We start from the raw sequence: 72,089 nt of genomic DNA on the forward strand, positions 1-72,089 counted from the left end.
GAACTAACTCGGATGTAAAATCACCAAACTCTTTAGTAAAGTCTGTATGGCGCCCTGGTGGCCTGTATACAGTAGCCAGTACAAACATAACAGGGGATTTATCATTAACATTTGTGTTTCTGGTAGGGCTGTCAAACGATTAATTTTTTTAATCGCAATTAATCGCTGAAGCTTCTTAGTTAACTGCGATTAATCGCGGTTTGAATTGCACGTGTAAAATTCTGTTATTTTGCATATCAAGGCAGTTCTAAGCCCATAATGTAGAATGTCTTACCAGCGTTTTCATTGGGAATCAAAAGAACACAAAATTTCCTTTTTGAACTTTTTTTATAAAAAAAAAAAAGTGCAATGTAGACCAACTTCCAAATATTAGGAGGAATAAAGTAACGCAGTGCTTACTTTGAGAGATTACATTTATCAGGCCACTCTCTTAAGCTACTTCAAAAATAAACAATAACATTATTAGCAAAACAATTCCTAGCTGGAAATAACAGCAATCAAGTAATATGTAACACTGGTAGGAAATTTCTAACTCGCTTATGACAAACAGAACAGTCTAAAACATTGACGGCCACAGCGGGATATTTGTAACATTTTCTAGTTTTAAATGAAGAATGTCATCCTTGTAATTAACCTGTGCTGAACATGAGTCTTTTCATTTTCTGAGTCGCTTCAAAAGCATTTTACCATGATGGGGGGCGCTAGTGTGCCGTAATGGAGTAGGTCACACTTTTGTGGAGCTCCGTGTATAATCCTCTTGTTTTATTGAATGTATACTGCAGCAATCGTTTTTTATGTCATAGACTATCGTTTAAGTTACATTCTAGTCTAGTGGGCTCATTTTAACGTCGAACATGCAAAGGAGCAAAGCTCAAAGCCAGAAAAATGCATCCTCTGCTGAGGCTAGCAACGAAGCAATACTAGCCGCTATCACGAAGCAAGGAGAAGAGCAGTTAGCTAGTGTTTCCAAGCTAGTTGATGACCTCAAAAAGACTATGGAGGGACGCCTTGATTCAATCGATGCACACCTGGCTACATTACAGAGCAAACATCACGAAGTGGAACGTCGCATAGATGGCATGGATGAGGCTCTAACAGACGCCGACCACCGCATAACGGCTCTAGAGTCCACTTGTAAGGAACTTCAAGCAGCCAACACGCGTCTCAGCGCTAAGCTCAACGACCTAGAAGGACGCTCACGCAGGCTCAACATTAGGATCGTTGGTATCAAGGAGGGTGAGGAAAACAGCCGCCCAGCTGAGTTTGTGTCCGAGCTGATTTCAAAGATACTTGGCCAAGAAAACTTCAGCAAACCGGTCAAAATAGATAGAGCTCATCGCAGCCTTAAGCCAAAGCCAAAAGAAAAAGAGCCACCCAGGGTCATCATCGCAAAACTTCATAACGACAGAGACGTGAGGAATATTTTACGACTAAGCCGACAGCGTGCACCGCTTAGCTACAAGGATGAGAGGGTGTCAATATTTCCCGACTTCACTGCAGAGGTTATAGCACAACGTCAAGCCTTCAACAGTGTTCGGAATAAGCTGGCCGATGCTGGAGCCAAGTGTACCATGCGCTTTCCAGCCAAACTTCAAGTGACCTATAACAAAGCAGTGAACGTCTTTGACTCACCAGCAGCTGCAGAACGGTTTGCCAACTCTATCACAAATGACAAAGAGTCAGACTAGTTGTTTGTGTATTTTGCAATAGCCATAGCCCTATTGCATAGATGGCTGAAATTTATCTTATGGTAGTCTAATGTGTTTTGATGCGCCGGCTGTGTTTATCACTGAAGTTATGCGTTCTGCATATTGTCATTTGCACTCTTTCCAATTGCAGTAGAAATTATTTGGTCTGTCCAATTTATTTTTTTCATTTTTTTTTTATTTATTTTTTTTTTTTTTATTTATTTATTATTATTTTTTTAAATGTTTTTTTTTTTTTTTTTTTTTTTTTTTTTTACTTTATTTTAATTTTCTTTCTTTTCTCTATGCTGCAGTATAAGATGTACGTTACAATAGAGGAGATCGCGGAGCTGTCGACTTTAGTCTAACTGCTTAGTTGGCTCTGTTATACCCGGCAGTCTCCAATCGGGATTTGGGATGTGCCGCTTAGTTCTTTGTTGCGGCTCTGGGGTTGTTCTGGGGTGTGTTTATGTGTTCTTTGTTAATCTGCCAGATCTATATTTTTCTTGTGCCAGTTCAAATTGTCTGTTATACTTTTATTTTAATGCAGGATAATCAGTCAAGTAGGTCGGGAGGAAGTCCTATTACTTTTACATCCTGGAACTGTAGAGGTCTTGGCAAAGCCATTAAGCGGGGTAAAGTATTTTCACATTTGAAGTCCTTGTCATCAGATATTACTTTCTTACAAGAAACCCATATTGGCCCAACTGATCAGAGGAGATTGAGAGCTGTTTGGTTGTCACAAGTTTACCAATCTACTTTTTCTTCTAAAGCGAGAGGGGTAGCAATTCTTATTCGTAAAACTATTCCATTTATATTTAAGTCCATGATAACTGACCCAGGTGGAAGATACCTTCTCGTCTCTGGAACAGTGAATTCTGTACCATTGGTCCTTTTGAATATTTATGCTCCCAATTTTGACAGCCCTGAATTTTTTTGCAAAATTTTTAATCTTGCTGCGGAACATAACACTCACAATATAATTATTGGAGGAGATTTCAATTGCTATTTAGACCCTCAGGCAGACCGTTCTTCCGCTAAAGCAGCCCCACAATTGAAGTCTGTACCTGTACTTAATAATCTGATTAAATCGCTAGATACAGTTGATATATGGAGACATCTGCACCCCATAAACCGAGAATACTCTTTTTTTTCATCTGTGCATGGTAGCTTCACCAGAATCGATTATTTTTTAGTTGATGCTAGACTAATATCAAGAGTCATCAGCTCCACATACCATAACATCTTAGTCTCAGACCATGCGCCTCTGACCATGAGGATTGATTTCAATCTCCATACACGTCAGTATAACTGGAAGTTTAACCCCATACTGTATTCAGACAACTGCTTTCAAGAATACATCTCTACTAGGATGTCAGACTTTATGCTGGATAATGACAATGGTGCTGTTTCAGACTCAACCCTCTGGGAGTCCTTTAAAGCTGTTATGAGAGGTCACATAATCTCCTATCAGTCAGCAAGTAAAAAAGCTAGGCAGAAGCGTCTCTCTGAAATTGAAACTGAACTTACTGCACTGGAGGATTCTTACCGAGGGTCTAAATCTGAGGATATCCTTAAAAACATTTTGAAGATAAAATATGAGTATAACCATATTCTTGGCGAACAGGTCAGGCACTATATTTGTAAATTAAAACAAAAGCACTTTGAGCTGGGTGAGAAGGCAGACAGGCTACTTGCTAGGCAGTTAAAAGGCGTGCAAGCTGATAGGGCGATTCATAAAGTCTCATCTCCAACCGGGCAGCTATTAACTGACCCTAAACAAATTAATGACAGGTTTTTTGACTTTTATAGCCAGTTATACTCATCAAAGTCTAAGTCCACCGATGCTGAGATTTCAGATTTTCTTAACGCACTGGACATCCCTGTTCTAGATGAGGTGATAAGGCAGGATCTGGACACTGATATCACATTGGATGAAATCAAAACAGCTATCTGTTCCTTTCCTAATGGCAAAGCCTGTGGTCCTGATGGATTTGGTATAGAATTTTACAAGGCACATATAGACATCATCGCCCCACTCCTTCTTCGTATGGTAAAGTGTTCTCTGAAGGATGAGATTTTTCCCAGCTCGCTTTATGAAGCGCATGTTTGTCTTCTCCTGAAAAAAGACAGGGTTGACACTGATGTCACATCTTACCGTCCTCTAAGTTTGCTGAACAGTGACCAGAAAATTATTGCAAAAGTTCTTACAAATCGATTAAGTAAATATATCAGTGCCTTAATTCACCCGGATCAATCAGGTTTCATTCCAGGCAGATTTTCTTTCTCTAACACTCGCCGCCTGTTAAATGCTATGTATTCTGATAGGTTACCATACGCTGCTGTCATATCGTTAGATGCCCAGCAGGCCTTTGACCAAGTCGAATGGAGATACATGTTTGCCACCCTTGAAAAATTTGGCTTCGGTGGCACATTTATGAAGTTGTTAAGAATGCTATATGCACGTCCAAAATCCTCTATTTTGACTAATTATGATAGGTCCCCTTCATTCTTGCTGGGTCGTGGCACTAGGCAGGGCTGCTGCCTTTCTCCTATGCTCTTCGCTTTGGCCCTTGAGCCCTTGGCAATAGCCATTAGAGCCAGCCCTCAAATCAGTGGAATAAATTGTGGCTCATCTGAGTGTACCATAGGCTTATATGCTGATGATGTAGTCCTGACCCTGTCAGATGTTAGGTCATCCATGTCCCCCTTACTTGATCTGATAAAATCCTTTGGTCAATTCTCTGGATTTACTATTAACTGGAACAAAAGTCTGTTCATGCCCCTATCTGATGGCCTGGATTCTAAATATCTTGAGGATCTGCCATTCAAAGTCTCCAACGATCAGTTCAGATATTTAGGTATCAATATCACCAAAAATCCCAAACTTCTCTTTAAATGTAATTATCTCGATCTGATGGACAAGCTTAAAGTCATGGTAGATAAATGGAAACTTCTCCCCCTCTCCTTAATAGGGCGTATCAATATTATCAAGATGACTGTACTTCCCAAATTTATTTATCTTTTTCAAAATGTGCCTATTTTTCTTACAGCTGCTTTCTTTAAATCTTTAGACTCTATCATTTTGCCCTTTGTATGGGCCAACAAGCCCCCCCGCATCTCTAAAGCGCACCTACAGAAACCTACTACTGAAGGTGGTTTGGGCCTGCCTGTTATGCGTCATTATTACTGGGCATGTAACGCCAGAGCATGGGTATTCTGGTATCATGCCCTATGCACTAATGATGAGAGTAACCTCTGCCCCAAATGGCCTTTGATTGAGTCCCACAAGTTGAAAACATTTTCTGGAGCTTCCCTCGGTGCCTTTTTATTTTCAAATCCTGATTCATCTATCAAACAGCTTAAAGGTGACTTTATTTTATCAAACTCTTTGAAGATTCTTAGACAAATTAAGGGTGTGCTGAATCTCCCTGAGCTTTCATTTTTTGCTCCCATATGTCATAACCCTTCCTTTAAGCCAGGTCTAATGGACTCAGTGTTTGCACACTGGACAGAGAAGGGCCTTGTAACTGTCAGTGATCTTTATATTGACAAGTGTTTAGCATCTTTCGCTCAACTTAAGGAGAAATACTTGCTACCATCTAGCCATTTTTTCCGTTATCTCCAAATTAGAAGCTTTGTAAAGGAATCAGTACCCACACAACACGAGTTTTATCGACTTCTTACGCGTGAACCCACATCCAAAGGTTTGATTTCACAGTTTGTTGCCCTTTTTCCATTGGCTACCTCCTCTCTTCACATTAAAGAAGCATGGGTTAAGGACACAGGAGAAGAGATTGATGATGGGCTCTGGTCAATAGCATTAGAGAGAATCAAAGCATGTTCTATCAATGCACGACTTCAGCTTATTCAGTTTAAAGTTATCCATCGTCTGCATTTTTCAAAAACCAAACTGAATAGGATTTTCCCTTCTGTCTCTGCCGCTTGTGATAAATGTAAGGCCAGTGATGGGACCTTGGGTCATCTTTTTTGGGCATGTCCCAAGCTCACAGCCTTTTGGGGTGAAATCTTTAACTTGTACAGTGTCATATATAAAACTCCATTGAAACCTGATGGCCTCTTTGCAATATTGGGTTGTACCCCATACTCACTAACTCTTTCTATAGACCTACAGCAGGCCCCCATGTTTGGTATGGTCATAGCAAAGAGGATTATTTTAAGGGAATGGAAATCTGTGTCCCCTCCCTGCTTTAAGATGTGGTTGAATGATATGGTATCCTGTTTATACTTGGAGGAGCTGCGTTACACTTTGTCAAACACCCAGCGCAGGTTTTGCAAGATCTGGGGGCCTTTCACTGACTATATTAAGAGACAGGATGAATCTCAGGTGGAAGTTTGATATTATTATGTATTATTTTCCTATTTTCATTATGTGAATTGTTTTCATTTCAAGCCATCAATCAAGTGCTGGGACTCTGCCCTTAACTTTGGGCTTCCTTGACCTCACTTCTTCCCAAAACCATGGAACCCTTACTCATCAGAACCTGTGGACATTTTTTTCAGTTCTTGGACTGGATTATAGATACATGCTGGTATCTTTTATAAGAACTGGCAGTTATTGTTATTGTTTTTGTTTTGTTTTGTATTGTTGTGTCCTGCCTTGTTGGCTTGTGTCTGTCTGTGACTGTTATGCAGAAAACCTTTGAAAATAAAATTATAAAAAAAAAAAACCTGTGCTGAACATGGATGAAAAAAAAGTCCAAATGACAGTAAGATTAAATGAAAAATAGTGCATGATTGGACATGGGATTCAGAACTATCTGAGTTCTAAGTTGTCTCTCCTATTTCTTTTCTTTAACCCAATTGCTAACACACACCAGTCTGGTGACATTAGCAGTGGACAGTGCTGCTCTCTTTTTTTGCAAAATGTGACCAGAGAGTGAGAACAGTCTTTCACACGGTACCGTTGTTGCAGGTGTAGCCAGATATTTTTGTGCTAGAGGTGCCAAGGTTGGGTAGGCCCTTGCGTGTCCAGACCACCATTCCAATGGACAGTCATCAATGGAGATGCTGGGCTCACCTCTGTACCGATCCACAGACGTGTCAGATGCTGGGTCTTCTTCATCATCTGAATCTGATGCAGCAGCTAACAGAAAGTGCATCTTCTTTTTAGGTGGACCTTGCTCAGGTTCTCTACGAGGCTCAGGTTGCTGGGCACTCTCCTCTTTAATCAACTTCCAGACTTCCTCCCTTTCAGATCTGGGAAGGCATTTCAGATCCTTAAATCTGGGGTCAAGCGCTGTTGCCACTTTCAACCACTGGAGATTGGTGCTTTGTTTTCGCTTTGATAGGTCAGATGTGAAGGCTGCTTTAAACCGGAGCACATAACCTGGATCATCGTCAGAACCAGTCATCAACCGGAACAAATGACACAGTGCAGGCAGGACCGCGGAGCAGGATATGTACTGTTCTCCTCCCAAAAGCTCAGTCACATATCTGCCAAGAAACATAAAGCTCAATCAATTACCAGTTATAAAAAAAAAAAAAAAAAAAAAAAGGATGAAGTTAAGCTCCAGTGAAATAAAATTCTAAAAACTCAATTTTTAGAGCATGTGTGTAGGCCTTCCTCCTCTTCATCTTACAGTGCTTTTCATATACATATAACCAATGTTTAAAGCTACAAAAGCAGCAGCATCTAATTTTAACAATAACTAAATGATTAAAGAGAGACTAATAAATCAGTCACATTTTAATTTTCAACAAAACAAATTCAAAATATTTACCTGCATGGTTCAAGGAGTGTTTCAAGCTTTTCGATCTTCTCCAGTTCTGCATTAGTCAGCATGGCTGGTGTGCCTCTTTGTTGATGGAGTTCAAGTGTAGCCTTGACAGCGTCCTTGTTTCTCAGAAGCCGGGTGATCATGCTGAGAGTGGAGTTCCACCTTGTGGAAACATCTTGGACGAGGGGCTCCTGTGGCTGTCCCAACTCCTCTTGTTGTGCTCGCAATTCAGCTGCATTTGCTGGACTATGCTTAAAATGTCCAACCAATTTGCGGCATTTTGCCAAGACATTCTCAAGACCACTGTCACGGAGTGACATTGTGATCGATCTTTGTAAACTGTGCGCAACGCACGGCATGTGCTCATATGGCAGGAGTCTTGCTGCTGCTGTCATATTACGGGCACTGTCGGTGCCAATTGTTGTCACCTTCCCCGCAATTTCCCACTGCTCTGCAACTTCAGAAAATTGTTCAGCACATTTTTCTGCAAAGTGCCGTTCTTCTGAGTGTTTAACCGCTAAAGCAAACGAATGCAACTTCCAGTCAGCGTCTATGTGGTGTGCAGTAACTCCAAGATAATTCTGGTTGCTTACTGACGTCCAATGATCCCCGGTTAATGCCACAGCATTTGCATTTCGCAGGAGATTGATTTTAGATTGTTTCTCAGCTTCATAAAGCTCCTCTATGCGAGCAACAATTGTTCCCCGCGATGGTAACGTGTAAGCCGGTTCAGAACTTGCCAACCTGATTACATCCCTGAGACCCGAATCTTCAACAATGTTGACTGGTCTGCAATCAGTTGCCACCCATCTGGCGATTGCTGTGGTTAACTTATTTTCATCCAAGGGTCTGCTGCGACGCCCGCACTCAGGAATAGTTCTTTGGCGGGGCTGCGGCTTGCTTGGCAGGGAGGCGTCAGGTGAAACACCGGGGTGTTTCGCCTGGAGGTGGTAACTTAGACTTGACGTGCTCCGATGGTAGCTGAACTCCTTGAAACAAATGCTGCATTGTACCTTAGTGTTGTCAACGGAACCGTCTGATTTTTTTTTAAAGTTAAACAGGTTGTTTAATAATCCGGTCGTACTTTTTCTATCCATCACCTTTTACCGCTTCACAAACCAAAGGGGCTGACTACGGGCTGGTCAAAGGGACAAAACGGCTTACCTGAAATGCGATAAAAAAAAAAAACGCGTTATGGATTGTTTTTAACTAATCGCGATTAATGCATTAACGCTGACAGCCCTAGTTTCTGGATAATGTTAAATCAAGCACCATTACTTCAAACGAGTTATACTTAAAGCTTGCCCTCTGAGAAATCCTGAAAACGTTGTTATAAATTGAAGCAACACCCCCACCTTTGCCTTTTAGACGCTGCTCATGTTTATAACTGTCACGATCATTAGATGGAGTGCCCATGAACTTCAGTAGAGGGCACTCCAATCAGGACCATTCCACATCAACCACCAGATGTCACTTGGACTCTAGCACCTCTCATCTGTTGCACCACACCCGAACTACATTCCACATGAGTCACTGCATCACAATCACCCTGCCACACCTGCACATCATTCATCAGCCAATTTCCTTGCCACACCTGCACCTCATTTTCACACACATAAAAGCAGCACACTCACTCCCACTCTCTGCAAAGTCTTGTTTAGCCAGTCTGACATTTCCGAGCATTTTCCTTGTGTTTTCCTTCTGTACCTGACCTTTGGATTGTTTATACCGACTCTGATTGTCTGCTGCTTGCCCCCGACATCTGCCTGCTTCTTTTATCGATTCTGGTTATCCCTACATACCTGACGCCGTTACTGATCATTGCCTGTCTGACCATTCTCATCATTAAAGTTCTGCACATGGATCCGAACGTCTCTGTCTCATCATTACAGAAGACTTCGCCAAACCAGGATCCAACAGCTTTATTGAACCCCAGATCAGGTATGAAGCCAGCTAAAAGTTCATTCAACCCTGTAGGTGTGCTTTGCTCCATTTTTCAAGATGGCCGACCAATTGAGCTCTTTGTGGAGGAATTCATCCAGTATAGTCACCTTTTGCCTGGGGATGAGGATCTGGTAAAGGACTGTTTCTGGAGTGGTCTTGACGCTAAGATAAGCTTAAGTTTACCAGAAGAAGACCCAAGCTGGACCCTGGGACAGTTTATTGACTTTGTATTGCAGTTTTGTGGCTCTCCCTTTACACTTGAGGAGGTCACTTCTCCAAGGTATCCAGCTCCTATCCGTTCGGTGGTCCCTGTACCTGAGCTTCTGCATAAGATGGCCGCCAGCCCAGCGCCGCTGCACAAGATGGCCACCAGCCCAGCGCCGCTGCACAAGATGGCCGCCAGCCCAGCGCCCCTGCTCAAGATGGCCGCCAGCTCAGCGCCGCTGCACAAGATGGCCACCAGCTCAGCACCGCTGTGCAAGATGGCAGCCATGGTCGACTTTCCAGAGTCATGTCAGGTCCCCGTCGACTTTCCAGAGTCAAGTCAGGTCCCCGTCGACTTTCCAGAGTCAAGTCAGGTCCCCATCGACTTTCCAGAGTCAGGTCAAGTCACCACTAACACACAAGAGTCAAGTAAAACCACAGTTAAACATCATGAGTCTAGTCAGCTCACCATTGATCAGGTCCCTGATGATTTCCCAGAGTCGAGTCACGTTCCAGTTGATTCCCCAGAATCAAGTCAGATTCCGGTTAACCTTCCAGAGTCGAGTCAGGTGCCCATTGACTTTCCAGAGTTGAGTCAGGTTCTGGTTGACCCTACAGAGTCGAGTCAGGTGCTCGTGGACCCTCCAAAGTTGAGTCAGGTGCTCATGGACCCTCCAGAGTCAGGGTTAGTCACCGTTGACCCTCCAGAGTCAGAGCTAGTTCCTGTGGACCTTCCAGATTCAAATCAGGTGACCGTTGAATTTTCAGAGTTGAGTCAGGTTCCGGTGGAACCTCCAGAGTCAAGTCAGGTGCTCGTGGACCTTCCAGGGTCAGGGTTAGTCGCCGTCGACCTTCCAGAGTCAGGCTTAGTCACCTTTGACCCTCCAGAGTCAGGGCTAGTTCCTGTGGACCTTCCAGAGTTGAGGCTAGTCACCATTGACCTTTCAGAGTCAAGAATAGTCACTGGTGATCTTCAAGGACAGAGTCAAGTCACTGGTGATCTTCAAGGACAGAGTCAAGCCACTGGTGATCTTCAAGGACAGAGTCAAGTCACTGGTGATCTTCAAGGACAGCGTCAAGTCACTGGTGATCTGCAAGGACAGCGTCAAGTCACTGGTGATCTTCAAGGACAGAGTCAAGTCACTGGTGATCTTCAAGGACAGAGTCAAGTCACTGGTGATCTTCAAGGACAGAGTCAAGTCACTGGTGATCTTCAAGGACAGCATCAAGTCACTGGTGATCTTCAAGGACAGCGTCAAGTCACTGGTGATCTTCAAGGACAGCGTCAAGTCACTGGTGATCTTCAAGGACAGCGTCAAGTCACTGGTGATCTTCAAGGACAGCGTCAAGTCACTGGTGATCTTCAAGGACAGAGTCAAGTCACTGGTGATCTTCAAGGACAGCGTCAAGTCACTGGTGATCTTCAAGGACAGCGTCAAGTCACTGGTGATCTTCAAGGACAGCGTCAAGTCACTGGTGATCTTCAAGGACAGCGTCAAGTCACTGGTGATCTTCAAGGACAGAGTCAAGTCACTGGTGATCTTCAAGGACAGAGTCAAGTCACTGGTGATCTTCAAGGACAGAGTCAAGTCACCGGTGATCTTCAAGGACAGAGTCAAGTCACCGGTGATCTTCAAGGACAGAGTCAAGTCACCGGTGATCTTCAAGGACAGAGTCAAGTCACCGGTGATCTTCAAGGACAGCGTCAAGTCCCGGTGATCTTCAAGGACAGCGTCAAGTCACCGGTGATCTTCAAGGACAGCGTCAAGTCACCGGTGATCTTCAAGGACAGCGTCAAGTCACCGGTGATCTTCAAGGACAGCGTCAAGTCACCGGTGATCTTCAAGGACAGCGTCAAGTCACCGGTGATCTTCAAGGACAGCGTCAAGTCACCGGTGATCTTCAAGGACAGAGTCAAGTCACCGGTGATCTTCAAGGACAGAGTCAAGTCACAGTCGTTCTTCAGAAAACAAGTCAAGTCACAGTCGATCCTCAAAGAGCACAGTCAAGTCCCCAATGATCTTCATGAGCCAAGTCAAGTCACAGTTGATCTTCATGAGCCAAGTCAAGTCACAGTTGATCTTCATGAACCAAGTCAAGTCACAGTTGATCTTCATAGTCAAGTCACAGTTGATCTTCATGAACTAAGTCAAGTCACAGTTGATCTTCATGAACTAAGTCAAGTCACAGTTGATCTTCATGAGCCAAGTCAAGTCACAGTTGATCTTCATGAGCCAAGTCAAGTCACAGTTAATCTTCATGAGCCAAGTCAAGTCACAGCTGATCTTCATAGTCAAGTCACAGTTGATCTTCATGATCCAAGTCAAGTCACAGTTAATCTTCATGAGCCAAGTCAAGTCACAGCTGATCTTCATAGTCAAGTCACAGTTGATCTTCATGAGCAAAGTCAAGTCACCATTAACCTCCTTGAGCCAAGTCAAGTCACAGTTGATCCTCAGAAACCAAGGCAAGTCACCAATGATCTTCATGAGCAAGGTCAAGTCACCATTAACCTCCGTGAACTAAGTAAAGTCACAGTCAATCTTCAGGAACCCAGTCAATTCCCAGTCGATCTTCATGAATCCAGTCAAATCACCACTGATCTACCAGAGCCTCGTCACATCTCAGCCGCACTTCCAGAGCTCTCGTCCTATTCTGTCACGGCCATGGAGGCCGTCTATGAGCTCTCATTCGTTCCGGTCATGGCTACGGAGGTCCTCCATGAACTCACCGCCTGCCCTGTCATGGCCATGGAGGCCAGCTACCATCTCAACACGGCCACAGAGGCCGCTATTAACCTGTTTATGTTGCCTGTTTCAGTCCCACCTGACCAGACTTGCTCTCCTGTGCCATCAACTCCACTGTGGTGGTCCTCTGCTCCGTCCTGGTGGGCTTCTGTCCCCTCTTCCCAGCTGTGGTGGTCGTCTGCTCCACCCTGGAGGGCTTTTGTCTCCTCTTCTCAGCTGTGTTGGTCGTCTACCCCACCCTGGTGGGCTCCAACGCCTCCTGCTCTGCCTTGGTGGACCCCGTTCCCGAGTTAGGCCCACGGCGGGTTCCTGTTATCGAGTTAGGCCAATGGCGGGTTCCTGTTCCCGAGTTAAGCCCATGGCGGGTCCATGTTTCCCCTGTCAGGCCCAGGAAGGGCCCTTGTTTCCCATGTCAGGTCCAGGAGAGGCTCCTGATCTCCATGTTAGGCCCAGTTCTGCCTGTTCTGCCCCGGTCCTCGACCACTGCACTTCCTCATGGACCTGGCCCTCCATCCCTCCCCCTGTTCTGCCTCTGCTCCAGATTGTTTTGAGCGTCTGGAAGCCGCTCTTTTGGGGTGGGGGCTATGTCACAATCATTAGATGGAGTGCCCATGAACTTCAGTAGAGGGCACTCCAATCAGGACCATTCCACATCAACCACCAGATGTCACTTGGACTCTAGCACCTCTCATCTGTTGCACCACACCTGAACTACATTCCCCATGAGTCACTGCATCACAATCACCCTGCCACACCTGCACATCATTCATCAGCCAATTTCCTTGCCACACCTGCACCTCATTTACACAGACATAAAAGCAGCACACTCACTCCCACTCTCTGCGAAGTCTTGTTTAGCCAGCCAGTCTTGTTTCCGAGCGTTTTCCTTGTGTTTTCCTTCTGTACCTGACCTTTGGATTGTTTATACCGACTCTGATTCTCTGCTGCTTGCCCCCGACATCTGCCTGTTTCTGTTATCGATTCTGGTTATCCCTACATACCTGATGCCGTTACTGATCATTGCCGGTCTGACCATTCTCATCATTAAAGTTCTGCACATGGATCCGAACGTCTCTGTCTCATCATTACAATAACAGTGATCTTGGGGGGTGGACTCATTTAAAATAATGTAATCATCAGGTTTTAGCCAGGTTTCTGTCAAACAGAGTACATCTATATTATGATCAGTGATCATATTATTTACAAAAAGTGTTTTCGTAGAAAGGGATCTGATATTCAATAAGCCAAGCTTTATCATTTGTTTATCCATATTGCTTCTGTTTTTTATTTGTTGAACCTCAATCAAATTGTTAATCTTAACTTGGTTTGGCCTTTTTTCGTATTTTCTAGTTCGGGGAACAGACACAGTCTCTATAGTGTGATATCTAGGTGAAAAAGTCTCTATGTGCTGAGAATTAACTGACCTCTGTGATGGGAGGCAGCTAGCAGACGGTTGGTTTAGCCAGTCTGTCTGCTTCCTGACCTGGGCCCCAGTTAGTCAGGTATAAACACTAAGACTATTTGCCATATTTCTAGAGAGAAGAGTGGCGCCACCCCAGGAGGGATGAAGACCATCTCTTTTAAACAGGTCAGGTCTGCCCCAAAAGCTCGTCCAATTGTCTATGAAACCTATGTTATTCTGTGGGCACCACTTAGACATCCAGCCATTGAGTGATGACAATAAAAGAAAAGAAAAGAAACTAAAGTAAAAGAACAGAAGTAAAGTTTGACGAGACTAGGTGGTGTTTCTTCTCATCGTGGCTAAGTAGCAGCAGGCGTGCAGGCCGAAGCACGCTGGAACCGCGCTCAAAGAACGATTACAGTGATGATTAAACGCATGACTAAAAGCAAAAGCTAGGAAGCTAAAACCAAACTAAAATCAAAATTTGATGGTGTCCTGAGTATTTAAACTGATGTTGTCTTGACCAATTATATATTGTTTTGGCTCTGGGTATCATAAATCATATGTTATCTTATCAAGCACGTGGTCCGAATTTTCCCGCTCTTGCATGGTCTAATTTTGGACATGATTCCTATAACAACAATATGATACATTTGACAAATAACTGATGGTTAGAAACATTTCAAGCAAGCAGATTGAAGCACAAACATGCTAAACAGGAATATGAATCCTTAAGCTATCCTATAGTTATTAAAAGACATACACAATAAGTGATTATAAACATGATAGCCAAATGTGTGGGCTACATATAAATGAATATGGAGTTAAGCGATGGACTGATATTCATTTATAAGTCATTTTGAGTTAATTTTGGTCCATCTATACATAGAAAAGACAGTTTCTGTGCCATTCTCTGACAAAAGATGTTCTGAAGGGACCAGAGGTTAAGAGGTCCCCTTAGGAATTTCAGTCTGGTTCTGCTAGGTGGGGGGAATTCAATCCAAGGATCTTGTTTATTACTCTCATGGGTTTACATGTGCTGGCCGGTGTTGCATCTTGATTACTTGCCCCAAATTTGACAATCTCTTCTCCGAATTGAAATTGTCAATAGTTGTTCTAGTGGTGTTAATGTTGAAAAATGTTAAAGAGTTGGAAAGAGTGAAAGAGTTGGTTGGTTGGTTATCTTGCTTCTGACTCTGGCACTAGGAATGATTTACGACCTCCTGTTGCCTTTCTGAGGAATTCGGCTCGTGTTTCAACCACAGTCCTGATCTACTCTTTAATTTGTCTGGTTCACTACAACAACCATCACCTTCAACTCAACCTTGCCAAGATAGAACTGCTTGTGGTTCCAGCAAACCCATTGTTTCATCACAATTTTACCATAAAGTTGGGCACATCAACTTAACTCCTTCAAAAACAGCCAGAAACCTTGGAGTTATGATTGATGACTTTCTCAGACCACATTGCTAAAACTGTTCAGCCCTGCAAATTTGCTTTATTCAACATCAACAAGATCAGGCCCTTTCTTTCGGAACATGCTGCACAACTCCTTGTTCAAGCTCTTGTTCTGTCCAGATTGGACTATTGCAATGCTCTCTTGGCAGGTCTTCCAGGCAATTCTATAAAACCTTTACAATTAATCCAGAACATGGCAGCAAGATACATTTTTAATGAGCCGAAAAGAATACACGTCACACCTCTGATTATCAATTTGCACTGGCTTCCAATAGCTGCTCGCATAAAATTCAAAGCATTGATGTTTGCCTACAAAACTACCACTGGCTCTGCACCCATTTACCAAAATTTGTTACTTCAGACTTATGTACCCTGTAGAAGCTTGCATTCTGCAAGTGAATGTCGCTTGATTGTGCTATCCCAAAGAAGCACAAAGTCACTTTTACGGACTTTGAAATGAAATGTTCCCTCCTTAGCCATCTTCAAGAATCGGCTTAAAACACATCTCTTCCATCTTTATTTTACCCTCTAACTTTAGCACTCACTATTCTACAATATTCTATTCTATTCTTTAAAAAAAAAATCTAACTACCTTATCTAATCTTTTTGTATTCTATTTTCTTTTCATTTTTTATAAAATTATATATAAAAAAAACTCTTAACACTAGTTTGCTCTATTCATTTTTTATTCTATCTGTTTTCTTTTCATTTATTATGTAACGGATATGCAGTTCATCGATTCATGGGTTCTGAACTAATGAATCACGGTTCGTTGAATCTAAAACAATGCAAACCCAAAGCTTGTAGATTTTGAATTCAGGCATATAAACCCAACTCTCTCTAAACTAAATGCCTGGCCTGGCGCCAGCCTGGCTGGAATTAAATTATTTACGACACTGGACGAGAAATTCAACAGTCACGTGAGCACCCTCAAAGGAGAAACGAAACACATTCCACAACACACACACATATAAGCACACACACAAACAAACTTTTCTTTACGCTCTTTATGTAAGTCCTTAATAATATGTATTTTGAATAGGTTTGTATGTTGCATAAAATGGTTAATCCTGTTATGTGAGGATTATAATTTGCTGACTTGTAAATGGGAAATGTTTTTGGAAAGAATGTTCTCACAAAGAGTCATGATTCTGTAAACCTACCCCCCTGACCAGGTCGTAAAACTTTATGACCTAACTGACAGAACAGCAAAGCCAGATCACTGGTACCTTTTCTCAATGTATTCTAAACTGGTACCCTTTCTCAATGTATTCTAAATGTATTGAGTATTGCTTTTTGGTGCATTAGATGTTTTCCATAATCAAAAATTGGAGTATCTACAATTTTATCGTGTGTGTAATTCTGCATATGAATGTAACATTGTGTTTCTATCAGTTATATATGTCATTTTTGGTGTCTGTGAAATCATCATGTTGTGACCAAACTATCCACCTATAGTAAAGGTGTGTTAAATGTATTAATCTGCAATTACGAACTTGCTAGAATATCACTGCTGAAATCTGATAAGCCATAACTTATTAGAGTGGGTGGTTCCCCAGAGACAGAGGAACATTTTTCCCGCTTCAGATCGCGGACGTTCATTGGTTGTTCATGCAAACAGAGGCGTGAACCAGTCAAGCCATAAGAACTGACCAAGGAAGTTTATCCTTCTTGACCTTCTTCTCTTGTCCCTCTGACTTCTCGGTCCTCTTCTATCTCCGTTGATCTCCGCACAGCGGATGAGAGAACAGCCTGTTCTCATGGCTCTTTCAGGAGCTTTCATCTCCGTTGCTTTCATCTCCATTGTTTTCATTTCTTTTACTTACTAAGTTCCTCTCTACACGAGGAAGACGAATCATTACGTTTGTTGGACCTTTCAAATATCGCACTATTCCGCAGAAGCCCCGGAAGACACGAAAGAACACGCCTAGCTACAAAGGAGCACGCTCACACACACGCTGGTCTGGCGAGTCACAAAGTGACCACATGCAAGTATCATTCTCTATGGAGATTTAAATGCTGCTTAAAGTTTGTCTATTACCTTTTCAAGGTGATTTGATTCGTTGTTGTCTTTCAAGGGTTACTGTCTGTGAGTTTGCATAACTGAGCGTAATTCTGTGATCACGCTTAATTCTCGTACCTCTCTCTCTCATCCTCTCTCACTCATTCTCTCTCTCTGGGAAGTCGTGGCCTAATGGTTAGAGAGTCGGACTCCCAATCGAAAGGTTGTGAGTTCGAGTCCCGGGCCGGCAGGAATTGTGGGTGGGGGGAGTGCATGTACAGTTCTCTCTCCACCCTCAATACCACGACTTAGGTGCCCTTGAGCAAGGCATCGAACCCCCAACTGCTCCCCGGGCGCCGCAGCATAAATGGCTGCCCACTGCTCCGGGTGTGTGCTCACAGTGTGTGTGTGTTCACTGCTCTGTGTGTGTGCATTTCGGATGGGTTAAATGCAGAGCACAAATTCTGAGTATGGGTCACCATACTTGGCTGAATGTCACTTCACTTCACTTCACTCTCTCTCTCTCTCTCCCTCATTTGGATTCCGTTATGTCTTGTACAAAGTTTACTGTCTGTATTGTCGTACGCGTATTTACTATTGTGTGATTTGTAGTTTGATGTATTATTAGTTCAATTATTAAAAACCAATATATATTCATGATTGCCTCTAAGCGCTCACATCACGAGTCAATGAAATGTCTGATCTTTAGATACAAGCTCTTTACTTTTTAGTAACCAAAATTTCATAATGATAGGATAATGTTTTCACGGCCAGAAAATATTTTTCCTTGAATTATAAGAAGTGATAACTTTATTGAAAGTTGATAAGTTAATCTTACGGCCGTTTGCTGGACAAACCACTGTTTGATTTGTGGTAATTTACAGTAAAAGATATCACTATTATTGATATGAAGAATGGAATATTGACATATTAATGAGTAAATTACAGTGCCTTGTAATGAGTTATTGATGTATACAATTGACCTATTTTTCATCTTCAATAATTTTAATTAATTAATTAACTGTCATATGAGATATATATATATATTAATCATATTCCTGATTAATTATTAAAATTCCCTATATATCATTTGAGTTAATTATAATGTACAACCCAGTGCGGCTACATTATATTATATTAAAGCCCTTGCTACATGTGTGCTGTGTTTAAGCTAACTGAGACTTTTTTGAGCTCTTTTGTTGTTTCTGATTGCTTCCATTGTACTCATTTGTAAGTTGCTTTAGATAAAAGCATCTGCTAAATACTAAATAAATAAATATATATATATATATATATATATATATATATATATATATATATATATATATATATATATACAGGAAAATGTATGTGCATTGAGGCTATAGAGCACATTAATTTCTGAAACACCCTCAGTTTTTAATTCTGAGCTGTTTTCATTATTAGTAGCTCATTAGGCAATAGCACAGAATTTTATGTGGCAGTAGACTATATGCTTCAGAAACATAAATCAGCGCATGCCTATCAGTACCATAACATGATTGCTGTACCTGCTGATCACTGCATATTAATTTTGCAGTTGATAGTGTCAACATAGTTACACACAGTCCTCTCGTAATTAAACTACCTTTACTATTATGACATGGCGTGAACGCACTTTAGCATTCAGCTCGTCCAACCCCAATCAAACACACCTGAACAAGCTAATCAAGGTCTTCCAGATTACAGCTACAGGCAGGTGAGTTTGATCAGGGCTGGAGTTGACCTGATCTCCTTGGGTCTTTAAAACCCCATTTGACAGCAGTTTCTATTGCAGTGACACTTATTTTTGTTAGTTTTGTATGCCCTGTTGTCTGCCATTCTTGATGCACCCATTCAGTGCATTTTTCCAGCAGGGAAAATTGTGAGATTGCAGATCAGGAGGATGACTGCTCTAATGTACTGCTCGTTGATTGCCGTTTTATTGTGTCTTTCTGGATACTTAAACACAACAGATGCTACTCAAGGACAAACTGCAGATGAGACAGCCTGATCTCACAATCAAAACGTACATATTTAGACGTAAATTAAAACTGTCCAATACGTAGGTGCCTTTACGTATTTACAGTGTCATTTACATATTATCTGGACGTAATTACAGGTTCGATACGTATCGAAATTTACGTAAAAACAACCTCAAATACGTACAGATAGAACGTGTTCTCTGAACAGTCAGTTATCCATAGAAATTTTGCTCATGAAGCTGCTTTTCAATGCGTATCAGATTACTTTTTTAAATATGTATGTATACTTTCCCTTTTTATATTTTTTTTTGATAAATGTAAGATCCCTATACCTCACCCGAACCTAAACCTACCCATTTTATACAGAATGTTAAAAGAATAAAACACAATTTTAGTAAAAATATAACATTAAAACGTTATTTTGAGCCACTAACGTTAATCTTACACCTACCCCTAAACCTACCCATAACCATTTCTTAAAACTACATAACGTTACTGTTATAAATAAACAAATAACAGACAAACAAACATCATGTTAATGATTTATTTTTTGCGAAAAAATATCAAAAGTGGTACCAAAAGTAGTTCAAATGATAATGAGTTCCAGTCGCAGTCCTCTTTGGAGGTAATAGTTTTTATAGGGTACAGAGCAGAATTTAATTTATTAATCCATGAAATTATGAATCTGTCTTCTCTCCGTGAAGGCGCACTGGCGCAGTACTACTGATTTCAAATGACTATCAACTGAAACACGACATGTCGCAATCTGTGACGAATTATGTGAGAACCAATGAGAGTTCGATATTAGTGCCGTAAACCATGTCGTAACGTTCCTGTGGCGCACTGGCGCTATTTTCAAATTCGAATCATAACGAGCGCGGGCTTTGACTGTGACGGACGCTGTTGCTGAGAATGAAGATGAAGATCGATTGATATGGATATGTTCCTTGCAAACATCTGGATTCTAAAGATATGGAGTACAGCAAACAAATAAAATGGATGTGATTTGTAATTTTATGCTGTGCTTTTGTGTATCCATGGTTTGCAGCATGCACAGAAATGTTATTTCCTATTAAGTAGATGAGTAAACTGCTTTCAATAAATTCAATAAAAACATTTATTGATATGACAATTAAATACAACAGATTTAAATCATTAAAGCCACGATTTTAAAATTAATACATGGGAATTCATATACATTCACACTTTACGTTAGATTATTTATGTTTTTTTAGCTGCTAACACGTAAGTATTTGTACGTTTTACTGCTATAAATACGTCTAAGTTGTACGTTTTTATGTGCATGAAAACGTAAGTAAATGTACGTGTGGTAGAACCACAATTAACGTAAAAATACACACGTATTCTCATGAGATCACGTTGGATGAGAAGATCTGTTACCTTGTTAATGCAGCAATAAGGGAATAAGGTCTTATGAAAGTAACACCATTAAGGGATGAGGGGTAGGTCTTAAAACTCTCAATTTTAAGCGGTTAAATGTACGTTTTGTATTAAGGTTTGAGACCTGTTTCATAACCCCTGACTGCACCCCTGACCCAAACCACACTCCCTGGCCTCCCCCAAAGATCCTCTTGAATCCTCTAGTGGCCAGTTACTGTCTGGTGACACTAACAGTTGTGCCGTCCCATCGAGTTTGTTCTTCTGATGGAGGCTGTTCTGTAGGATACACATGCTGTCGATTTGACTCTGCGTCTGCATGTCACCTGTTTCCAGAGATTCAGTTAATAATGGATGCTAGGGGACCACAAAAAAACACAAAACCAAGCAAATGTAACCCATTGAATTCTATGTAAGCTTGAAGCAGAGACTAAAGTGTTTAACTGGAATGAAGTGAATGGAAGTGTTCAGCCTTCAGTGACTCTTTCGGTCATGTCTGTATAACTGCAAAGCTGGGAGAGTGTGCACCCAAAACATCTGAGAGCTCATGTACCAGGTTCTGTGACTGTGACTCTAACTGTCCTGACAATGAGAAGTGCTGCAGCAATGGATGTGGATGTTACTGTACATCTCCTTATACAGGTTATACAGTAAACTTTTTTTTTTCTTTTTTTTTTTTGTCAAAAGTAGGTTTGAATTAAAGGTGGGTTGAGTTTTTTTTTTTTTTTCTCTCTCTGGTATTTAATGTTCATATTTCAAGTCCCCAAAACAAACATGCCCCTACCCCAAAAGGGTCTTGCCCCTATTTTGTTATCCCAGCCCCACATATACATGGCTGAAGTGCACGATAATACGGTTGCAGAAGAACAAACAAGCGAACATGAGCATATTCAAGTAAAAGCCAGCATATTGGTTTTGCTTTCTCACAGAACTAATATTATGTGCCTATCGAGAAGAAACATCGCAACCTTGTCATCTGATTGCAGGCCTTCCTGCTCCTTGAGTTCTCTCCAGTGCTGGAAAGCTGATCCGATACTTAAACTGGTCCTAATTGCCTTTTATCACAAGCCTCCTTTTGTTCCGCAGACTTATAATTTTACTTTTAATTGATCATCCCTTCTGTTGGCTGCTCTGCTTATGTCAGTCCTGTGCATGGAGCGCGCTCTCCTCCTCCATCAGGAGAAGACAACCCTTACTGTTGATTGGCTCAAAGTTTGTTTGGTCTCCACTTCAAGCATCAAGTGTTGACATTTCCCAACATCACAGCAGTAATGATTTTATGAACCACTTTACTTCTAAAATCAATACTATTAGAGATAGAATTGTAACCATTCAGCTGTCAGCTACAGTATCGCATCAGACAATGCACTATAGATCCCCTGAGGAACAGTTCCACTCATGATCTACTATAGGACAGGAAGATTTGTATAAACTTGTTAAATCTAAAACAACATGTTCGACCTTATTCCATCTAAGCTCCTAAAAGAGGTGTTTCCAGAAGTCCTATAAACTCTTCTGACTATTATTAATTCCTCATTGTCATTAGGATATGTCCCCAAAACCTTCAAACTGGCTGTTATTAAACCTCCCATCAAAAAAACACAACTTGACGCCAAAGAACTAGTTAGTTATAGAACGATCTCGTATCTCCTTTTTCTGTCCTAGATACTAGAAAAGGTAGTATCCTCACAATTATATTCCTTCTTAGAGAAAAATGGTATCTGTGAGGATTTCCAGTCAGGATTTAGACCGTATCACAGTACTGAGACTGCTCTCCTTAGAGTTACAAATGACCTGCTCTTATCATCTGATCGTGGTTGTATCTCTCTCTTAGTTCTATTGGATCTTAGTGCTGCGTTTGACACAATTGACCACAACATTCTTTTGCATGGACTAGAAAACTTTGTTTGCATTAATGGAGGTGCATTAGCATGGTTTAAATGTTACTTAAATGACCGCCATCAATTCGTAGCAGTGAATGAAGAGGCTGCTACTCTTCATGCTTCACAGGTTACCATTGGGAGATATCATCAGGAAACATGGTGTTCCCTTTCACTGTTATGCTGATGATACTCTGCTCTTTCTTCGTGGCCCGGTGAAACACAGATTTGAAAAACTAATGGAATGCATAGTCGATATAAGAAAAACCTGGATGACGAGTAGTTCCTTGCTTCTAAATTCTTGTTAATTATAGGACCTAAAAACTCTGCATCTAAGAACCTAGAACACTGTCTAAGACTTGATGGCTGCTCTGTCAATTCTTCGTCATCGGTTAGGAACCTAGGTGTGCTATTTGATAGCAGTATTTCCTTAGTCATGTTTCTAGCATTTGTAAAACTGCATTTTTCCATCTCAAGCGTATCTAAATTACGGCCTATGCTCTCAATGTCAAATGCAGAAATGTTAATCCATGCATTTATGACCTCAAGGTTAGATTATTGTAATGCTTTATTGGGTGGTTGTTCTGCACGCTTGGTAAACAAACTACAGCTAGTCCAAAATGCATCTGCAAGAGTTTTCACTAGAACCAGGAAGTATGACCATATTAGCCCTGTCCTGTCAACACTGCACTGGCTCCCCATCAAACATCATATAAATTTTCAAATTGCTTATTACTTATAAAAACCTAAATGGTTTAGCACCTCAGTATTTGAATGAGCTCTTGTTACATTATAGTCTTTGATGTCCGCTGTGTTCTCAAAACTCAGGCAATTTGATAATGCATAGAATATCAATCAACTAAAGGCAGCAGATCCTGTTCCTATTTGGCGCCTAAACTCTGGAATTACCTACCTCACATTGTTCGGGAGGCAGACACACTCTTGCAGTTTAAATCTAGATAAAAGACCCATCTCTTTAACATGGCTTACACATAACACACTAATATGCTTCTAATATCCAAATCCGTTAAAGGATTTTTAGGCTGCATTAATTGGGTGAACCGGGAACACTTCCCGTAACACCTGATGTACTTTCTACATCATTAGAAAAATGGCATCTATGCTAATATTAGTCTTTCTCTCTTATTCTGAGGTCACCATAGCCACCAGATCCAGTACGTATCCAGACCAGATGGTGGATCGGCACCTAGAAAGGACCTCTACAACCCTGAAAGACAGCGGCGACCAGGACAACTAGAGCCCCAGATACAGATCCCCTGTAAAGACCTGGTCTCAGACGACCACCGGGACAATACCACAAAAAAAAGATGATTCTTCTGCACAATCTGACTTTGCTGCAGCCTGGAATTGATTGCTGGTTTCAACAGCATAGAAATAGCATAGTAGCCGATGCTTATGGAGACTTACTTAAATAAAAAAAGATGCATAGCTATGACTAATTTTAAACTAATTTTGAAGCCAGCACTGGTGTGGTCTGTCTTGTATTTTCTTGATGACTGTGAAAAGAACTAAATCATTTTTGATTGTACAGATAAGGTATTGGAAATTGCAAAGTGTTTGTGTATAGTTTTAAAACAATGGGCTTTTGTAAAATTAAAGAAAACAAACAGGGTGTGCTCTGTTCCATCGGTTACCACTTAAGACCTAAAACAACCTGAATCTCTGTGAATATTTGCCTCGAAGACATCAGAAATGTATAGAGAACTTTGTTTACTTTTAAATGAGTTCACATCCAAAACAAATATTCTGTTAAAGTAATCTATATGAAATCAATGCGATGTCCAGTTTTCCCGTCTCAATTCTATATTTACACTTTGCATTTTCCTCAAGGTACCAACTCTCACTGTATGAGCAGATCGCATGCGTCGTAAAGTCAACTTCGTGTGCACTATTTATGTGCTCGCACTATACGTTTGAAATACTTGAGTTGGGCAGACAATGACTATGTATATGGACGATAGGCCTATCTAAGAAAAAAAAACATCAACTATCGCTGATGTCGAGATGTTTTGGCCTTTCCAATTATTGAATTAAATTTTATTATGAAACTTTATAAAATGTATAGGTCTACAATTAATTTGCCCCCCAATAATTTCATAGCTCACAGCTGAACAACTAATGTGCAGACATTTTTTGATATATTAGCCTACACAATGAATAGACCTATTTATAATATTGATAATATTATTTAATTATAAAATAATATTGATGAATCTTTTTTTGTAATTTTTTTTTTCACATTGCTAATGCAACAAAGGTCACCAAGTGTCATCTCATTCTGATGAAGCTACGATTTTTAAAGGGGTCATATCAAGTTGCTAAATAGAACATTATTTTGTGTATTTGGTCAAGTCACATTTATTTATATAGCGCTTTAAACAAAATACATTGCATCAAAGCAACTGAACAACATTCATTAGGAAAACAGTGTGTCAATAATGCAAAATGACAGTTAAAGGCAGTTCATCATTTAATTCTGTGATGTCATCTCTGTTCAGTTTAAAAAGTGTCTGTGCATTTATTTGCAATCAAGTCAACGATATCTCTGTAGATGAAGTGACCCCAACTAAGCAAGCCAGAGGTGATAGCGGCAAGGAACCGAGACTCCATCGGTGACAGAATAGAGAAAAAAACCTTGGGAGAAACCAGGCTCAGTTGGGGGGCCAGTTCTCCTCTGACCAGACGAAACCAGCAGTTCAATTCTTGGCTGCAGCAAAGTCAGATTGTGCAGAAGAATCATCTGTTTCCTGTGGTCTTGTCCTGGTGGTCATCTGAGACAAGGTCTTTACAGGGGATCTGTATCTGGGGCTCTAGTTGTCCTGGTCTCCGCTGTCTTTCAGGGATGTAGAGATCCTTTCTAGGTGCTGATTTGGTCTGGATACGTACTGGATCCGGGTGACTGCAGTGACCCTCTGATCTGGATACAGACTGGATCTGGTGGCTATGATGACCTCGGAATAAGAGAGAAACAGACTAATATTAGCGTAGATGCCATTCTTCTAATTTTGTAGAAATAACATCGGGTGGTATGGGAAGTGTTCCCGGTTCCGGTTTACCTAATTAAGCAGCCTAAAAATCCTTTAACTGATTTGGATATTAGAAGCATATTAGTATGTTATGTGTAAGCCAGGTTAAAGAGATGGGTCTTTAATCTAGATTTAAACTGCAAGAGTGTGTCTGCCTCCCGAACAATGTGAGGTAGGTTATTCCAGAGTTTAGGCGCCAAATAGGAAAAGGACCTGCCGCCCGCAGTTGATTTTGATATTCTAACAAATTGAGTTTTGAGAACGTAGCGGACGTAGAGGATTATAATGTAAAAGGAGCTTGTTCAAATACTGAGGTGCTAAACCATTCAGGGCTTTATAAGTAATAAGCAATATTTTAAAATCTATACAATGTTTGATACGGAGCCAGTGCAGTGTTGACAGGACCGGGCTAATATGGTCATACTTCCTGGTTCTAGTAAGAACTCTTGCTGCTGCATTTTGGACTAGCTGTTGTTTGTTTACTAAGCGTGCAGAACAAACACCCAATAATGCATTACAATAATCTAACCTTGAGGTCATAAATGCATGGATTAACATTCCTGCATTTGACATTGAGAGCATAGGCCGTAATTTAGATATATTTTTGAGATGTAAAAATGCAGTTTTACAAATGCTAGAAACATGGCTTTCTAAGGAAAGATTGCGATCAAATAGCACACCTAGGTTCCTAACTGATGACGAAGAATTGACAGAGCAGCCATCAAGTCTTAGACAGTGTTCTAGGTTATTTTTAGGTCCTATAATTAACACCTCTGTTTTTTTTTCAGAATTTAGCATTAAGAAATTACTCGTCATCCAGTTTTTTATATCGACTATGCATTACATTAGTTTTTCAAATTGGTGTGTTTCACCGGCCCGCAAAGAAATATAGAGCTTAGTATCATCAGCATAACAGTGAAAGCTAACACCATGTTTCCTGATGATATATTCCAAGGGTAACATATAAAGCGTGAAGAGTAGCGGCCCTAGTACTGAGCCTTGAGGTACTCCGTACTGCACTTGTGATCGATATGATACATCTTCATTCACTGATGGCGGTCATAAAAGTACGATTTTAACCATGCTAATGCACTTCCATTAATGCCAACAAAGTGTTCAAGTCTATGCAAAAGAATGTTGTGGTCAATTGTGTCAAACGCAGCACTAAGATCCAATAAAACTAATAGAGAGATACAACCATGATCAGATGATAAGAGCAGGTCATTTGTAACTCTATGGAGAGCAGTCTCAATACTATGATACGGTCTAAATCCTGACTGGAAATCCTCACATATACCATTTTTCTCTAAGAAGGAATATAATTGTGAGGATACCACCTTTTCTAGTATCTTGGATGGAAAAGGGAGATTCGAGATTGGTCTATAATTAACTAGTTCTTTGGGGTAAAGTTGTGGTTTTTTGATGAGAGGCTTAATAACAGCCAGTTTGAAGGTTTTGGTGACATATCCTAATGACAATGACAAAATTAATAATAGTCAGAAGAGGATCTATGACTTCTGGAAGCACCTCTTTTAGGAGCTTAGATGGTATAGGGTCTAACATGCATGTTGTTGGTTTAGATGATTTAACAATTTTATACAATTCTTCCTCTCCTATAGAAGAGAATGAGTGGAACTGTTCCTCAGGGGTCTATAGTGCACTGTCTGATGCGATACTGTACCTGACGGCTGAATGGTTACAATTTTATCTCTAATAGTATCCATTTTAGAAGTAAAGTAGTTCATAAACTCATTACTGCTGTGATGTTGGGAAATGTCAACACTTGTTGAGGCTTTATTTTTCGTTTATTTAGCCACTGTATTGAATAAATACCTGGGGATATGTTTGTTTTATTCTAAAAGAGAAGAAAAGTAATCAGATCTAACAGTTTTTAATGATTTTCTGTAGGATAGGTTACTTTCCCGCCAAGCAATACAAAATACCTCTAGTTTTGTTTTCCTCCAGCTGCGCTCCATTTTTCGGGCTGCTCTCTTTAGGGTGCGAGTATGCTCATTATAACATGGTGTCATACTGGTTTCCTTAACCTTCCTTAAGCGTAAAGGAGCAACTGTATTTAAAATACTAGAAAAGAGAGTCCATAGTTTCTGTTACATCATCAAGTTGTTCTGATGTTTTGGATATGCTAAGGAATTTGGATACATCAGGAAGATAACTTAAAAAGCAGTCTTTTGTGGTAGAAGTGATGGTTCTTCCATACTTGTAACAAGAAATAGAATTTACAATTTTGGCTATATGAAGTTTGCACAAAACTAAATAATGATCTGAGATATCATCACTTGGTGTGCAAATGTGCAATGTGATTATGTGATATAAGGTTCAGAAAAAATTTTTTTCCACACAATGTACAATATTGTAAATTAAGCTCATTGGTCTGAAAAGCAAAAAAAAAAGAAAAAAAATCCTGAGATTGCGATGAACTAAATAGAGGAACAGCTTATTAGTGATAATAAAGGGAGTCCTCTTTATGTGTTTTCTAGTCTATATTATCCATTAAGAATTGTATGTATTTAATTGTTTTTCGGCCACATACATGCTGCAAAGTTTCAGGGTTGATATTCACTTATATGGAATTCACACTTGAAGAGCTACAGCTGTTGGTCATATAATTAGAATATCATCAAAAAGTTGATTTATTTCACTAATTCCATTCAAAAAGTGAAACTTGTATATTATATCGATTCATTACACATTGAGTGATATATTTCAAATGTTTATTTCTTTTAATTTTGAAGTTTTTCAGTTTATAACTGACAAATACCCTTAGACACAAAAGGTCATTGCAAAAGAGGCTGGCTGTTCACAGAGCTCTGTGTCCAAGCACATTAATAGAGAGGCGAAGGGAAGGAAAAGATGTGGTAGAAAAAAAAAGTGTACAAGCAATAGGGATAACCGAACCCTGGAGAGGATTGTGAAACAAAACCCATTCAAAATTGTGGGGGAGATTCACAAAGAGTGGACTGCAACTGGAGTCAGTGCTGAGTGGTCCAAAGTTTTGTTCTCTGATGAAAGTAAATTTAGCATTTGCTTTGGATATCAGGGTCCCAGAGTCTGGATGAAGTGAGGAGAGGCACGTTTCTTGAGGTCCAGTGAAAAGTTTCCACAGTCAGTGATGGTTTGCGGTGCCATGTCATCTGCGGGTGTTGGTCCACTGTGTTTTCTGAGGTCCAAGGTCAACACATCTGTATACCAGGAAGTTTTAGAGCACTTCATGCTTCCTGCTGCTGACCAACTTCATGGAGATGCAGATTTCATTTTCCAACAGGACTTGGCACCTGCTCACAGTGCCAAAGCTTCCAGTACCTGGTTTAAGGACCATGGTATCCCTGTTCTTAATTGGCCAGCAAACTCGCCTGACCTTAACCGCATAGAAAATCTATGGGGTATTGTGAAGAGGAAGATGTGATATGCCAGACCCAAAAATGCAGAAGAGCTGAAGGCCACTATCAGAGCAACCTGGGCTCTCATAATCCCTGAGCAGTGCCACAGACTGATCGACTCCATGCCATGCCGCACTGCTACAGTAATTCAGACAAAAGGAGCCCCAACATCGAGTGCTGTACATGCTCATACTTTTCCTTTTTTTATACTTTTTAGTTGGCCAATATTTCTAAAAATCCTTTCTTTGTATTGGTCTTAAGTTATATTCAAATTTTCTGAGATACTGAATTTGGGATTTTCCTTAAGTGTCAGTTATAATCATCAAAATTAAAAGAAATAAACATTTGAAATATATCAGTCTGTGTGTAATTAATAAATATAATATACAAGTTTCACTTTTTGAATGGAATTAGTGATATAAATCAACTTTTTGATGATATTCTAATTATATGACCAGCACCTGTATAGACAAATATATAAAAAGTGTTTTATTATTGGTGCCAATTCTCAGGCTTAAGTAAACCAGAATTCCCAAATCTGAGCCACACCTGAGCCTTATGTAGTCCAGTCCCAATACAGAATCTTAATATTTCATGTTATTGCATTGCATATTACTATAATGCCATTATTCATTTTGTGACATGCTTAATGTAAACACAAAATATGCCAATAAAGTACATTAAACTGAATAGAAAATCAGACAAAAAAATAATGTAACTGTGCTTTAAAAAAACGTACTGCATAGTTTTTTCTATTTATTTTTATAAAGAACAAATCAAACAATAAAGAGTGAGTGTATAAAGTACGTATACAGTCTATAAGAGAAATGTAACAGATAGACACATGTAACTTAATCATAAGAATTTATTGCAGATGTGTCAAAGAGCAGTACCACAGTAGTCCAAATGATGATGCATTTCCGTTGCAGTCCTCTCTGGCAGAATATAATAGTAGTGCGAGAAGCAGGGCATAATTTAAAGGGATAGTTAAATTTCAAATTAAATTTTGATATGTTTAAGCTTACCTCAAGGGCATCCAAGATGTAGGTGTCTTTGTTTCAGCACTAGTTCCCATTTTTATATTTTTAAGTCAAACCGTTCTTGTCTGTGACTCATATAATGGAGGTCTATGGTCACCACCTCAAAGAGCATGCACAGAGGAGTCCAAATTAAACAATTCCCCATCGTAAGTACACATTGATGCCCTAAGACACGAAACGAGCGGTTTGTGTAAGAAACGAACAGTATTTATATAGTTTTTACCTCTTGTACACAACCACGTCCAAGTGATCTGAGGGTGCGCATGCTTTCCTGTTGTGTGACGTGTGCGCGCACTCTGGCTTAGTCTGCACAGGCGTGGAAAGCGCCGGAAGTGATCTCTCGTGCGTGTACGTCACTTGTTGTTTACACTAACTGTCTATGGTTTACACAGAGATTTCGGAAGTGTTACCTTTCACTGTGAAGATTTAAACATATTTATACGTACAGGAAATTGCAATGGAAGACGATTTCAATATATCAACAGACAACGTTGAATTTTTTTCACAACCATATTTATTTGAACCAGAATACACAGATCAAGTACTCAGGAGCGATGGAGGAAGCATTCACTGCTGCAGCACATCTTCAAGCCTCAGAGAGACGGAGATCTCTTTAAAATTGGTGGTGTTTTAGTAGCAAGTGTTGTGAGATGCCAACAGAAGTGGAGAGCATATGTTGTCACGAATGGAACATAGCAAAGCCACAACTACCTTACAACACGAGGACATTGACAGTATCGCATCACAAACCTGCCTGACTGAAGATACGGAGTTTTCTCCGCTGTTGAGCCGCAGCAGTTTTGCACGTTGTGTTTAGTTTTCCACATATAAACTGGAGGCGACATCCAATGCCAGAGGGACCCAATGGCATGCTGTCAATAGAGTGAGTAATGTGTTTTATTTTTATTATGATCGCAACGATTATAGAAATTATTAAACAAATGAATTTATTACAATTACTGCATTATATTTCAGACAGTGCAGTTTGGTGGCATATCGTGTGGTAAACAGTAAACAATGAGTGACGTATGTAGTGTATTTTCGTCTGCCATGGATCTGAGGAATCACACTGTCTCGGGGCTTTGTTTCCATAAGAAAGATTTTATTCTCAAGAGTAAATTAAACCGAGAAAGCTCTGCAGAACAGTCTGTCGAGTCTGTGTCGGTTCTCTATTTTATACAGTGCTTCTGAAGGCGTGCCCATGTTCAATACATTTCATGCATATGGTTCTGTTAATCAACTCTTTTACCTTTTATGGCGGTCTCTCCAGCTTGCTTTTACGATGTAGAATTTATTTTAAGTGAAACCAGGAGGCCTAATCATATATTTTGTCTTATGTCAAAATAGGGTGTCCAACTTTACTATATGCTGTATTTTGGTAATGTCTGCACCAAGGAGGTCTGATCATATATTTTGTCATATGTCCAAATAGAGTGTGCAGCTGCACCATATACTATACCCCTGCACTCTCGGCACATTCCATTCTCAGGCAGGCCTCTACATACAGTCAAATGCATGATTATAACAGTAGAATAACTTGATACATAAATGGGTAGATTCACATTGATTATGCCTGATTAGTTTACATATTGACCAATAAAAATCTTCCACACGTACACGCACGAGAGATCTCTTCCGGCGCTTTCCACGCTTGCACAGACTAAGCCAGAGAGCGCGCACACGTCGCACAACAGGAAGCATGCGAGCCCTCAGATCAGTTGGACATGGTTGAGTACAAGAGGTAAAAACGATAAATACTGTTCGTTTTCTTAAACAAACCACTTGTTTAGTGTCTTAGGCCATCAATGTGTACTAACGATGGGGAATTGTTTAATTTGGACTTTTCTGTGCATGCTCTTTGAGGTGGTGACCATAGATCTCCATTGTATGAGTCACAGACAAGAACGGTTTGACCTAAAAATATCAAAATGGAAACTACTGCGGAAACAAAAACACCTACATCTTGGATGCCCCTGAGGTAAGCTAAAACATACCTAATTTTTATTTGAAAGTGAACTATCCCTTTAAGTTTTTAAAAATACTAAGCTGATCCACTCCGTCCCTCATTGAACCCATCTACGGAAACTAGTGATGGGTCGTTCTTGAACGTTTCAATCATTTAACCATTATCATGCAATATTGTATTTATCTTGTTTATCATGGGTCACATAATATGCTGCCAGATCATAGCCTGATTTGGGCCTTATATCACTGGACTAATCTGGGCCAGACTCCTCCCACCAACAATCAGCCCTCATATTGTTTGGTCCACGCCATGCCATCATTGTCACACATGTCCCAGCTCTGGCTAAAAGGGTAGATGCCATTGCCGACAGGAGGCCAGCACTGCCAGCTTTGGGCCACATTTGGGCCAAGTCCGTTTGCTATGTGGGTTACCCCCTTCTTAAGACCCTTTCACACTGCCATTCTGGAAAATACACTGGTAATGTGTCTCAGCAATTGTTCCTAGGTCGCTAGATTTTGACATGCGACATCAGGATGTGAGGTGTAATTAGGGGCGTTTTGGGGGGGGGGGGTCGTCATGTGACACATAGCAGCCACAACAGCATACTGGATAATTATTACTAAGCATTAGGTATACATTCCCAGATGCATGAACTAAATCATGAAACATCTTGATTCTTACCTTCATAGATTTGGCTTATATTAGATAATATGCTATGGTCAAAGTGGCCTAATGTTACAGATATGGGTGTCATGCCACAACATAATTTTAATACGACTGACTTTTATATGAAATGTGAATTTAACATTGAAAGTTAATGTGATATAAAAACGTTGTAAGTCAGGCTACTAATCTTTCATTGTACAGAAAGAGAGCAAATAACATTTACATTATCAAAGAACATTTTCACTTATAGTCTAGAGTTCAAAAACTCCCATTAAAATACCTGAAACTGTTAACACTGTGAAATCAACATCTTATTTATTATAGATTCGTACACACATCTGCACTTTGTTGTTTCTGACGAAAGAATTCGCCAGAAAAAGGTATTCAGTCAGCAAGCGAGTGAAGGAAGAACCGGCATTTTAGCGTTGACTCATCGGAACAACTTCGATTGGACATTGCTTTCATAAGCTCAACAGAATATTGTGTGATTGGTTAAAATGCGCAGTGCTGTAAAGACGAGTCTGGCTCAGCGCCAGCTAGCGAACGGATCTGAATTTAGCAGCTGCTGATATGACTCGCTGAACTTTCTCAAGCCGGTGTCATTGTATCAAATATAGAAAATATTAATTGGCTATTTTTTGTCTTTTGGAAGCTGCATTCAAAATCCATTTGGAACAAAAATCTGAGGGCAGTACCGCCGCAGTCTGCGTAGGGCACCAACTCCCAGAGGGGGCACCATCCCAGTTGCTCAAAAAAAAATAAATAAATAAATAAAACATGCGCCATTCTCCCATCCACGCTCGCGACCGTTTGCATCTCATGTTTGCGGCTGAATGCTCATAATTGATGGATGGATATCTATGCCCGGGTAAAGGACATCAGCAATCCGCCGCAGAGAAAAGTAAACTAAAGAAAGTTAAAAAATAAAAAAAACTGGCTTAATGTTGGACATTCGAGAGTCTCAAATTTAGGGGCCGTCTCTAAAGTTACATGCGATATTGGTAAACACTTTTCTAAAGTCAGTAGCATTTGAGGAGAATGACTTAGCAGTCATAAAAACAACTGTAATTATTCATCTAGGTGTCCGCTATAATGCACAATTGAATTGAATGTTTGATATTTAAATTGATATTTAAATTAAAATAAACTGTAAATCATATGTAGCCTAAATTATGCTACTTTATCACATGGGCTCAAACGCAAATTTTTGAAGCTCAATATCATTTGAGGAGAAAGACTTGCAGTCATAAAACAACTGTAATGTGTTCATTTAGGTGTCAGCTACAATGCACCTTATACACGTTTAATATATATTAAAATAAATTACAAATAATGTAGGTAAAAACAAGGCCCGTTTCTCACTTTCAGGCACTTTCCTGTGAAAGTTTTATTTATTTAATTTTATTTTACATTTTTTTTCAAGATCCCTTACGAAAATTACCCATGGTTTTAACAATAACACCACAAATCATTTTTCTTGTACCCATGGTAACTGCAAATTAACAATGGTTTTGTTACTTCAAATAAAAATTTACAAAAAAATAATAATATACAGTAATATTTTGTTGTTGTTGTTGCTATAAAAACAGACCTAAGCCATCAATAGCCTTTAAAATGACTAAAAAAACGAGGCAATAATGATTGGTTAATAATAACACTGTTAAAATACATAATGTATGCACATAAAAAATAAACAATTTATGTACATGTTATTACAAAAGCCTGCAAAGGGAGCCAAATGCCATGTAATTGCTGCTGTTACACTTACAGGACAATCAAATCCTTGTTTAGGCTACTGACAAAACATTTAATTCAAATATTCACTTAATCTCTCATTTTTGGCCACCTTTTTGCTATATATGACACAGAGTTTATAATTTCTTCAACAAAAAAATGTGCATATCACAACCCTTACAAAAATAAACCATGGTTTTATCATAATAAAACTGCTTAATTTCCTTTTGCATGATTTCTGAATGCTTGAGACTATAAAATAAATTAGAGTAATACTAAAGTTATAGCCATAGATAAATGTCTAGAGCTACAATTGTAATTTGTAAATAATACAATTTATCCATTTACTTTTTTATTTGATTAAAGTTCTATTTTCACCCCTATATAGGTGTTTTTTTTTCATCATCATATTTGAGGAAGGGGGGCACAACAATACAATCCTGCTTAGGGCACCTATTTGGCCAGCAGCGGCCCTGTCTGAGGGGGCATGTGCCCCCTCACTTTGAATGGGCATGACGCCTCTGCGTGTAATGTACAAGTCAAAAATGCTAGACAAGTTAACTTTTACTTAAGCTGGTGAATGATCTCAGGTTCAGCGAGGAAAGTGAGGAACCAACTGATCTCTGCTTCATTATAGTTTGCAATTTTTTTTTTGTCACGAACGTTGATCTGCATTCATGTGTCATCACTACGACACACCCGTTACGGCATTGGTTCTGGCTTTTGTTCACACAGAGCTCGTTCCGGGACTGAACCCGGCAATGTTACTAGTACCGCGTTTTCACTGCAGGAACTTTACCCAGGAACTAGGGACTTTGGCCTGGTACTTGGTGTGTTTCCACCACAGGAACCAGGAACTAAATAAAGTTCCAGGTAAAAAAAATGCCCCTCAGAAAGTCCCTGCTGGCGAGGTGGTACTTTTTCAAAGTTCCGGAACTTTCAGGGGTGGGAATTGGGCGCTAAACATGCTGATTGGTCGAGTTCACGCAGCATTGGTTGAGTTCAACCACCATTTATTCGGATCATTTTCAAAATATTACTGTTATTGTGTCACGAAATGTAATTTTACAAGTATTTCAGGCGAGAATGTAGTTGTTTAAAACTCAAATCTGTGGTTTATTTATAAAGACAGCTATTAAAAAATGTGTTTCGCCGATCTCAGAGACGGTCAGCTCCACGCGATCAGCGGGAGCTCAGTGATCATGTATCCGCCGAGAAGCAGCCTCACCTCGGCTAGACCTTCTGATGTGTGCCGCTGGCTCTGATGTCTCTTTAGTGGTTAAACATAAAATATAATTCAGCTGCGGGGTAAATCTAACAGGTTTTCTTTGGTCTGTATTCAATGTATCTATATGTTAAAATGAAAATAAAAAAGGCAAATCTATATAATATTTTGTTTCATTGTAATGGCTGTATACACATATCCCTGAACTAAGTAAATTTCTGCAGCTGTTATGATGCTTAAATGAAAACGAAAGGAGGCAGTGTATTTGATATCCTATTTCGTTTTATTGTAAATATACTGAGAGGAAAATTGCAGTTGCCAAAGCGAGCTGAGTTCACGCAACATTGTTTGGGTTCAACCACCATTTATTCAAAGTATTACTGTTATTGTGTCATGAAATGTAATTTTAAAAGTATTTCAGGTGAGAATGTAGTTGTTTAAAACTCAAATCTGTGGTTTATTTATGAAGACAGCGTCTATTTAAAAATGTGTTTCGCCGATCCCGGAGACGTGAGCTCCACGCAACCAGCGGGAGCTCAGTGATCATCTATCCTCCGAGAAGCAGCCTCTCCTCGGCTAGACCTTTTGATATGTGCCGCTGGCTCTGATGTCTCTTTAGTGGTTAAACATAAAATATAATTCATTTTGGGTAAATCTAACAGGTTATCTTTGGTCTGTATTCAATTTATCTATATGTTAAAATGAAAATAAAAAAGGCAAATTTATATAATATTTCGTTTCATTATAATGGCTGTATATATATAAATATATACACATATCCCTGAACTAAGTACATTTCTGCAGCTGTTATTATGCTTAAATGAAAACGAAAGGAGGCAGTGGTATTTTATATCATATTTCGTTTTATTGTAAATATACAGAGAGGAAAATTGCAGTAGCCAAGGTCAGCTGACTGAAGTTAGCAAGTACGCTGCTGTTTGCAGATTTACCGGATTTGCATCATCGCGGACATCACACTCCCGAGTCGAATGAGCAAAGTCTGAACTACAGTAGGATGCACGTCCAAAATCAGCGTACTTTTTTTATTGAGAAACGCACGCAGACCTACGTCACCAGTCTATTTGCCTAATCTTCCCGGTACTTTACACCGTGGTGGAAACACAGAAAGCAACAGGTCTGGGGGGAAAAAAGTTCCTGGGAAAAAAAAATCCTGGTACAAATGTTCCGGGTAATTTTGGTGGAAACGCGGCATAGGTCCCCAAACCAAGATCAAACCCGGAATTAATCCCGGGACGTGTTTGTGTTCACACAGAAGGCGATCCAACAATTTTCCGGGACCAGCAGTGTGAAAGGGGCTTCAGAAACATCCCAGGTCGGTCTGCAATTTTCAATGGCCAATCTGAAACATCAAAGTTGGTACAGTAGCTTTAGCTGGTAAGAGTAGCTGTAGGATGGTCCCCCTATTTGGTTACGTGGATTGAATTCTTGTATAGTGTTATAGGTCATATAATCTCCTAGGTAGCAGCCTCTTTAGAGATGGTAGTTTCCCTTTGACAAGCTGCTCTTGGCTTGGGCTATTTCACTTGTAATTAGAGTTTAAGTAGATAGTTAGACTTCGTCCACCGATGGCTTTAAATTGAGTCTCTTTTAGGCTCCCTATTCGGGAAGTATTTTTGTCAAATATGTACCGGTTGAAGCTGGTTTCCTTTGATAAGATGTCCCCCCTGAGTTGTGAGCTCTTTCCCTCCCTAATATTTTTAGGAGCGGGCTGCATCCCCAAGTAGGCAGTCCCCCTGAGGTTCCTTTTGGATATATTAGGCTATGTCCTCTGATTTCGGGGTATTTCCAAGCAGGTGGTCCTCTGGAATCCCACATGCTTTGGGCTGTTGTAGAAAATATTAATTAACTTTAATTCAATATAATACATAGGATTATATCTAGTCAAAAGAAAAAATATATATTCTACTATTATCTACTATTATGACTGTGTGAGAATTGCAGTGTGTGCTTAGTACAGAGTGAACTATTTAAAGCTTGGAAAATACTCATATATGGAAAACCAATTTATTTTAGCCAGAAAGATTCCACAAAATATTAGCACATGAACAGGGACTGTAAAGAGCATGGAACCACACCAGGTTGGTTGAACAAGCAACACAAACAGATGGCCACCTAAAATAGGTAAGCACTTTAAAGTTTGCATTGTTCGCCAGAACAGGTAACTAAATCCAGAATAAATAGTAGGCTGTCATTACCTTGTCTAAAAATAATAAAAGACATGCTTTGTACACTTTTTTCTACCACATCTTTTCCTTCCCTTTGCCTCTCTATTAATGTGCTTGGACACAGAGCTCTGTAAACAGCCAGCCTCTTTTGCAATGACCTTTTGTGTCTTGCCCTCCTTGTGCGAGGTGTCAATGGTTGTCTTTTGGACAACTGTCAAGTCAGCAGTCTTCCCCATGATTGTGTAGCCTACAGAACTAGACTGAGAGACCATTTAAAGGCCTTTGTGGGTTTTTTGAGTTAATTATCTGATTAGAGTGTGGCACCAGGTGTCTTCAATATTGAACCTTTTCACAATATTCTAATTTTGAGATACTGAATTTGGGATTTTCCTTAGTTGTCAGCTATAATCATCAAAAATAAAAGAAATAAACATTAGAAACATCAGTCTGTGTGTAATGAATGAATATAAGATACAAGTTTCACTTTTTAAATGGAATTAGTGAAATCAACTTTTTGATGATATTCTAATTATATGACCAGCACCTGGATATATGTGATTGCAAAGCTGGATTCTGGAGTGGTGTTTGCAAACATTACTCAGCTTTGTTACCATTTTAATAATATCCATCTGGTTTCAAAACCTCCAAGACTTCAAAGCAATTTATAATAACCAGGAATATCTCTAAACACTGTCTCCCCTGCTTTAGGGTTTTAAGTAGATGGCCCATTGTCTTAGGAACTACAGGAAGCTTCCCTTGAAGGTCCGACAGGGAACAAGACTCTGCATCCCCTTACCATGCCTAGGGCCTGCCTGTTTCACATCTCCTTCATAAAAAGTGGAGTGTTTTTACACATGCTTCAGACACTGATCATATTGATGGCCTTACCTGTAATATCCACTAGAGGACGCAGTGTCTCATTCGGGGAACCATGGTTACATTCGTAACACAAAACATTTTCTTTACTCTTTAAAAACTAAGGGTAATATTTTACTGTATACCGTACCCAACAGAGCAAGCTCACTGTTTGTGATGCTCAAAATATTCAGCAAAAATTCAAACTATTGAATTGAGGGTGGGGGTTTGTGTGAAAATTTTCTCTTACCGTTTTCAGAAAGTTTAGGTGGTTTTTTTTTTTTTTTTTTTTTTACCTTTAAGTAGTGTTTAAGGTTACAAGTTTATAAGTTGATAAATGTTTGTTTAGTTTTTTTATTGTTTATGGTGTTTAAAAGTTTGTTTACAGTGGTAACCAAGGAAAATCTATATTATGGATGTTTCACAAGCGCCCTCTACTGTCAGAGAGTGAATTTGCATTTCTAGCGTAATTTCACAAATCTAAAGTCCGACCATTCTGTTTGCCTTAAATCTTGAAATTATGCAATTTAAATAAAATTAAAAAAAAATGCTCATGCTACATGTGTGTAGGGTTGTACCAAGTAGTCAATTTTAACTCTGGGTCTGGGAACGCCCCGTCACGTGATGTGAATTTAGCATGTGAGGGAAAACATTGCCTTGGCGCCAATTGAAGTACACGGAACAATCATGCCGAAGAGTTGTTGTGTCATTTTCTGTACCTCCAATAAACGAACAAACTATGAATTGAAGTTCTACATCCTTCCTAATAAACATACAGAACCGGAAAGGATGACAAAATGGCTACAAGCAATAAGTTGTGAGGATGATCAAAGGAAGTTGTGGAAATCCCAAGACCTAGCATGTGTATTTGTGCAGTCGGCATATCATCACAGTAGGCTACGTTAACATTGTTTTCATTATTAACGTTATTAAAAACTGTGTAAGGTTGTGCATATGTGGAATGCATATATAATTAGCCTTATCATTCTACCTGAAGCAAAACTATGTAACATTAGTTTCGAACCTAAACTCGCATGAAAACGCGTATGCTAAGTTAGTCTACGTGATACCACTAGAAAAGGCCAAGGATTTCCGTATACCCACTTAAAAAGCATGAGGATATGTAACAACTTAGTTTTGGGTCTAATCTTTTAGACTTTCATTCATAAATTCACCCCATCTGTGTTTGCGAAACGACACGGATCGAATTGCGGAATCCAGTCAAAAATGGAACTGGCTGTATAAAGCAGAACGTCACGGAATTAGGCTATTTTTGAATGAATACATCTATAGTAGGGCTGTAAAATGAATCAAATATCGATATGGACTAGTGTATATAAATATTATAGTTAAAAGAGACTACAATTGTTCTACGCGTCTCTGGGAATGAGTGCTCAATATGTGCTTTTTTGTCATTCAAATACACACCACTATGACTATGACTAGATGCCGACTGTATGTATGACACTTTAAGCTTGATGTTGACTAGTTGCTAGGATAGAATAGGATAAGAAATCATTAAAGTCTAAATTTACACTCAGTTTCCAAACAGTTAAAAGGACAAATGCATACTCCGAAAGCGCTTCACAAGACACGTGTGATAATACCACCTGTATACTCGAAATTAAACAGGAGAATGCACATTAACAGCTTATTGTACAGGTAAATGAATCACCATTCTAATCTAATGCGCTGCTGCATTGTAACACACATGCAAAGGCTACAGACAGCAGCTCGTACATCACGCACATATCGTGTGCACACAGAATCATTCAGTATCATGCAAATGTATTGTCAACACTTCTGTGATTTCTCAACAAATATCTTAGAAAAATTCTAGTATATTTCTTAGAAAGTGAAAAGTGAAAGTGACGTGACATTCAGGCAAGTATGGTGACCCATACTCAGAATTCGTGCTCTGCATTTAACCCATCAGAAGTGCACACACACAGAGCAGTAAACACACACACTGTGAACACACACCCGGAGCAGTGGGCAGCCATTTATACTGCGGCGCCCGGGGAGCAGTTGGGGGTTCGATGCCTTGCTCAAGGGCACCTAAGTCGTGGTATTGAGGGAGGAGAGAGCACTGTACATGCACTCCCCCCACCCACAATTCCTGTCGGCCCAAGACTCGAACTCACAACCTTCGATTGCGAGTAACTGACACACAGCTTCACTATTAATAGAGAGACTCTGACAGGTAGGCATTCATATAAATTTAATCTTTACTGTGCTACTTTATCTGTAACAGATTTAGATCGAGCAGAAATCTGTGAGAAATATAATGACCCAAAGACAAAAGAACTGATAAATGAGCTTTTATAGGAGCAAAAGCCATGTGGGCAGCGCTGTACACAATGTGTTCGAGTCTCAGCTCAAGGTTCAGGCTTATTTATTCATTAATGATGACATCAGCGACTAATCAACATGGACTCGACTTTAAAGCTGCAGTAGTAACTTTTGTAAAAATTTATTCTTTACATATTTGTTAAACCTGTCATTATGTCCTGACAGTAGAATATGAGACAGATAATATGTGAAAATACCAGGCTCCTCCCAGTGGTCCTATTGCCATTTGCAGAAATACACTGCTCCCGGTAAGAAACAACCAATCGGAGCTGTGGTCCGTAACTTTTTTTGTGTTCAAAATTTACAAAATGTATATAATAAGCGAGTATACCATGAATCCATTTTCCAATCCGTGTTTTTTGCCTGTCCTGAATCACTAGGGTACACCTATAATAAGTGTTTACATTCTGACTATTTTAGATTGCTTCGGGGGTACCACGGCGGAGTAACCCAGTACCTTTGTGATTCTTCATAGACATAAACAGAGAGAAGTAGCTCCGGCTACAGTGTTATTTTTTTACTTCATTAAATTGATCTGCATTTGGACCCTCTTTTCATTAATGATGCAAAGTCTGATTCATTTCCGTGAACTGGTTCTTTTTGGACAGTTTGGCTCAATGAACCGGTTCAAAAAGCCAATTCATCAGTTGAAGGTGTCATCAAGCAATGATATCACTATGCGTTTATTTTCTATTAACTCAGTGTTATGTTGTATCAATGAAACATGCAAGTTAAGTCATTTGTGTCATCACATATTGGAACATTCAAATAAAGTTATTTATGTGCACGCATATTGTAGATTATTGCCTTTTAATTCACTTAAGTTAGTGGTGTTTGTAGTCACAGTTTCATTTGCGGATCCTTTATGTCAGATACGGCTGACCAGTATCGACTAGCCTTGGATAAGTCAAAGTTTTGCACATACAGCACATATTACAGACACTGATGCACAAACACGGAGATATTTATAATGTACAGATAATAACAGATATTTCATTGTCTTTTGTTCTTTGAGTTTATTAAACCTTTCTCACAATATTTCTACATCAGTTGACACTTAGCATGAAATATATGAAACATCTGGTAAACAATTAGGAACTGAATACACCTGTTTTATGCAAGCAATACACATTTGGGACACCTGTGTTAACACGTAGCGTAAAACTGTTTATAGGGTTAAATAGAGAATATGGAGTATTAGCACCATCTAGTACATATATTGGGTGAATTACAAATTATATTTTACTTGAAGCACACTGAGAGAAAATGGCACTCAGGCTATGTTTACATGATAAAAATGGAAAACATTTAGCTGTTCATTTACACTACAGCAGCCAGGTTTCAAAGTTTTTGTAAATGATACTGTTATCATCTCAAACCTTAACTGGTCAAAACGGTGACCATGCTCATCTGGATTTCTTGTTCAGTCTATACATATTTGCACAGGCACATAGTGTTTCTTCACAAAGAATCATAAATAATACAGCGTTTGTCATTTTTGTGGATCGGTGTGAACGAGGATTATTTTGAGAATGTTGTCATCTGTACGTGAAACTTTTTTAAAAATTCAAAGGAAAAACTCGGAAAAAAATGTGTACATTCTTGTTGCCTAAACGTACCCTAAGAATAACTTTTATTAGCCACGTTATATTTGCAATTATATTTAGACATTATTATTATTTATGCTGTTGCACATAAGACTGCAGAAGGCTCCGGTATTCAGAAGTCTGTGGCAGACCAGAAGAAAGGAGTGGTTATTATGTGAATCTTTTGAACCTAGGGTGGTGCAAACAAGAAAGAAAGAAAGAAAGAAAGAAAGAAAGAAAGAAAGAAAGAAAGAAAGAAAGAAAGAAAGAAAGAAAGAAAAGGGATCCACCAAAAGAAGAATGTACAAATATACAATATAAACAAATCCCTTGGCAAGCAGTTCCACTAGACACAAATACTGTTCCCTCAAGCCAAGGAGCAAGAAACTACAGAAGATTTTCTAGTACTTGTACTATTTAGTACTATTTTCTAGTGATATTATTTATCATCCACAACATTAATAATAACACAATACTCTGTTTGTGTTCTAAGCTCTAACAGCTCTTGTGTTGAACACTGCTGGGTCAGAGATGTATGTCCATTATGGGTCAGTTAGGTCAGTCATGTTCATCAGAAGAAAGCCATTTGTAGTTAGTGTCAGTGACACCAGGTTCATGTGTGATGTGTGATTATGGCAGATGAGGCAGTAAACTAGAATATAGCAGAGAATAAAATCAGACATACGGTACATATATACTCTCTCTCTCTCTCTCTCTTCTCATTCAAAGGGTTTTATTTGTAGAGTCACACTGAAGACATCAAGGGCTATTTGACCAAGAAGGAGAGTGATGGGGTTCTGCGCCAGATGACCTGGCCTCCACAGTTACCGGACCTGAACCCAATCGAGATGGTTTAGGGGTGAGCTGGACCGCAGACAGAAGGCAAAAGGGCCAACAAGTGCTAAGCATCTCTCAGGGAACTCCTTCAAGACTGTTGGAAGACCATTTCAGGTGACCTCTTGAAGCTCATCAAGAGAATGCCAAGAGTGTGCAAAGCAGTAATCAAAGCAAAAGGTGGCTACTTTGAAGAACCTAGAATATGACATATTTTCAGTTGTTTCACACTTTTATGTTATGTATATAATTCCACATGTGTATAATTCCACATGTCATAGTTTTGATGCCTTCAGTGTGAAGCTACACTTTTCATAGTCATGAAAATAAAGAAAACTCTTTGAATGAGAAGGTGTGTCCAAACTTTTGGTCTGTACTGTGTATATATACTCATGTATACTCATTTCAATCATTATGAACAGCTGAAAACTAAAAATGTAATACTAGATAAAAGAAAAATAGAAAGGAAAAAGTACTTTAAAGCACCTTAAAAGATGGTACAACCCTACCAACTATTGCATCACTGAAGTTAGACAGAGGTGTTTTGTTAGTCTCATATATTTAACTTGAACTGATGGGTGAATTAAACAAAACACAAAAGAGAGAAGATATATAATTTTCAAGAGAGAGAATTTGATAGAATCCTTAGATCACTTACTGAAGTTTCTCTAGATTACACAGTGGATCCTCTAGTAGGTCATAGAGCTTCACTCTTGAATCTCCTGGTTTATTGGAGCTCAGATTTAGTTCTCTCAGGTGTGAGGAGTTTGATCTCAGAGCTGAAGCCAGAGCAGCACAACCTTTCTCTCCAATACTGCAATCAGACAGCCTACAGAGAGAATTAGAGCAACATGTCACATTACAAATGAACAAACACATAAATGCAGGGTGAGGTAAAAATGATACATCCCAAAAAAGCATCATATGTAAGAATGTGTGGGTGTTTATTTATATGTGTCCATGGGAGTGACATCTATACAACTGTGTTTTATTTTATGCATGCAAATGCAATGCAGACACCAGGGTTTAAAAGCTTTGTGAAACAATTATATTATGGCTAAATTTGCAGTTCTAAAGTGGTTTTATTGTGCTCAGACTTCGCATGAAAATGACCTTTTAATGCTGCAACAGATGTGACATTTTGTGATTTCTTATGTAAACCTCTTAGTAAATATTAGTAAGAAAACAGATTTCAGACAAATTAGACAAAAACAAAAAAGATAAAAGACCATTACTGAGAGGATTTTATAGAATACTTTTAAAATATTTACTAAAATGAATATATATATATATAATTACTGTAGTTTCTCCAGTTTACAGTATGGATCCTCCAGTACATGAGACAGTAGCTTAACTCCTGAATCTCCTGGTTTATTAGAGCTCAGGTTCAGTTCTCTCAGATGTGAGGGGTTTGATTTCAGAGCTAAAGACAGGGCAGCAAAACCTTCCTCTCCAATACCACAGCTATGTAGCCTGCAGAGAGAGAGAAAGTCCATCCTCACTTTACTTCCACACATTCAACAAGCAAAATGACATGATTGGTAAAAAAAAAAAAAAGTGGGTTACTGAGGTATCCAATAAACAGAAAGCATTGGATTGTGTGATGTAATGCACTTATATGTCATATAGGTAATATATCAGAGGCCATTGTGGAAATATGCTTCTCAACCAGCTTTGCTCCTGGCAACTGTAATCAATAATTTAGTTCAGGCTCATGCTGCACATCTGGAATTGGTTCTGTAATCAATAGGGCATATATATATATATATTTTTTAAGCAGATTATTAAAGATGGCTAAGGACTTAGCTGCTCGAATTTATTTGGGCAGGTTATTCCCCCGGGTCTGTAAAAGTGAATTTGTCATTCCCCCCCTCCCCATGCCTTATTTGTGTGCAGGTAAAGCCAGGTGAAGGTGATCTCCTGGACTGAAGGATGCTTGTTTGGGGAGTGGTCTTGTCAAGAAAGTTTAAAAGCCTCATTGCGCTCGAGGGAAGAAGACTGTGTGTTTCTTTTTTTGTTTGGGGCTTTGGCTAATAGTTGGTTAGTTGGCAAATAGCTTTGCTGCTGTTCAGTTGTGACTGAGTGTTAAAACCTTTCTAATTGATTCTTTGCCTTGCTGTTAACTTCTAAATATTGCTACATTGATATAGACACTTGCTTCTTTCTTTATTTGTTTTGAAACCAATTGTGGAAACATATTCTCTGTTTTCAATGTACTGTATATATTATAACATAGTTCTTGGGAGTGGGTGCCCTCTTTTTTATATTTGAAATCTTTTCTCCTGTTTAAACTAGAGAGGGAGTAGGGAATTTTATTTTTGTTTATTTCCTTTTTATTTCTGTAAGGTAAGTGTAGACTTGGTCACAATAGTTAGAGGCATTTTTGTTTCTGTATTTTCTTTGGGACTTTCAACCACTCCTGAAGTCTTAATACTTCCTTGTTTGTGTTACACTGTACATCAAATAAATTGTTGTATCACAGTTATGTTGTTTACTTTTTTTACTTTAATGTTGCTTTCCCCTATCCTAGACTGTGTGGAACGAAAAAATGCAAACATCAATGCCTTGAATTTGTTCTTGAATTTGAACTTGTTCAAGAACAAGAGCTTGAACAAGGAGTTGTGCAGCATGTTCTGAAAGAAAGGGCCTGATCTTCTTGATGTTAAATAAAGCAATAGGTAAGCCCCCTTCAAATGATACAGCTCCAGACCTCAATTTACCTCCCCAAGTGAAAAATGCTTGAAGAATGCTTCAGCCAGATGCTCAAGTGTATGGGCACAGCTGAGACAAGTTTCCATACATGGAATTCACTCAAGTTCAAGACATGCTTCGAGCCTCCAAATGCTTCACAGTATTTAAATTTCTGTTCAGGTGACAACCCGGGACTATTGGACAATAGGCTCATCTCAAACTAACCTATAGACCGGGAAGTGTGGGGATAACAGCCAATCTCTTAAACACTCTGCGCAAAGAGGGTAGAAAACTTCCTGGGGATAGGGGATAATGGCAAATCCCCCTATTGCCCAACCCCGTTCCTTGAGGCATAATAACAGTATACATTTTAGATTTTTCCCACATCTAACCCATCCATTCAATAGTTAGAAAATGTGCACTATTGGTGTGCCGCCAGAAACATAGTTGGTAAACCATCCCCTGAGGGATGGGAAAAGATCACCTACAGCAACCCATCCAACCATTTGCAGTAATGGGTGAAACTGATAGATGAGAAAAGTGAAATAATCCAACCAACTTTTAAAAAAATATGACAAAAATAACACTCACTGTAATTTATCTAATTTACAGTGTGGATCCTTTAGTAGATCAGAGAGCAATGTAACTCCGGAGACTCCTGGTTTATTCCAGCTCACATCCAGTTCTCTCAGGTGTGAAGGGTTTAGTCTCAGAGCTGAAACAAGAGCATTAAAACCCTCCTCTCCAATGCTGCAGTTGTACAGCCTACAGAGAAATAAAGAAAAATAAAAACTTATCATACTTATACAATTATGTTAAAAGCATGTGAATGAGATGTCCAGTTAGCAGTGAGTGATGGATTGCAATGCAGTGTCACTATAAACAAAAGAAAAGGAAGGACCGAAAATATCAAACAAGATGTAAATCTTGTGTAATTTATATTATGTTATTTCTACTCATAATTGGTAAGTACTGATTGCATTGAATATACACAGAACTTACTTTAATGTCTCGAGTTTACAATGAGAGTTTTTTAGATCTGCAGAGAGCAGCTTGATTCCAGAATTCTGTAGGTTATTATGACTCAGATTCAGCACTCTCAAATTCCTAAGAGCTTTGGCCAGAGCTGAACAGCTTCTCCATGTAAGAAAACAGCCACTCAGACTAGGGCAAAGCATAATAACAACTTAACGTTAAATTGCATTATTCAACTTCATATTAAAATAACAATACAGTTTTATAAATAATATAATCAATAAACAGATGCTGTAGTGTAAATGAAACCAAATTTATAATGAATTAAATAAAATTTTGTAATCTGGATTCAATATTTATTATTTCTAATGTTTTGTTAAAATATATTAAATAGCAAAGCAATGTAAATGCTCACTTTGCTTTTCTGCATACTCTGACCACTGGCAGCAGCCTCAGAAGACCTTCTTCTGACTGATGATATTTACTTAGTTCAAAGTCAGTAAGCTCCTCTTCTGAGTTCAGTAACACAAACACCAAAGCTGACCACTGATCAGGAGAGAGCTTAGCATCAGCGAGACGATTAACATGAGTTCCTTTCAGGTATTTTTGAACTTCTTGCTGTAGAAAATGATCATTCAATTCATTCAGACAGTGAAAAAGATTGATGGTTTTTTCTGGGGAGGGATTCTCCCTGATCTTCTCCTTGATGTACTCAGTTATTTCCAAACTGCTATGAATCATGTTTCTTGTCTGTGTCAAAAGACTTGGCAAAAGACTCTGATTGGACTCCAGTGAGAGACCCAGAAGAAACCGGAGATAAAGATCCATGTGTCCATTCTCACTCTGCAAAGCCTTGTCCACTTCCTTTTTTTGAAAATCAGTTATTTCTGACTTCTGTTTCTTATCTGAAACAAAGGACAGAAACCTGAATAGAGCAGCAAAAAACTCCTGAATGCTCAGATGCACAAAGCTGTACAATTTCCCCAGACAAAGCCCAATCTCCTCTCTGAAGATCTGGGTAAAAACTCCAGAGTACACTGACACTTCTTTGACATCGATGCCACATTGTCTCAGGTCCTCCTCATAGAAAATTAGGTTGCCTGTTTCCAGTTGTTCAAAAGCCAATTTGCCCAGTGAAAAAATTGTTTTTCTGGCCTGCTGAAGATCAACCTCAATTCTCTCATCATACTTCTGGGTCTTCATTTTGGTCTGAAAGATCAGGAAGTGTGTGAACATTTGAGTGAGAGTTTTGGGGATCTCTGCACTCTCTGCTTCATGTAACAGTCTCTCTAGAACAGTGGCTGAAATCAAGCAAAAGACTGGTATGTGACACATGATATACAAGCTTCTTGATGATTTGATATGTGTGATAATTCTGTTGGCTAGACTCTGGTCATTGATCTTCTTCCTGAAATATATTTCTTTCTGAGCATCACTGAATCCTCGTACCACTGTGACCCGATCAACACACTCAGGAGGGATCTGACTGGCTGCTGCTGGTCGAGAGGTTATCCATATGAGAGCAGAAGGAAGCAGCGTTCCTTTGATGAGGTTGGTCAGCAGCACATCCACTAAAGCTGGCTGTGTGACATCAGACAACACCTGATTAGTTTGGAAATTTAAAGGAAGTCGACACTCATCAAGCCCATCAAAGATAAACATAACTTTGTAATCATCCAGGTCTGATGATCTCAGTTCCTTTATATCTGAGAAAAATCGATGGAGAAGCTCTATTAGACTGACATTTTCCTCCTTCATAAAATTCAGCTCCCTGAAAGGAATTGCAAGTATGAGGTGGAGGTCCTGGTTTGCTTTTCCCTCAGCCCAGTCCAGAATGAACTTCTGTACAGACACTGTTTTTCCAATGCCAGCAACTCCTTTTGTCAGCACACTTCTGATGGGTTTGTATTGTCCAGATGAGGGTTTAAAGATGTCATTGCATTTAATTGGTATTTCCTGCTTCTCTAGCCTTCGGCACATCTCAATCTGTCTCACCTCATGTTCATTATTGACCTCTCCACTGTCTCCCTGCGTGATGAAGAGCTCGGTATACATCTCATTCAAAAGTGTTAAGTTTCCTTGATATGATATTCCATCATTTAGCCACTGGAATTTCTCTCCCAGTCTAGATTTGTGTTTATGTGGAGATATAGGAGCAAGTTCTGATGAAAACAGAAACAGTAAAATAGAGTACTTATTATCATGCTTTAAATTCAAAATGATGTACAATGCAAGGTATACATTTAGTCTATGTGCAGGTTTCCTGAGAATCAAACACATGACCTTGGCAATTTTAACATTATATTCTACCAGTCAGATTACCAAATTACTGACTACAAGTCAACTGTGATGTAAGATTTTGGTTTTGTTTCATGTCTTTAAATTTGTAGTTTTGTACATGGGTTATTCATGTTGCTCTCTGTTCCCTCATATGATCATGCCATGTGCTTAGGTGTGTTCAGCTTGAAGCAGCACTGCGCAGACTGATCAGTGTATGACATCAAAATATCGCAAACGGAAAAATTAGAAGAGAGCAGACAGCTATGAAAGCTTTCAAATGGCTCTCTTGTACTTTGATATCATATAACGATCAGCCTATGCAGTGCTGCATCAAGTCAAAAACATGTGTCAGGATGGATTAACACTGCAAGCATTAGTCATGCGTGACCAACACATACTTTTTCAAGCTCTTACTTTTCTTAAGGGGAGTAGTGAGGTCTGTTTGATTTGCCTTTCTCTGGACAAGCAATGTAATGTTCGGAAACCCATGTTTGACTTTTCTCTGGCCTTCATCCTCTTCCTCAGTGTTGAGTTTCCTGGTAAAATGTGTATATGCAGTATTAACCACACAACCATACCATTGATGAATATGCATATTTCTAAACAGTGAGTGTTGTGCTCCAGAATAACTTATGACTTAGTGCTTCAGAATCTCAACTGCAAACTTATCATTATTTATTGTGCATTGTTAAAAAATATGTTAAATGCCTATAAAGATACAACCCAAATTCCGGAAAAGTTGGGACGTTTTTTAAATTTTAATAAAATGAAAACTAAAAGACTTTCAAATCACATGAGCCAATATTTTATTCACAATAGAACATAGATAACATAGCAAATGTTTAAACTGAGAAAGTTTACAATTTTATGCACAAAATGAGCTCATTTCAATTTTGATTTCTGCTACAGGTCTCAAAATAGTTGGGACGGGGCATGTTTACCATGGTGTAGCATCTCCTTTTCTTTTCAAAACAGTTTGAAGACGTCTGGGGTCTCATTTATAAAACTATGCGTAGGATCTTTACTAAAAGTTTACGTGCGCCCAAAAGCCAAAAATGGCGTACGCCAAAAAATATTCCGATTTATAAAACCGTGCGTACGCACACCTGTAAGCAATGTTCCCTTTATAAATCACAGATCACCCGCAGATGTGCGTACATGAACCAGCCTCATATCCCGCCCTGTACACGCCCATTTTTAACCATAAATAGTCAATGCAAATCACCTCATGATTGCTGATCAGCATGTAAATGAGAGTGGAATCCCATATATACCTGGAAAACTGGCATGCGACCCGCCAATTAATTAATCCAAGAAAGTGAAAACGTGCATTTCTGTTAGCCTAATTTTAATAATGGCGACAGGTGAGAAAAGAGGAAAAAAACGTAATTTCTCAGATACTGAGATTGAAACACTTGTAGGGGAGGTGGAGGCTCGGAAAACTGTGTTATTTGGTGGCCACAGCAGTGGGGTCACTAATAAAAAGAAGCAGTGCGAGTGGCAAAGTATTGCTTCTGCCGTCAATTGTGTCAGTGGGACAGAACGGACAGTTGCAGAATTAAAGAAAAAATGGTCCGACCTGAAGGTATACCAATTTTTTTTTTACCAACATATTACATTTGTGTTTTATTAGGCTATATACCTATATAAATAGCAATATTGATTTTCAAAAAGTTTTATTTACATGTGCTTACAGTATGCAAAATATGTGAAATAAAGATTCTCATTCATTCAAGGTGGAGGCAAAGAGAAAACTGTCCTCCCACCGCCAGAGCGTGGCTGCAACTGGTGGGGGCCCATGTACAGCTGATCTCACATCAGTGGACAGCAAAATCGCGGCTATAATTGGGGAGGTCAGCGTGTGTGGTATTCGGTCGGAAAAGGAGGGAGACTCTGACGTGACTGAAACCACAGAGGAGCAAGGTTAAACCGATTTTTAATCATTAACGCTGTACATTTGAGTGTGTGGGGTGATAAATGGATAAATGTTGCCAATTGTTTGTCCTCCAGTCCTTCCGGAGTCTGAAGCTGTAAATGAACAGGAGGTTCAGGGTGAGGGGTTCTCAGATGCAGATGCACAGCGTCCGGCTCAAAGCAGTGCCCCTTCTGCGTCTGGCACGTCCAAAAGTGGTCGGGTACTCACTGACGCAGTCCTGCAGTTACAGCGAGAGACAATAAACGCTGTCAACAGGGTTGCAGATGAGCTACGGCAGATGAGAGAAGTGATGCAAGAAATTGCACAATCATTAAAAGATGCAGTTAAAACATGAACCTTGAGTTTTGTCTTTCTTTACAAACGCCGCATGACATCCTCACGGATTCTTGCACCTCGTTGATATCCCTCTTGTCGGCCAGGGGGCTGTGGCTCGGGGTCGTAATGCTGGGGTAGAGGGAGATCAGGAGGGAGAGGAATACCGTTTCTCAGTGCTATATTGTGCAAAACACCACACGCCCTGACAATCTTGCACACTTTTGCTGGATGGTATAAAAGTCTGCCACCCGAGGCATCCAGAGCACGCCATCTGCATTTCAGGATGCCGATGGCACGCTCCACAACTGCGCGGGCACGAGAGTGGACCTCGTTATAATGAGTTTCCTCTGCGCTCTGCGGGTTTAAAAATGGGGTGAGGAGCCAGCGTCTCAGGGGGTAGCCACTGTCGCCTGCAGGTTATAATTATATTAAAAACAATTGTTACAGTTTCTACTTTTTAATATTGTTAAACTCACCAAGAAGCCAGCCATCACGTACTGCGCCTGCATTTAGTCTGTTCCCTACACTGCTATGTGTCAAGATAAAGGAATCATGTGTTGAACCAGGCCAGCGTGCCACAATGTTTGTGAGGGTCATGTTGGAGTCACATATGATTTGCACATTAATAGAATGCACATGCTTTCTATTAACATAAGCAAATTCATTTTCAGATGGTGCCCTTATAGCAACATGAGTGCAGTCAATTGCGCCGATTACATTTGGGAAACCAGACATTGCTGCAAATTGCGTTTTAATTTCGGCCTGTTCTCGCACAGTGTAGGGGAACCTGATGTATCGACTAACCATATTAAGTATACCATTTAAAACGACAGATATTATGGCACTCAGGGACGGCTGTGATATACCAGACCTATAGGGTGAGATGATAGATTCCAATAGAATTATTTCATATACAAAAAGGTCTTAGAGACAAATTTGAGGATTACTTATAGTTTTTTTATATTATTAATTTACCTGTCTGCCAATTCCCGCTGGAAACAGCCGGTTGCCAAGAACCCCAGAGTGGTGAGGACTTGTATTTGGACTGGGATGGCATGGTTCCGGCGTGTTGCCCTCTCTAATACTGGACCCAATTCAGCACATAGATCCAAGAGCACAGCTCTAGGGAATCTAAATCGGCTTATTAGCCAGTCATCATCATGGGCCAGGAAATCATCATGGTCCCTGAAAACTCGTTCTCTCCTTATTCTGCCATTAGCGTAATCCTCCAACAGTGCCAGGAGTGCCATCATGAAGCATTACATACCCGGGTCACCGGAGAATTTATATGTTTCTAGCAAATAGACTGATCGTTAACACCTTGACAAAATCATTTAATTAATTTGTGGGCGAAAATTTAAGACGAAAATGTTATAGTGAACACATGCTTCTTGACGGTTTTGTAATGAACACCGTAATAGTTAGGACCGATGATGAGTAGCGATTGTGCTTCATGACTGTATTTGCAGACTTTGACATTTTATGATATAGGCTATGTACATTAAGGAAAATATTTCCTTTTTACACTGTGTTCTGCAGTTAATAAAAGGGTAATAAAAGGTCTAATAAAAGGTCTAATAAAAGGGTATTTCATGCTATTCTGTAGGCTATCACATGTATCGCGCCATGTCCTCCTGTGCTCCCGTTGTGGACAATGTGACTGTAAGGCAGCGCTGATTATTATTTTATTTTACTTTTAATACATTTTGAATTACGTTTGGATTTTACTAGATGTATATAGCCTAAAACAATCGGCACAAATAACACTGTTGGATTTAATCTTCATGATAATGTGGATATAACGTATGAAATGGAGTGAAAATTAAATGTCATTCATTCTTATAATCGTTCTTCTCACATTTATTTTCTACAATCTAACTTCAGTTCACGACCTCACCATCGGTGTCGCCAATTCCCTTTGTCTCCAGAATGTGCGTACGCACGGTTCAAAGTTTGCTTAAAGGTGCGCACATTCTCCCGTCAAGTTTGTTTTTTATAGATCACAACCTTTGCGTGGGAACTGGCGTACGTACGTTTCCAGCCCCGTTTTGTGCGTACGCACGCTTTATAAATGAGGCCCCTGGGCATTGAGGCTATGAGTTGCTGGAGTTTTGCTGTTGGAATTTGGTCCCATTCTTGCCTTATATAGATTTCCAGCTGCTGAAGAGTTCGTGGTCGTCTTTGACGTATTTTTCGTTTAATGATGCGCCAAATGTTCTCTATAGGTGAAAGATCTGGACTGCAGGCAGGCCAGGTTAGCACCCGGACTCTTCTACGACGAAGACATGCTGTTGTTATAGCTGCAGTATATGGTTTTGCATTGTCCTGCTGAAATAAACAAGGCCTACCCTGAAATAGACGTTGTTTGGAGGGAAGCATATGTTGCTCTAAAACCTTTATATACCTTTCAGCATTCACAGAGCCTTCCAAAACATGCAAGCTGCCCATACCGTATGCACTTATGCACCCCCATACCATCAGAGATGCTGGCTTTTGAACTGAACACTGATAACATGCTGGAAGGTCTCCCTCCTCTTTAGCCCGGAGGACACGGCGTCCGTGATTTCCAACAAGAATGTCAAATTTGGACTCGTCTGACCATAAAACACTATTCCACTTTGAAATAGTCCATTTTAAATGAGCCTTGGCCCACAGGACACGACGGCGCTTCTGGACCATGTTCACATATGGCTTCCTTTTTGCATGATAGAGCTTTAGTTGTCATCTGCTGATGGCACGGCGGATTGTGTTTACCGACAGTGGTTTCTGAAAGTATTCCTGGGCCCATTTAGTAATGTCATTGACACAATCATGCCGATGAGTGATGCAGTGTCGTCTGAGAGCCCGAAGACCACGGGCATCCAATAAAGGTCTCCAGCCTTGTCCCTTACGCACAGAGATTTCTCCAGTTTCTCTGAATCTTTTGATGATGTTATGCACTGTAGATGATGAGATTTGCAAAGCCTTTGCAATTTGACGTTGAGGAACATTGTTTTTAAAGTTTTCCAAAAAAATTTTACGCAGTCTTTCACAGATTGGAGAGCCTCTGCCCATCTTTACTTCTGAGAGACTCTGCTTCTCTAAGACAAAGCTTTTATAGCTAATCATGTTACAGACCTGATATCAATTAACTTAATTAATCACTAGATGTTCTCCCAGCTGAATCTTTTCAAAACTGCTTGCTTTTTTAGCCATTTGTTGGCCCCGTGCCAACTTTTTTGAGACCTGTAGCAGGCATTAAATTTTAAATGAGCTAATTAAGTGGATAAAAGTGTAAAATTTCTTAGTTTAAACATTTGCTACGTTATCTATGTTCTATTGTGAATAAAATATTGGCTCATATGATTTGAAATTCCTTTAGTTTTCATTTTATTAAAATTTAAAAAACGCCCCAACTTTTCCGGAATTCGGGTTGTATAAGCTAAAGTCAGTGAGGACAAAATCAGTAAACATGGACACAAACATGGAACAAAGTTCTGTGGAAATAGTCACGTTCAAAATGAAGTTTGTTGGAGCAGACAGGAGCACAGCAGTGAACCAAAATCTTCCTTGAGAGCTCATTAGTGCATATAAACTACACAAATATGTATATTTACAACGTATTTGCATTGAAAAGACCATATCAAACAAAAAATACACTTTTATATATAAATGAAAATACAAGAAAAAAAAAACATGGAGAACCAATCCACCCTGAATCTATCCTCACCTCAGATCAGCAGAAGAATCTCCTGAACTGAAGTTGATTACATCATCTATTGACTGGTGACTCTTCATGGAAACACAGCTGGGTTCAGGAGATTCTTTCTGATTTAGACTAAAACACAGAAGCAGTTAAACAGTATTTCATTTTGCACAAACTTTCAAAGCTCTGAAGTAAACACTCATTTTTTCATCATCACTCCACTGTAAATCCTTGTAGTAATTCATAGACTGCTGCAGAGAATCACCACTATCATTGACACACAGCTAGTTATCCAGGATAAAGAGATGAGACTCTATGTCAGGGTTCCTCAATCTTATCTTGGAGGGCTGCTGCCCTGCAGAGTTTAATTCAGCCTTTACAAAAAAAAGTTAATTCAAGTATGCTATTAGTAGGCTATACTTTTAAACTAAAAATAGAAAAGTAGTTCTTTGTTGTGCGTTAGGTTAGGGGATGCTATTATTAATGTCACGATCATCAGCTGGAGTGCCCATGAACTCCAATAGAGGGCACTCCACTCAGGACTCTTGCATCTTGTATTTCCATTCCCAACTCCATTTCCCATAATCCCATGCTTAGGGCTTATAACCACCAGGTGTTCCCCATTACCACTCCCCTATATAAACTGAGTTTGGACTCTCTATAGGGCAAAGTCTTGTTTAGCCCCGTCTAGCATTTCCGAGTGTTTTCCCTATGTTTGTTCTTCCTGTGTCTGATTTTGGATTGTGTATACCGCCGTTGATTCTCTGCTGCCTGCCTCGACCTCAGCTTGTTACCGTTTCTGATTTTGGATATCCCCTGACATACTTGATGCTGTTCTCCGATCTCTGCTTGTATAATCATTCTCTTATTAAATATACTGCAAATGGATCCGAACGTCTCTGACTCGTCGTTACAATTACACATCTTCTATACAGAATTTCCAAAACAAAAGCGAAGAAACCAAAACAACAAATGCTTCCACATGTAATCTAACATGATCATCAGCAATAAAACAGAATCTAAACTGTGTAACGTTATGGAATAAAATGTCAACCCATGAAGAGGTAATAATGGTCAAGCTTTGCGGCTCCATCTATGTTTTTGATTATTATTCTGAATCCCATGCATAGTCATTTCAGCTTCTTGTTCAAAATTGTAATTGTAAATGTAAAATGTTATAAAACTTCCCCACATTAATGTGCTTATAAAAACTAATGCAAAAAGCAAGAGTAAACTGATTTTGTTTACAAGCAGATACCCTGTTCTTTCTTTTGATGCTTTGTGTTTAGATATTCAAATAAAATATATACAAATTAATACCTAAATAGGGACATAGTAGTATACTGAATGGATTATGTAAGTTCACTTAAAGAAAATTTACGAGCATACTTGCAGTATAAGCTACTAAACTAGTAGTTTACTGAGACTATACTTCAAGTGCTACAAGTATTTAATTAGTAAACTATCATTATAACTGTTCACTTTTAATATAGTTGCAGTACAAACTAAAACATGGATGTAAACTAGTGTTAAGGTCCTTTCACACTGGACGCGATTTTGATGCGCGAATAATTCGCGCGATGGTTTTATTTTTTGATCAGCTGTTTGTGTAATGAGTGCTTTCACACCGAACGCGAATGTGCTGAGGCGAAAAAACGACTTTTATTTTTTTCGCTTCGATGTCGATTTTTTTTTACTTTTGAGGCAACAAAAAGGCTTCAGCCAATCACATACAAGGAAACAAAGGTGACGTCACAGCAAAAATGACGGATCTTCTGATTACTTGTGTGTGTGTTCTATGGGCTGATGTTTTTAAGAGGACAGCTCACCTTAAGCAGACTGCCAGACGCTGCTCCGGATCAATTGGTTCCCTGAAGTTTGTGGTTTGTCTCGTCAGATGCGGTGCCACTATCTGAAGGAGCTCCTCGAATTGTCCCACAGACATCCGAAAGTAAGTGCGGAACCGGCCATGATAAAGTTTTAGCTCCTGTACAAGATTGGCATACTCCCCTTCAGACTCTCTGTTCTTTAGGACTGGGTGCACCCAAAACCTTCTTTTCTGTCTTTTAAAGAAAATGAAAAGCTCGTCTTCACTGGATGATGATGTTGAAGTGTCCATTTTCTCAACTGTCGGCGCGAAAGTTTTGGAATGTTGAAGCTCTCTGAACGTCACAGACATCGCAAATTCGCGTCGCGGCTGATGTGAATGGTTTTGACACGAACTATTCGCACGCGAACTATTCGCTTTTTCGTTTCGCTTTTCCGTTACGCATCTGGTGTGAAAGGGCCTTTATACTTAAACTACCGTTATACTTAAAGTACACTTGAAGGTACACTTTCATACACTAGAAAGTGGGCCAATGTAGTACCATGGCATACTGAAATAGTAAACTTACAAGCAGGGCCTAAAATTATCACTCGACAAACGCCAAATGCGAATAAATGCAAATGTCTCAGTCGACAATTGGCGGGTACAACTTTTCCGAATTATAACAAAGCAATGAAGTGAAAGCAACAGCCAGTTTTTAAAGCAATTCACTGTTTCTGACATAAGCTAATAAAATAATATTTTCCCAAGACAAAATCATCGTGATTGGTTAGCTGTTCTGTCATAAACGACAAGAACGAATCAAATAATAGGTTACAAATGGACAGAAAAGTTCAGAGCAGTGATGGCCATCTTGTCTCTAGACACGGTTTTGATAACTTTTACCGGAGAAGATATTGCTGCATCATTTCGAAGATTACCTTTTCCCTTCTTTATTCTTCACAACCCGAGTATGCAGTGACATATTGGCTACCTGGGGTTAAGCCGCAGAAATGGTGCAGTAAAGTATAGTTTGAAAGGCTGCACGTTTGGCTGGACACATACGTTGATCCGCTTTAGACGTTGCACCAGTAGCGCTTCAAGCTACTGGTGTGAGGGGCGGGGTCAGTAGAGCTCATTAACATTTAAAGGAAAATGCTACAAAATGGCTTCATCTGATAAGAGCTGTTTTTAACAGGGTTTTTTATACTACCACTGAGAAATTTTAACCAAACTATGTTACAGTCTTTTCATTAAGATCCTAAAGAATAATATCAACTTGTGGAAAATAGGCATCCGATGGCCCCTTTAATAAAATAAACTTGAAATATACTTATTTTTGGTAACAGAAACGTTGATCTCACTTACCTCTGATTTTCTAATGATCCTTACGACTTTGATTAGCTTGCTCAGGTGTTTGATCAAGAGTGGAGCTAAACTCTGCAGGTCATTGGCAGGGCATTGGCCAGGACAAGGTTTGAGGAACCCTGACATACAGTCTCATCTCTTATCCCCAATCAGTTAGAAAGAACACTACTATTCAGATGCTGCATTTTAAAAACATTACACAGTCCTTTGAATGTCACTCACCTCTTGACCATCATTGTGTCATTCTCTCTCTTTCTGGAAGTCATTACATCAGTAATCTGTTAAACATTCCTTTGTCACAGCAGTCTGTATAAAAAGAAAAAAAATTGAAAGTGACGTGAAGCCAAATATAGTGTTCCATACTCTAAATTTGTGCTCTGCTTTTAACCCATCCAAGTCATTACACACACTGTGAACACACACTCAGAGCACTCAAATCCATCACCTTTGGGTTACAAGTCCGACTCTCTAACCATTGGGCCCCGACTGTTTATATCACTAATTTCCACACCTACAGATTAAATACAATCACTCTGCATGTGTTGTTCTGTTTATCTGACAATCCATATCTAACAGACTACTTTCAACCTGTCAGTTGACCACAACAACACTGTTCATTTGAATTTTTACAACACTAATGGAAACAATAAGGAAGCTTGTTGACCAATTGTATGTATATATGTTCCATTGCACCATTTATGCCTAGGTTTTTCCCACAAAGAAGGACAAAGTCACATTCCATATACTACACCCTTTCTTTTCTCGGACAATCTGCCAACCTCCACCCAATCTGCTGAGATCATCACAACTTTCAGGAAAAGTTTGAAAACACACCCCTTCTGCAACAAATTGCTTCATATAATAACTTCATATAATATTTTCTTTTCTTTTGCATTTTACTTCTGCTCTTGTATACTAGGTTGTAATTCTGCTCTTGTATACTAGGTTGTACTTAAATTTGACATTGTGTGCTGCAAATATTAAGGCTTTTATCATAATATGTGTATGATATGCACCTGGGTAAAAGCATCTGCAAAGTAAATGTGATTTAATACTAAATTAATAAAAATAACTACAGTATAAGAATAACTACAGTAAGATTTAATGCTAAAGTGAATGAGTCCAAAGTTTTACAGGCTTTACTGTAATCTTGACTGTTGGGTTTCCCGTTCTTACTGATAGTGATTTTATAGGGGTAATAAAATGTTTTTCAGTGGGTGAGTCAAGTCCTTTTCACTGAAAACAGAATCTTCAGGATATTCTCTGATTCCTCTCTCTTCATTACTTTAATAAAGTACAAAATAATAATAATAATAATTAAATGAATCGCTAATTCCTTATAATAATAATCCTTATAAGCTTTGAAGTCTTTCCACTTTTATTGTTATAATATTAAAATACACACATGCACTTTCTGTTTCAGGAATTCTGTTTTTAAAGAGCAGACAATTATAATCTTCTTATGTTTTAGATAGAAGCCTAATAAATATTACTCCTACATTTTGATTTAATTTTTGTACATTCCAAGAACTTTAAATTTAAAATATATGACCAAAAAAAGAGAAGTAAATATTTTAATTGTGATACTTACTGAGTTTTTCTCTTTAAATGTAGTTTATATTCCTCTCATGAGTAAATGGACTTGACTGGAATTGTCTAAAGACTTTCAACCATAAAAGAGGGAGGTGCAAAGCTTTATGAGCTTTCAAACAACAAGCTGTTCTTTTTTGACATTACCTTTTGGATAGAATATTTACATATAATAGAACGTGAGAATACAGAATATACATTTATACCATTTATATGGGACAAGTGTGGATCTATGTTTCTCTCTGGGGGCTGTAACAACCAGACTTTCACAACAGATACAGTCAATATAATACCATCTACATTCACAGATTTGAATTTTGTACTCAGAATGAATTTTGCCATTTGGTACAATCTGGCATAAACCACACAACAAGGGTTCTATAGCCAGGAAATACAACATTCCAGCTGCAACCCTGTCTGATACCTCTCTGGACATTAAACCAAAAAAATTATAATTCTTAGCTTAAACAAATACTCAACAGTTACTCCTGTTTCACAACAAATAAGTGCTGCATAGCCTCTTACCCAGCACATGTTAACAAATGTTGTCATGCTTCCAAAGTAAACCCTCTATTTGTTAACTTGGTGTAGTAGTTAATACTGTACGGTAATTATAGTATCAGTACTAGAGTAAATACGGTAAAGGGGATGGTGACTTTCCCCGGAACTTATCTGTATCAGTGAAGTACTACGAAGTAAACAGCACTCACCTTGGCTCTGTCTCTGCGTGTGTTATTGTTCCTCTGCAAATATTACAGTGGCGACGAGGATATACAGTTAATAAATCCACATAAGGAAGGATATTGAAGATATCTGACGAGTGAAACTCAGTATAAAGGCAACATTCCGCCTGTTTTCGGGTTCAGAGGAAACCGAGACTGCTAGATACTCAAACGGCTAGGACAGGGACAGTGCATGAAAGCGCATGAGCGCCCTCCTGTGGTGAGTGGAGGTAACTGAAAACAAAAACATACTCGGTTACTAAACCTAATCTCGGTTCTCTCTAGAAGAGCGAACGAGTACTGCGTCTTAGATTAAGACGCTACGGGAAAAGTCTCTTTTCACGAAATACTGAAGCAAAAAATTATCCTTAATTTTGTATTTTTGTAAAGCGCATTTGCAGCAGTACACAGCCATAGGCGAGACGGCTCGTTCGCTCATTGGCTTGTTCTGCGGCAACTGCACAGCCTATCGAGCGCAGGTTGATGCAACATCAGACCAATAAGGGCGCTTCGCGCCCCTCTTGCCACTTCCCGCCGAAACGGGTGTGGCCCAACCTATAAAAGGAGCTCGAAAAGGCTGACTCACCTGATTTATTGAATCGCCGAAGCGAACCAGAGTGGATCGTACGCACGGCAGAGAACGCAGTACTCGTTCGCTCTTCTAGAGAGATTATGTTTAGTAACCGAGTACGTTCTCTTACGAGAGCTCTCTGCTCTCGTAAACGCCGTGCGCGCAGGGATCACACCAATAAACCTGAAGCAACGCCCAGGATTTACAGTGCACAGTCACCTGAGGGACTCACAGAGAGTCCAGGACAGAAAGGGGGAAAGCCCTCCGTCCCATATCTAGCAGCATCCGTAGATGTGGCAATATGACATCACACAGCCGAGGCAAGGCCTGACCAATGTGGCAATGCGGGTCTTACGCAACACTGCCCATATAACAGTCGGCAGCGCATAGCGCTCGTGAACTCAGAATTCCCCTCAGGGCCCTGATTCGACTATACCGACAGCAGCCTTGCTTGCAAGGCGGGAACCTCCAGGTTATAGAACCTGATAAATGTAGACGGCGAGGCCCAACCTGCCGCCATTCATATATCCTGCAAGGAGATCCCAGTAGACCATGCCCACGACGAGGCGACGCCTCTTGTGGAGTGTGCTCTGACGCCCAACGGGCACTGAAGGCCCCTGGAAGCGTAAGCTAACGCTATGGCGTCAACTATCCATCTGGATAGAGTCTGTCTCGAAACAGCCATTCCCTTGGAACGTCCACCGAACGAGACAAACTGCTGCTCCATCTGCCGAAAGGCAGCAGAGCGAGACACATAAGCTCTTAAAACCCTGACAGGGCAAAGAAGACTCGAGTCTCTATCCTCTCTTGACACCGGCAGGGCAGACAGGGCAATAACCTGAGCCCGAAAGGTGTGTTGATGGATTTCGGCACATAACCATGCCTAGGTTTGAGTATGACCCTTGAGTCATTGGGCCCAAACTCCAAGCACGACTGGCTCACCGAGAGTGCGTGCAAAACACCCACACGCTTCACCGAAGCGAGAGCCAACAAGAATACTGTCTTGAATGACAGATGCTGAAGGCTAACCGATTGGAGAGGCTCAAAAGGGGGACCCTTCAAGGCCTCCAAAACCGCCGCGAGGTCCCACATAGGGACTGACGGAGGTCTGGGAGGATTCAGCCTCCTAGCTCCTCTGAGGAACCGGATGACTAAATCATTCCTTCCTATTAACTGACCGAGCGCCGTTTCAGAAAACGCAGCGATGGCCGCCACATAAACTTTGAGCGTGGATGGGCTCTGCCCTTATCCAACAGCTCCTGTAGGAAGGAGAGGACCTCCGTCACCTCACAACTAAGGGGTGAATAACCTCGAGCTGTGCACCAGCTGGAGAACACCGACCACTTCGAGGCATACAGACGTCGTGTCGACGGAGCTCTAGCCTGAGTGATGGTATTTAGCACTCCCACTGCGAGATCAGCGGCTAACCGTTGAGCGCCCACACATGGAGGGACCACAACTCCGGTTGAGGGTGCCAAATCGAGCCCCTGGCCTGCGAGAGGAGGTCCCTCCTCAACGGTACCGGCCAAGGGGCGATATCTGCTAACTGCATCAAATCTGGGAACCATGGTTGGTTCATCCAAAGAGGTGCTACAAGCAGTATTGAACATCTCGTTTCTCTCACCCGTTCCATCACCTGCGGAAGGAGGGAGACGGGAGGGAAAGCATAAAGCGGGCAGCACGGCCATTCCCGTGACAGCGCGCTTTCGTTCTTGGAAAAGAACGCAGGGCAGTGAGCGTTTTCGTGGGACGCGAAGAGGTCCACCTCCGCCCTGCCAAATCTCTCCCACAACAGCCGGACTGTTTGCGGGTGTAGAGACCATTCGCCCGTAGGAACATCGCCTCTGGACAGCCTGTCTGGACCCAGATTCTGTAGCCCAGGCACATGCACTGCCCTCAGCGAACGCACGTTGCGCTGAGCCCAAACCAGGAGGCGTTCCGCTAGCCTGTACAGGTTTCAGGACCCGAGACCGCCCTGGCGATTTATGTAGGACACCACAGACATGTTGTCCGAACAGACTAAGACGTGGTGATCCTTGATTTGGGGACAAAAGCGCATCAGCGCGTTATACACTGCCAGCATTTCTAGACAGTTGATATGATGGAGCTTTTCCCGTTCTGACCATAGGCCAAAGGACGGTCTGCCCTCGAGCAGCGCTCCCCATCCCGAAGTGGAGGCGTCCGTCGACACCATCTTCACATTCGGGGAAGTCCCCAGGCTTACACCTGATCAGTACCAGCCGTTCCCTGTCCAAGGTGCCAGAGCTGTGACACAGCTCTGATTGACCTTGAGATGCCGCCGGCCAGACGCCCACGCTCTGCGCGGCACCCGCGTCTTCAGCCAGAAACTGCAGGGGGCGCATGCGGAGCAGGCCCAGCTGCAGAGCCGGAGATGCTGAGGCCATGAGGCCCAGCATCTTCTGACAGTGTTTGAGCGACACGGTCGCGCCGCAGCGGAAAGAACTCGCCACTGTTTCAGTTCCAGAGATTGTGACTGTTTCAGCGGCTTTTGCAATGCGCAAGCCTGTACAGTTGCCCGCTTGCCTGCACACAAAAGCCGTTATCACAACAGCTTCAGCAACGCAGCTCGAAACCCCCGTTCTCGCTCTACCGGCCATCGCCCCGCGCCGCGGGGACCGCGGGGGCCGCTGAAACAGTCACAATCTCTGGAACTGAAACAGCGGCGCGCTTAGGTGAGAGTCCGGCCACAGCGGAACTCGTACACCGGCGCTTCGATGAAGCAGCCATCGTGTGTAGTGCAGACGCAGCGTCATGCAGCATGCATAGATGGCTATCCTAGGATGGCTTCGGGGCTCCCGGCCTCACCGTAATCCTCTGCCGCGGTCCCCGCGGCGCGGGGCGATGGCCGGTAGAGCGAGAACGGGGGTTTCGAGCTGCGTTGCTGAAGCTGTTGTGATAACGGCTTTTGTGTGCAGGCAAGCGGGCAACTGTGCAGGCTTGCGCGTTGCAGAAAACGCTGAGACAGTCACAATTCCTGGAACTGAAACAGCGGCGCGCTTGGGTGAGAGCTCGGCCACAGCGGAACTCGTACACCTGCGCTTCGATGAAGCAGCCATCGCGAGTAGTGCAGACGCAGCATCACACAGCAGGCTTTAGATGGCAACACCGCTTTTGCCGCCGTCCAGCAGAGGGCAGACAAAGGTGCGTCGCTATCGCCTGTTCCACCGGCGGAAGTGACTGGTAGTTCCTGTTTTTTAGCATCATCAGTGTGGAGAATGCTAGTGAGACAGACGAACGAGTTCGCGCTGAATATGGAGCGTTCCAAGCCTTCGCCACCTCTTCGTGAAGCTCAGGAAGAAATGAGGCGGGCTTTGAGAAGTACGCTCATCCGAAAGGGAAATACCATCCAGCCGGGAACGAGAGGGGGGGCGCTGGTGCAAACCACTCGCGGCCGAGACTCGTCGCGGCCAACGCGAGCATTCGCCCCGGCTCCTTCTCGATGTCAGCTCGTCTGCTGGGCTTCTGAGCAGAAGGCGTGAGATCCTCGGAGCTCGCCCAGCCCTCACTGCCCGAAGCTAGCAGAGAGCGCGTGTCCTCTTCCCCCGACGCGGCCCTGAGATCGACTTCCTCGGACGACGCACCGGCAAACAGCGGGCGCTGCCCACCGGGAAGCGATGCAGGGGGGGGCGGTGAAGCAGGGCGAACCGGCGAGCTCGGTTGAGCTGAAGACGGTTCCGGAATCTGCTGGAAGCGATGCTTTTACGGCGCCTCAGCGCAGCGGAGAATGCAGGCTCAGAGAAAAAGGCCAGGCGAGTCCTCAGAGTCACCATGGCAACAGCTCGCAGTGGGGGCATCCGCCGTCAGCGAGCGCGAGCGTTGCATGATCTTCACCCAGGCAGGAGACACAGATGACGTACCGGTCTCCCTCGCTGAGTGGGGCTCTGACGAGCCGCAGGAAGGCATCTTAAAAAAGACGCGAGCTCTTTTACGAGTGTGTGTCGCAGGGCGAACACACACACACATAAAGAACAGCTGGATATAACAGAATTGAAAGGAAATAGGCGCCGGATAGCGCAGCAGGAACGGTAGTGGAAGGCGGCGATGCCAGCAGCTTCAGAATGGCTCGTCCTGCTGATATGCTTTCTCAGACGGCGCTTGCTTCCTCCGTGATCCAGCGATGTGTGAGCTTCGCTGAAGAGATGAAAAATCAGGTGAGTCAGCCTTTTCGAGCTCCTTTTATAGGTTGGGCCACACCCGTTTCGGCGGGAAGTGGCAAGAAGGGCGCGAAGCACCCTTATTGGTCTGATGTTGCATCAGCCTGCGCTCGATAGGCTGTGCAGTTGCCCCAGAACAAGCCAATGAGCGAACGAGCCGTCTCGCCTATGGCTGTGTACTGCTGCAAATGCGCTTTACAAAAATACAAAATTAAGGATAATTTTTTGCTTCAGTATTTCGTGAAAAGAGACTTTTCCCGTAGCGTCTTAAGCTAAGACGCAGTACGAGAGAGCTCTCGTAAGAGAACTGTGTCTTGCAAGACGAAGCAAGTTATAAATGAAAAGTGGAGATTAACAGAAGGAGCCATAGGAAGAAGTGTGCTGGAAGAGGGAAATTGTAAAGAAATTAAATAAAGAAAACACCTGAAGAGATGGCATTGATAGGAAGAGTTCCAGAATTTGAAAGTAAGAAAGAAGATTTTGATTCATATTTAGAACGATTTGAAAGATGGCTGTCAGCAAATGAGATTGATGCTGGGAAGAAAGCAGATGTGTTTCTGAGTGTCTTGGGTCCCACTGAATATGGACTGTTGAAAAATTTGATTGCACCTCAGAAGGTTACAGAAGTGTCATATGACAATATCCCAAGTGCCCTGTCACTGCATTTTAAGCCGAAGCCCATTTTGATTGCAGAACGATTCAGATTCTACAAAAGACAGCAAAAGCAAGATGAAACTGTGGCTGAATACATTCTTGTACTGAAGACATTAGCGAGCACTTGTGAGTTTGGACAATTTCTCAATGATGCCCTCAGAGATCAGTTTGTTTGCGGCGTCTCAGGGGAGGGATATCACAAGCGGCTATTATCTGAAAAAGATCTTACATTCAAGAAGGCCTGCGATATTGCACTTGCTCTTGAGTTGGCTTACAAAGACACTATGGAATTGAGAGAACATGCTGAAAAACCAAAAGGGGCAGTTCACAGAGTCTTTAACACTTCTGGTGACCGGCGGCATCACAAGAAGAGTAACAGTTCATTTTACAACCGGCAGGATGATGGAAGAGCTAAACAGCGCGTCTCTACAGAGAAAAAGCAGAAGTGCTATCGATGTGGCAAGGACAATCATCAATCAACTGAATGCTACTATCGCACGGAAACCTGCCATGGCTGTGGGAAAGTCGGACATCTAAAAAGAGTCTGCAAGAAAATAAAGCATAGGGACAAAGCTAAAATGGTGAACGCAACTGGAGTAACTGATGACTCTGATGATTGTAAAGATGATGTGCTGGACTTGTTTACGGTGTACACCGCTCAAGGAACAAAAGATGGAATTTTTGTCAAAGTTGAAGTAGCTGGGAACCCAGTGAAAATGCAAGTTGATACAGGCGCATCTGTGTCCTTGATTCCAGAGTCTCTCTATCATGACCAACTGAAGGACTGTTCTCTGCAGCCAGTAGCCATTCATCTGTCTTCATACACAGGAGAAACCATTCCTGTGCTTGGGAAAATTCTAGTGCCAGTGAAGTATGAGGGATACGAGTGGAAGCTGCCTCTTGTGGTGGTGAAAGGCAGTAAACCACCACTACTGGGAAGAAATTGGATGCAGAAGATAAAGCTGAACTGGGGTAAGATCTTCAGTCTACAAGGCGGCGAGAAAAATGAACAGCTCACCCTGCAAGCAATGCTTGAAAAGCACAAAGATCTCTTCAAAGACGGATATGGGAAGATTAAAGACTTCAGAGCGAAGATTAGAGTGCAAAGTGATGCCAAGCCCATCTTCCACAAACCACGACCAGTACCTTATGCGTTGAGGGAATCAGTGGAAAAAGAGCTGGAACGCTTACAGAAGAATGGCATCATAACACAAGTGGAAAGGAGTGAATGGGCGGCACCTGTTGTCGTGGTACCCAAGAAAGACAAGGCAGTGCGACTGTGCGGTGATTACAAAGTGACCGTGAATTGATGCATACTCCCGGAAGAATATCCACTTCCAAATGCTGAGGATTTGTTTGCTACTTTGGCAGGTGGGAGAGTTTTCAGTAAGCTAGACCTGTCTTTCGCTTATCAACAACTGCAATTAGATCCAGAGTCAGAGAAATATCTTACAGTGAACACACACACACCTCTTCAGATTCCATCGCCTTGCCTATGGAGTTTCCACAGCTCCAGCAGTGTTTCAACACACAATGGATCAAATACTGAATGGGATGGAGAAGGTTGTGTGCTTTATGGATGACATTCTTGTATCAGCACCTACAAAGGAAGAACACCTGGAAATTTTGGATCAAGTGATGGCAAGACTGGAAAAGTATGGTGTGAGAATCAAGCTTTCCAAATGTGCATTCCTGCAAGACTCAGTGGAGTACCTAGGGTACAGAATAGATGCACAGGGACTGCACCCAACCACAAGCAAGGTCGAGGCCATAGTAAACGCACCAGCTCCGCAAAATGTTACAGAGTTAAGATCATTTTTGTGGTTGCTTAATTGCTATGGAAAATTTTTGCCTAATCTGTCCACATTGCTGCACCCACTTCACCAGCTGCTACAAGCTGAAGCACCATGGTAGTGGTCTCCACAATGTGAAGATGCATTTCAGGGCTGTAAACAACGTCTTTTGAATAGCAAATGCCTTGCACACTATGATCCAGAGAAGCCTCTCAGGCTTGCTTGTGACGCCAGTCCATATGGTGTCGGAGCTGTGATTTCTCTCATCTAGTGAGAAGAATTATGCTCAAATTGAGAAGGAAGCATTTAGCATAATTTTTGGTGTCAAGAAGTTCCATAAGTACTTATACGTAAGTTTGAGTTGTTGACGGACCACAAACCACTTCTGACAATTCTAGGCCCCAAATGTGCAGTTCCAACTCTCGCTGCACTTCGCATGCAACGCTGGTCTTTAATCCTGTTGGCGTACGATTATGACATTCAGTACAGACGATCCAGTGACCACGCCAATGCGGATGCATTGTCACGTCTTCCTTGTGATCATGACACGGACGACACTACAGATGAAGGCGGAGTACTCTGTGTCTCACACATTGATGAGCTGCCTGTGTCAGCAAAAGACATTGCAGAAGAGACAAGACATGGCCCGGTCCTTTCCAAAGTTCTCGATCTGACATTGTCAGGTTGGCCGAAGTTTGTCCCAAATCTAGATCTTAAACCATTCTATCTGAGAAAGGATCAGTTGTCTACAGACCAGGGATGTATTCTCTGGGGGTCGAGGGTGGTTATACCACCAAAGTTCAGACGGAGACTATTGTCTGATGTACATGATGGACATCCTGCAATAACACGAATGAAGGCATTAGCCCGAAGTTTCCTGTGGTGGCCAGGACTAGATCAGGAAGTAGAGAACTTTGTAGGCCAGTGTGCTGCATGTGAGATGACACTGAACAGGCCAGCAGTAGCACCTCTCCATCCTTGGTCATGGGCTAACCGTGGGAAAGAATACATGTTGATTTCGCTGAGATCAATAAGCAGAACTACTTGCTGGTAGTGGATGTCTATTCAAAGTGGCTAGAAGTTCTGCCTACACAGCAGACAACAGCTGAGAAGACTGCACATCTTCTCAGAAACCTATTTTCATCCTATGGCCTGCCAAAGGTGTTGGTGTCAGATAATGGCCCTCCATTTACATAAGTAGAGTTTGAGCAGTTCCTCAAGAATAATGGAGTCCGACATCTTCTATCACCAACCTACCATCCTGCATCCAGTGGAGCAGTGGAACGAGCTGTGCAGACATTCAAGAAAGCCTGGACTCGACTGGAAGCTCAGTCTGTGTCACCCCAGCAATGGCTTGCTCGGTTCCTGTTGACATACAGAAACACTCCTCACACAGTCACTGAGCGCACCCCGGCTGAGATGTTTCTAAAGAGACTACCATCGCACTCGCCTGTCCTTATTGAAGCCGGACATATCGGAAGTAGTGCTCAAGCATCAGCTCCAGCAGAAAAAGGCTCATGACAAGCGAGCAAAGCCACTCCAGACGTTCAAACGGGGAGAGAGGGTGTTAGTTCGGGATTTCAGACATCCAAAGAAGCTGTGGGTTTCAGGAATGATTCTGCAACGAAGAGGATCTCTGACCTATGAGGTACAAGTTGATCATCGTCAAGTCAAGGTGCATGTGGATCACCTGCGTGCATCTAAAGCTTCTTATTCACCAAGCAGAAAGGATTTTTAGCAGGCGGGAAGGAAGTCGACCGGAAGTTGAAGTCGGCCGCGTGCCGCCATCTTGTAGCAGAACTTCACTTGCGTTAGCATCCCATTGACTCCCATTCATTTTGCCGTCACTTTGACAGCGAATAACTTTACATCTGAGGCGTTTAAAGACTCCATTTGTCCATTATTTATTTCTAAAGATACACGACAATGTATAAAGGGCTCCATTACCTTCTATGTTACATTATGGCCCCGTAGAAACAGTTTTTGTACAAAAAAGGCTAATGATTGCATCATAACCACTCGACTCTCTGTCGCAGAGTAGAGAAATTACCGTACAGACAGGAGGAGAAGCTCGCAGGCAATCGGGGAGACGTCAAGAGAGAAGCCCATAGATACAAGCCCTGGCGTTACATTTTAAAATACTATTCAAAATAATTACTCAGAATACTTACTCCTGCTCACTCACGCCAAAGAACTCCCCGCTCAAGCTCGCCGTCTCTGCAAGATTAACGATGGCAGTTTGCACGCACAGCTACTAGAAGATTTACATCTGTCAGACAGGTTGCTGACGTCATCAAGCTTAGTTTGAGTCTGCGCGTCAGAAACGGAAGTGCTAAAAATCGCTAAAAATGGGCTTCATTGTTTCCAAAACAAAAGCAAAGAAACCAAAACAACAGATGCTTCCACATGTAATCTAACATGATCATCAGAAATAAAACAGAATCTAAACTGTGTAACGTTATGGAATAAAATGTCAACCCATGAAGAGGTAATAATGGTCAAGCTTTGTGGCTCCATCTATGTTTATTATTCTATGATTATTATTCTGAATAGTCATTTCAGCTTCTTGTTCAAAATCAAAACTTCACACACTACACACACACAGCCTCTGAATATGCATTTTATTTGTCTATGATTGAACTGTTACTGCATATAAAAGGTGTATCAACTGTACTCACTTCACCGCCTTGTATATTTCACAAAATGCTATCTTATCCTTTTAACATTTATGTTAGAAAATATGTTCATTAATAAAAAAAAACAGTTGAAACAAATAAACCACAAATAAAAAAAAAAAAGTATTTTTCATTTTTTACCTAATTTACGTAGCATGTGCGTAAATGTGACTTTTAACCTTTTATCATAACACTGTACAAACAGCGTGTGAAGTAAAAGGACATACCTCACTGTCGCGTGTTTCTCTAGATTATGCAAAGACCTTGCATGGTATGATGCCATAAAATATGTCTACTTTTAGAGTAAAAAGTTTGAAATGACACTGAGTTTAACAATCATAAAAATGGATAATAAGTTATTCATTGTGTAAGGGACATGGTGAAATGAAAATCGAACATTGGAGTAAATAAATAAATAAAAATAAATATTTGCGATATCTTCGGAGTGGAAAGTCGCACCTTTTTTCATATTTCCCACGATCAAAGAGAATGCTAATATGCATGTGTGCAGGGCCGTAGCTGGGGTTTGCGGGGCCCCGGTGAAGGTTGTACCAGTGGGCCCTGTTTGAAATTGTTTAATTTATATGTTCATTCTATTTATGTATTTGTGCTAATTGCACAATGTTTAAGTTGTCTCATGTTTGTAGGTGTCCAGGTACAGAAAACAAATAATTAAATATAAAATAGCACTGCATTGTCTTCACTGTAAAAATTTAATTAACAGTCAAACCAAAATGTATTCAGACAACTTCAACTTTTATTACATTATCACAGTTTATTTGCTCTAGTTTATAAAATGGTAATAAAATATGACAAGAACTGAGAGTTGAACTGTCAGAACAAATTCATCTTGATAATGTCAGATAACTTTGATAGAAAGATATGTAATGAATTGCAGTCAACCAAAACTTCAGACAACTGTTAGTATGACAATATTTGCACAACTATCAGTAGGCTCAGGAAGAGTTTCTTCCCCGAGGCTGTGATACTTCTGAATGCCACACCACCAATCTAACCTGCACCTGCTCTCTTACTGCACTGGTCACAGTACTTTACATACATGTATTTCCACTATTCATATTTTGCACAGACTGCACATGGTTAAAGCTATTACACTATAAACTGTCTAAAGTTGTTACTGTACAAGCACAGTAAACTATTTCTATAAAAAAATCATTGCACTACTGTTATTTTGAATAGAATACATTGTTTAACAATATTTTTGCACACTCATCCAACTGTATTTATTACCACTGTTCCCACGTTCCTGCTGTTCATAATGTATATATAATCCTTCATTGCTCTGTTCATAATGTACATACAATCTCTACATTGCATTCATATTTATATTCTGTATATACTCTGCTCAATATTGTATATAGCAACTCCACTGTACATTCTGTATAGCATAGCTTTACTTACTCTGCACTTTTATGTATATAAAACACTATATTCTTGCACTTCTGGTTAGATGCTAACTGCATTTCATTAGCTCTGTACTTGTCCTGTGCATAATGACA

The 72,089-nt window shown here is 40.7% G+C and overlaps 1 protein-coding gene across 1 annotated transcript; it reads right to left on the reverse strand.

Annotated features, from left to right (window-relative positions):
• Nucleotides 1–3,712: 3,712 nt before the first annotated feature.
• Nucleotides 3,713–58,655, reverse strand: LOC132114734 (NLR family CARD domain-containing protein 3-like). Its single transcript, XM_059523023.1, has 10 exons — nucleotides 58,612–58,655; nucleotides 55,239–55,346; nucleotides 49,693–49,814; nucleotides 47,414–49,160; nucleotides 47,026–47,187; nucleotides 46,615–46,788; nucleotides 44,632–44,805; nucleotides 43,991–44,161; nucleotides 6,727–7,142; nucleotides 3,713–3,804 (listed from the first exon to the last, which is right to left on the reverse strand). Exons 1-10 carry the CDS (start codon nucleotides 58,653–58,655, stop codon nucleotides 3,713–3,715), a joined length of 3,210 nt encoding a protein of 1,069 aa, XP_059379006.1.
• Nucleotides 58,656–72,089: the final 13,434 nt, after the last annotated feature.

This window comes from Carassius carassius, chromosome 34, assembly GCF_963082965.1.
Source record: "Carassius carassius chromosome 34, fCarCar2.1, whole genome shotgun sequence".
In the NCBI taxonomy this organism is placed as follows: Eukaryota; Metazoa; Chordata; class Actinopteri; order Cypriniformes; family Cyprinidae; genus Carassius; species Carassius carassius.

Excerpts from the sequence above, each read along its gene's own strand:
- LOC132114734 (XM_059523023.1), bottom strand. The coding sequence starts at position 58,655 with ATGACTTCCAGAAAGAGAGAGAATGACACAATGATGGTCAAGAG. Across the intron at positions 46,789-47,025 it reads TGTAAACTCGAGACATTAAA|GCTGTACAACTGCAGCATTG; the intron begins GTAAGTTCTGTG and ends ATTTCTCTGTAG. Across the intron at positions 44,806-46,614 it reads TGTAAATTAGATAAATTACA|GCTACATAGCTGTGGTATTG; the intron begins GTGAGTGTTATT and ends CTCTCTCTGCAG.